We start from the raw sequence: 72089 nt of genomic DNA on the forward strand, positions 1-72089 counted from the left end.
CATGAAATAAGGAGAAAGTCATTAGCTTGGATCCTTTTTGTGTCATCCTGCACTCAAGGTGACAAATGCTACCTACTCATTTTGGTGAAGCATGTACACTGGGTTAGCTAGTGTGGCTCAGCTGACAGGCAGGAATGTAACAATCCTCAGATTCAGATTTACTGGAGGTGCTAAACTGGGCTGTCAGAGAGTGTCCATATCACGTAGCATTCTTGTTTGGAAGCTAGCCTTACAATCCCATCAATTTCAGTAACCATTTGCTAATAATACCAATCATCTGCCTTGGAGGATGGGCTGGATGTGTGGAGCTACAGGAAGAATGGCTGCTGGCATCTCTACCACAGCTGGGCTCAGAAGTGGGACTAAAGCTGTGTTGGTGTGCCCCACTTTCATAATGAGCCTGGTGAGGAGGAAGGTGCAGACTCTTGCAATTTCTTTGCACACTGAGGTGTGCCTTCAGTTTTCTCCGGAATTTACCATGTTGCTTTGGTCTGTAGGAATAGAGGCAACTGCCTTAAAATAGGTTGATTTATGAATTTCAGCTTCAACTTTCCATTTTATGCTATAATCTGGAGATAATCACATAGATGTGTTTCAAAGAAGTGATGAAAGAGTGTGATAAAGTGATTTTGTGAATACCTGGTAGAAACTGGAACAGGACAGGAGGATAAAGCACTGCAGTTAAGAATCAGTGGCACTGGAAAGCAGTCCGCTACTTTGAAGTGCAAATCAAAGGACTGTCATTTGAATACATCATCATGCGGGTAAAAAATCCTTTTCAAAGGCAATTGACACTATCAAGGGTTGTGTGACCCCACTACTCAGAGATGCTCTCTCCATGCTGGTCTTTTTTTTTAGTCATCTTCCAACCACAGAACTCCTTAAGCTGCTGATTAAATGTAAGAGCAGGATCTTGCTCTCCTCTTCCCAGTCCATGAAAAACCAACATCCATATCTGTACTATTAATAATTTCCAGAAAATTGATTAAAGGTATTACAATTTCTGGTTTATAAGGCTTAAATGTCAAGCATATAAATAAACCCCGTACAATAATCACAATGCTACTGGAATAAATTAAAACATGGCATTTACAACATGGAGAACAATTGAAGCCGAAGGTGACGGTAACCTCTGCCGAGGAAACTGTTACTTCAGAGGTATTCTTTATTCTTAATTCTAATCTTTTCTCATTCTCATTACCCTCACCACTGCTGTTCACAGATCCAAAGTTTTTATTGCTGTCAACTTAAGCACAAACCTAAATCCATTTATCCCTGCTATTTTCACCTATATGAGCTGTACTGGTTCTACCTTTCAACTACTAACAGACGTACTGTAGGCCAGCAAGTACCAAATATGACTTTCACATCAGGTTTTACTGGGAATCACCAAACACCACCAGAATTTTTCAAAAATTTCACAGTATTACAGAATTTCTTCTGAGGCCTACAGGTGTTAGAATGCACGCACAAGTTTGATACTGTTCTTCTGGTTTATTCATACAAATACCTCAAAAAACTGAGAATTTGCATCAACAAATTAACCTTCATGTAATTAATTATTTCTCATTTCAGTGATTACTTTGTCTGGAGAATGAGTCCTTCTTGGTCTTTACTGATGTCTCCAAAGAGTCTGACTTTTGCTTTCCCCCACTTTCCATTAGTGATTAAGATTTAATTCTCTTTTAAGGAGACCAGCTGTGGTTTCATTTCATGAAGCATGAAGGGGATGTGCTGAAAACAGGCCCACCAAGTGAGCATTGTGACACATGGCTTTTTTTTCAAACAGAACATAAAATGACCATGTAAAAATCTCTCATTGGCACATACATAGAGTTTAACCAGTCACTGGATTTTGCAGCTTCAAAAGTACTTTCCTTGACTCACAAACTAAATTAGGAACAACCTGATTTTATTTTAAAAAGGGGAAGAGTCATGGCAGGGTCTTCAGAACTTAACTGCAGCCCCTATAACATCTGCAAAAACATGGAAACAAATCCACTACTCTTTTATGTGTTCCACTAAATCAGCTGCTGGCCATCAGGGTTTGGGGTGGTCCATTTAGGCTGCCTTTATCTGCCTAATCTCTCCATTGTACAATCAAGCTAACAAAAACATATCTGGTCAGCAAGCAGTCAGCATGGAGAGGCAGCAAGTGGCACTCAACCGTGGCTTAGTTCTAACTCCCTCCAAGAATGTATCAAAATTCTCCAAGCAAAATTCTACAAAAATATTGTGCAGTTGAAGGGTCAATAGTTGGTGGATTAGCACTTAATTACCTGGAATAGGGATATAGGAATGAGCTCATTAACAACAATATTTATTCCTGGAACAGGGTATAGAGACAGCTACTCTCCTGCTGCTCAGTTTTGCTTCCCTCCTGCAGTAATTCCCCAAGCCCATATATTCAATTTCCTTAGACCGTGGTGTCATCTGGCAGTGGCTGCACCTTTAGCAGCTGCTGCTGGATGTGCCACACACGGATCCAGCCAGCACACTGGAGCCTTGTGCCCTCTCTGAGGTCCAGTTGTGCTGCTGGGGTAATTCATATTCCCCAGATGTTTGTTGCTCCTGTCCTCTTCACCCATCTCCCAACCCTCCTCTGCTGCATGCTGGAAGGAATTTTGTGAGCTCTTTGTAATCTCTTTAAGTGAAATCATCCAGACTAATATTACTTTCCTCATCAAATTGAGCTGACCTTAGTGATTTTCTCAGCATTACTCCTTAGAAGGTCTTCAAAAAATGGGACCACAATGTATTCCACCTAGCAAACAGATCAGAGAAATGAACATCTTTAAAACTAAAATTTATGTTCAAGTTATTAATTTTAAATTAATTAATAATGGAAAATTAGCTACAATTTATTATATGGTTAAATGTTAAATTTCAGACTGAAAAACATTTTTATCTTAGAAACCTAAAAAATTCTTGAACATTGCAAAGAGTCTATTAACTTCCAGTATTAGTATTTCTTCTATTGAATCTTCAGAATTTTGTCTTTATATCATTGTAAGATCAATTATGAGACCATTTGTTTTCTGACAATAACAAAATATAATTCACCAATTTTTAATTTAAGTACTCCTAGCATTCTTTATTTTTCAATTTTTTCTTTCAAATGAAAACTGTATTCCAGCAGTTAATGTAAAATTAAAACCTATTATTCTTTGACCAGCTACATTTTCTTCTGTAAATTGTTCTAAGGATTTGGCAAATAGAGGCTAGGAGGGGCATTCCCAAGCTCACACAATTACAAAACCTTATGACAAAGTTTTTTTAGGTGTCATTTGTAGTCTCAATATGTCATCTTCTTACACACAAGCACCATTTCTCACACCACAAGCACACAATTTCTGCATCCTCTCCCTTGAAAAATCAATACTTTTTTTGGTAAGAGCTTCATAAATGTGAGAAAAATAGAAGGAGATTATTCTGCAGTGATTTTTCGTGTATCCATTTGTCCATCCATTTGTACGATCCTCCCTCCTCTCTGCTGACATAGACCAGTTATACAATGAAGAAAAACGTCCCAAGCTTAAATCTCTTTAGCTTTGTGTGTGGATGAAGAAAATGACCTCTTCATTAGAGTAGTTTTCACATCTCAGAAGTCACATGGAGACAGCTGACTGCAATACATTTCAGGTATGCAGGTTAAAGACCTTGTTTTGAGATATAACTTGGTATTGTACTACCAGGGGGAAGAGTTGAATAACTGAGTAAGATTTGAACTCTGGGAAACACTGCATTCAAATCAAAGGAGTTCAAAATGTAGGTAAAATGTAGGTCTAGTTTTAAACTGTCAGTGACCCTAAAATCAGAGAACTATATGGCCTATATAAGAATTGTGAATTCAGTGAAAAATTAGGTTAGAGAGAATAAATTTCTCCCCTTTGGGAATTACACATATTTTAATAGTAAAAAGTTGTATGTGTTTAGAAAATACATCAAGACACAAAATTCTAGAGCTATTAAAACCTTAAAAATAACATAAGATCCAATTGAGGATGCAATTTCAGTGGAATTAACAGTATTGGGTACAGAGTTAGATATGACTGAGAAACTGCTTGGCTAGTAGATCTGATGAACCTAATTATCTGAATCAGGGATATTGAAATAAATACAGGAAAGTTCATACACTAATAGTCAAAATGAAAGAAAGCATATTTGTAATACAATTAAAATATAGCAAACCTCTAAGCAACACTATCTTTCATAGTACATCAGAAAACTCTTTAAATACCAGCAACGTTTTCCCAGTTTCAAGAAATTGTGACAATAAAATGATTCTTTTGGAGGTGGTCCTCACAGGAACAGGAAAAATATTTCTCCTTCCATCCTAACCTTCAAAAAATCACTTTGCCTTCCTCTAAATTAACAGTCCATTTGGCCAAGGGAGATTCTTCCCTATACAACACTGGCACAGTCAATTCAAGAGTTGAAAGGCAGATTTTAATAACCTGGTGGAGAAGGGGACTGTGAGTTGTTTGATTTCCCAGACCTGAGTTGCCTGTCATTCAGGAGTAATCAACGCACCCTACCTATGTTTGGGCTGCTGCTGTGGGAATGGCACTCTGTATTGTCAGACTACTAAAATGACTTTAGTATTCAGTGACATGTTGGATAAGAGAGCTGAGGTCTGCTGAAGATTGGACTGCAATGAGTTCCTTGTAATGGAAACAATTACAAAAGAAACAGAATAAGACAAGAAAACAAAATGGCAGACAATGCTTATCAGTTCACAGGTGTTTTAAGAACATCATCATTTGACTAAAAGTTAGGCTGGCCATCTAACCTTTCCTCTCTTCTCTCATTACACAAAAAGCTTGAGAGTTGCGTGTTTCCTCTGCCTGGTATTAAGAGATTGATTTTCCTATCTTTAGTGTGCAACCCATACAAGGGACAGACAGCCGTGCTTTTCAAACTCTGCTTCCACTCCCCAGTGTGCCTAATATTCCTACTGTGCTTGCTCAACTTAGATAACTTCTTCATGCTTGCCTTCTGCCTCCATAACCTCCATAACCAGTTAATGAAGAGCCACGAGTTGGACTATGTGACCCCAAAGGTGCCTTCCAATTTCAGGTACCCTAAAAAAATCAATAAATTTCACATCTTGGAAAAAATGTGCTAGTAGCAATTTTCTAAAATTCTAAAATATGGAAAAATGACATAGTTCAAAAGTTGTTGCATTACTTCTGTAACACAGAAGTAGTTGAAACTGAAATTCTGAATAGGACAAGTCTGGTAATATTTTATTTGAATGGTAGAATTCCCACCAAGGATTGGCTTATTTCATTCATGCATACACAGATTGTCCAGAATTTCACTTATATACCCTCTCCAGTTTATTTGCCCAAGGAAACAAAAATGCAGAGGTGGATCATAACTGAATAAAACCAGCTTCCTCTTCCATTCCAATGAAGATGTAACTAAACATTTCCTTTTTAGATGGAATTTGCAATCAAGCTACATTTGACCCTTTGACAAAAGTTTTGTCCCTTACATTTGATCCTTTGGCATAATTGCAAAGAACTTATTCTTTTCCTCCTAGAGCATAGTAGTCCTACCTTTTCTGTGTAGCAATTGTGCAGCCAAACTGTAGGCTCATAATAAAATGTTGTCCAAAATTACATGCGGCTTCATGCTTTGAGGAAATAACAGAAATATTTTTCTACTCTATAGTAAATATTCTGGACTTTTTCCTGTCATTAAAAATACATATTTTAACTGTCTAGTCTTTATTAATCTGAACAGTCTTCTAAATTTTTATTTCATAGTATGATTGTACTATCTGGGACTACTGAGCCAATTTCACCTGTATGCACATCCATTTTCCCTGAGTCATATCTTGAACTTTTTATAAGAGCCAGTTATAAGCTGCAGCACTGAAACATAGGATGCTCATATCCCAGGTCAAGGATAGACAGCTCAAGCCTATATAAATAAACATGAAGTTATATTGCTATGGTTCAATTAGTACCAGTTGTGTTACTGAGGGCTGCAGATATCAAGCTTGACCCAGATAGTTTCATTTTACCTCTGCCATCAACTTGCCAGACAGAGTTCATTACAGCTCTTTCCTTACAAGAAGTTTAAAATATTTTTTTTTAAAAAAAAAACATGTTATTGGAATGCATTGGCTGGATCTATGATCCTTCAAGAGCAGACAGCCACCATGCACTATAAAAGAAAAGAAAAACTCACTTTCTTCTAACCGGGATTCTTCAAGTTCTTATTTGAGCAGACATCTTGCTTTAACAGATGCTTAACTCCCAGTGCACTGTATAAACTTTGTAAGGTGGTTTTGCACAGTCATGTCTGCTCAGCATAAATGGATGACCGTGTCATGCCTAAAAAGCTGTAAATGCAGGTCACATGAGAAAAGGACTGCTTGGATTCATGACAGTGACAAAAGAATTTTAAGTCAAGCAGCATAACAGGAAACTATATAGTTTTTTGTTTTAATAACATTTCCCCTTCCTTCAGATGTTAAGTGTCTAGCTAGAGAGAGATAAATCATTTTGCCTGAGATACTGCACCACTTTGCAATAGTACCTTAAGTCTGTGATCAAATAGTGCTTGAAAGCATTTCTGCATCTATAACTATGGTTCCATTTTTGTCTTTTTCAACACTAAAACAAATTGATATATTTCTTTTCTTCCAACTGCCTTCAACGTTCACTGTTCTATTTAGGTCCAATCTGCTGCGTGTTTCAAAGCTGCATTTGAAACTTGTGAATTAACCATGCTACCATGTGAAGGACAGTTTCCTGATGGTGGGAAAGAGTTTAAAAGAATGGCAGCTCCCAAGATTTAAGTGGTGCTGCAGGGTGTTAAGCTCCATAGGAGATTTTGAACATGTCAGAAGTGTCAGGTACTTTATATTCATGGAGAATTTCACAAAGGAGTTGATGGTGCTGTCTTTACGTTGTTAAAGGCAAAAGGAATGACGTGGTTACCAAGTTTAATGACTTCAAAGAACTGGGCCTGTCACGTGGGCTGCTACAGAGCTATTTGTATTGAACTAGTTTAAGGCAAACATTCTTGTCAGTATTTGCTATTAAATTGTTTAAGAAAGGCCACATTGAGCTTTTAGTCAAGCCCTGTAATGCTCTCAAAACACTGAAAATTTGCATGAAAGCCTTGGGGCAATGTGCTAAGTTGATATAAGTTAAAACATCTGTTGCAGGATTTATCCCTGGGTAATTAACTAGACTTGGCATAATGGAAAGGAACAGATTTACCACTCGGCTATAGAAACCTGTTGCAGGGAAATAACTGCTAAACTTCTCTGCTTCGTAATTCTTTTCCTAATATCATAGGCTATTCTTTTGTTTCACTAAAATGAAAAGAATTCTGGGTATCCTGTATATGAACACAGAAACTTATAAGTGTGTTTCTAGCATGTTGATTTTTTAAATTTCTGTTGGCAACTCTGCCATATCATATGAGGAAATGTGCAGTCTATTAAAACCACAAGGTGTTCCAGGTTGGGACTTATTCATAACCTCTTAGTGAAGCTCTCCCACTTGATGTGAAACACCTAACACCCCCCACCAGCAAACCTGCGTGTTACATCACTGAATGAGCTTGGTTTTTCTCTGTACAATCAGCCCATGTCCAAGTGGGCCAGGTTCAAGAAAAAGAGCTGGGAAACCCTGTCCACATTGCAACTTTGCCCTCTAATTTGGTAGCAAGGAGTATGAATTTGGCAATGGCAATGAAATATCCCAAAAAGTTGAAGGATTTCAGACTGGACATTAGAGTAACCAGGACTGACCTAAGAGGCTGTCATTTTTCCCCCTGTTGGGCTTTACTGGGGGATAGCATTATTTGCTTATCTAACAGAATGCCTCTCTTCTCCATGGGGTCCAGAGAAGCAGAAATCTACCCAACACATTTCCCAAAGCCATCTGAGAATCCCTCTGCCAGCATTGTGAGCTCACAGACACAGGCCAGCTGCGGCCTGGAAGCTATAGATCCAATTTAGCATGGCTTTGTGCCCAAACTGAAACATCCTGCCTCAGCAGAGCTGTGTTAATGCCCTGATGACTTCTGGACTGCAAGGGACAAACATGGCCCACTGCAGGGTGGGCAGGACAAGAGCACTTGCCTGTGTGAGACACATCTCTGCTTGCAAGTCCCTTGGCTATGCAGGCTACTGGAGCTCACCAGTTCTGCCAAGAGTGCTGTAAATGCCAAGAAAAGGCACCCCTAGGAATTTTCTGCCGCAAACTCACAACACCTTGAGAAATTTAGTCTTCCCCAGGCAAAGGAAAGGATTTGGGTGCCCAGGTAAGCGCTTAGGGACAAGAGGATATTTGTCCATCTCATCCATAGTGTTGTGAAGAAGTTGATTAACCTTAGATTAAGTTATTCATCTTAATTTTTAATGCATATTAATTCAATATAACCTTGAATAGGATTTAGATGAAATATTCTACTTTTACAGTGTATAAGCTAGCTTGTTCTGCTCAACCTAATTAGGATATTAATGATGGAAATTTAGAGAATATGTCAAATTTTTAGACAACACATCATCTATTTTATTTCCACACAGTATGTACAGTTGCTGCTGTACATACTTACTTCCAAGTAAGTATGCTGTACATGTCTTACTTCCAAGACTGTGTGTGGTAGTAATGATTTTGATTTTCAGAATCTTCCCATAAAAGACAAACTGAGATTTCCTGCACTGTCTAAATGAGTCTAAGTGCTAAGTCAGTTGTAGGAGTATGGGGGATGAGTTTTATTTGCCTTTAATTAAAAAAAAAAAAAAATCATTAAGCCGAACACTCATATGACCTACAAGAATTTTAATTTTTTTTCTGGGACAATTCTACTGACTATTTGGGATTTTAATTACAAATTTCAGGTTCAAATTTGTCAGTGACCAGATCAAGCAGTAGTTCAGGTCACAATTTAGGTGGGTGAACAAAAATGAACAAGGACTATAGAAGTTTGTATGATGGTGTAATTGCTTAGTACCATAGAAACATAGAATATGCTGAGTTAGAAGGGATCCATCAGGACCATTAAGTCCAACTTCTGGCCCTGCACAGGACACCTCAATCATCACACCACAAGCATTTCACACAGGTTTTAGATTACTGCCAGAATATTGTTTGCCTGTATGGAGATGTTCCATCCCTGACATATATTCTATGAATATGATCAAAGACCCTTGCTTGTTAAATAATATTAAACAGATAGGAATAAAATAAATTACAGAAATTTATTATTTTATTAGGGGAAACACAGTGGTTTGATTAAAATTTGGAGGGGTATCACGAAATCTCAAGTCTGAATAGACAGAATTTGTTTTCTAAGCTGTGCACATGCCCTTCTAAATGGTGTGCATGCGGAAAAAAAAGATTAATGGCTAATACATCATGATTAATATATTAGCTGTTGCTGTCATTATCAATTTGCTATTTTGAATAATCTTTAAGGATGCAAAGAACTGCAAAGAATTCAGACATTTGATAATTCATACCATGGATGTATACAATGGATTCATATCCATACAATGGATTCCAATTTCTGATCTTCCAGTCAGGTTTGTAAGAAGCATCATTCTTACATACAACTATAGAAACCACTACATATCAATATTTATGAGATTGCTCTAAATGCATCAATAACATTGCTGATATAAATATTGAAAGCCTAGTTGGAACATGCCAGTTTTTAAAAACAGGATCCATACAAATTCTTCTATGCATCAGTGGGAACAAAACAATCACATAATCCATATGAAAGATCTTTTTAAACATTGCTGCTTTCTTTTTTCCTGATACATGGAAGTATATGAACATTTTGCTACTCCAGTCATAGGCTTGAAAACACACCAAAGTCAGTAAACTTTTGAGGAGTGTGTAATCACTTTAACTAAAGCTTTATCAATGCTTTTTTGAATCTCTGTCACAGTCTCAGCTGATGTATTAATTCTTATTTGATTTTAATGATCCTTAGCCATAGGTGTGCTGAAGTGATACAAACACATTATTCTGTGACTTTAACACCAGCCCTCTAACCAACTGGTGGCCTTCCAGCAGTGTATACTCAAACACAATATAATACCTTAATTTCCACTGGCATTTTGCCATGGCTACACTACTGTCATATTTCTCTCATCACAGTGGTTAAATGCTTGGAGCACAGGTTGTTTTATTTTAGCCAGTAAGCTTAATAAAATATAAATATTTATGGATACAAATACAATTCCAACATCTTATCAAGCTGGCCAAAATCTACTCACATATCTGGTTCCAGAGATTTGGCTACTGAACTTGACAACAGGAAAATGATTGAATTGATCAGCATTGTAAGGTAAATATGATATTGTAAATGCAGGTCTACCCATGAGGGGAGAGAATGGCACATCTGACTCCATATTATCAGAAGGCTAATTTATTGCTTTATAATAATATATTATATTAAAGAATACTATACTATACTAAAGAATACAGAAAAGATACTTACTGAGTGCTAAAAAAATAATAATGAAAACTTGTGACTCTTTCCAGAGTATCAACACAGATTGGCCAATGAGTCAAAATAAACTCACACCAGACACTAATGAAAAAATAACCTGTGGATAAACAATCTCCAAACACATTCCACATGAGCACAACACAGGAGAAGCAAATGAGACAAAAGTTGTTTTCCTTTTCTCTGAGGCCTCTCTCACTGCCTTTCCACTTCCCAAGAGAAAAACCCTGGGCAAAGGAATTTTTTCAGAGAATATGAATGCCACAATATGACAGTGAGTTTGCAGGAGATCCATAGCAGTGACCTGCAAGTAAAAAACCACTGCTGCTCAGATTCAGTAACATAACACCACATGAGGTGGCTTAGAAAATAAAATAAATTTCTGAGAGATCAATATCTTACAGAAAGGCCTGTGATCCCCTCATCCTGCCCTTAGGCAAGGGAATGCAAGTGCAATCACTCTTTAGCTCCAATTTCTGATGTAAATTGGGGAAAGGAACTGGGGGAACTGGGTTAGGAAGAGAACTTGGGCCAGGGAAGGGAGCAGGGCACCTATCTCCAGGCTTCTGTGGAGACAGCTGAGAAATCAGTCCACTAGATGGAAAAGCTTAACCTTCTCTGTCTTCTATGTTTCTTATATAATCAAAGAGAGCTCTGCCATAGCATGTGCAGTCTTAAATATCTTATTAACCAAAGTAAAGTGAGACATTGCCTGCCAGCTGTGTTTTTCCAATGTCCCTTGGCTCAGCTGCGCACCATCTGTCTTTAAATCATAACTATACTAATTACATTTACCCTTTAAGGCTCTAATCACCTAGGCTTGAGTAACCCTCAGACCACAGGCTCATATTCACCTCAAATCCTCTAGCCAGACCAGGTGCAGCAGACAGATATAACCTCTGCAAGATTTTCTTGATGAGAATAGATTTTTCTGAGAGCAAAATCAAATTCAGGTGGACTTGGTTTTTAGACATGGTACACATTTTCTGATAGCAGGAGTGTTGCCCACAATATGCTTTTCTTAAATATTTGTTCCATTAGCATTTAAAAATTCAAGCAGTAAAGCTACCACTGTATTAATTGAGAAATAATTCTACAGAAATCACTACAAAATGAAAACTACGTTGGATAATGATGTTCCTTTAGTTTTTATGTTTTACCTCATTTGCCATTTTGAAAAAAAATGCTCATTTAAATGTTAAATATTTTGGAGACAGCTGAATAACTCAATGGTTTTAATAATATTTTCTTTTTACAGAACTTCACCATCTACTGTAGCTCCAAGACATCTTCTGAAGAAAGCAGTAAAGAAAGGAAAATATGAGGTTGGAAAATGTCAAACAGAGGTCCTCGGTCTTTTATACCTCCCTGTCAATAATTCTAAGGCCTGTTTTAGCACAGCTCAGCTTCTGACATGGTAACACTTCCTGTGCAATACATTTGTAGTGATATATTAATCTGCATAAGAGAAGAGAAACAAAGTAAATATCCTAAAGAAAGGATACAGAACAAGCAGAAAAACAGGAAAGCTGAAAAAAACTGAAAGAAAAGGCCAGAAGAAAAATTTGTCTTAGCAGAATGTACTCAGATATTTATAGTCACTCCCTTTGGAAAAGCTCATTGCATCCTCTTTAGTGAAAATGAAGCAAGTGTGTCTTTTTTAACATATGTGCCCACATATCATCTCTGTGATAGTGTAAGCAAAAAGACATAAATACAGAAAAAAAGAAGCAAACTCAGGGCAATTATCTCCCAACTTTTCAGGCAATACTCCTTTTACCTGGTACAGTTGCAATTTCAACTGTCTTTTACAGTCCTTAACTTTGCTTTCAGTAGCAAACAGAGCTTATTCTTCAAAGACCACTACTAAAACTGCTGAACTGTATTATTTTACTGTTCTTGATAGTTGGTATTTCAAAGACAACAAACAAAGAAAATGACTGATGGATATACATTCATAGAAGGGATGGAAAATTAAAGATAAACCATTATCTTATATGTGTGATGGGTTTTTTTCAGATTTACTGTATTCATTTTGAATGACATTTTATGCCCTCAGGGTGAGAAGTTCTGTTTACTGTACAAAATAATTTCCTAAAATTCCTTACCATTTTAAAAGCAGACACTAATCTTTCCACCTGTGCAAAGATACAGCAGAAAAGCAATCTGAACTCTCCAGATACATCCAAACTACTTTGAAACACAAGTAGTGCCTGACAACAGAATTTCATTTGGAAACAGCAGATAGAATATTTAGCATTGCCTAGTCACACCAAAAGAAAGAAAATAAGGGGGAATAACTGAGCAAACCCAAAACTTCAATTGAGGTATTACATATTCTTTCTAGCAGCTCCGCAGGATTTCATTGATCTATTCTGAGGAAGTTAGGAATTTGCATCGCATGAACCATGGGTAGCAAAAAGCCAGTTGTGATTTTTACATGAGATTGTCACTGTGTGGTGTTCTCAGAGGGTTCTGCTTAATAGTTACACATAACAGGACAGAGTAAGAAACAGAAGTTCCACGCATATTACCAAAAGAGGTGTGTGGAACAATTCATACATTGCCCATGAGGTTGCTAAATGATGTGCTAAGAACCACTCTATGCTATTATTTTTGACTGTTTACCTGTTCTTGCAGTGTTCTGACATTGTCTTCATAAGACAGTGCAGCAACCCTGATGCTCCAAACCACTGGATTTATCTGTGGTCGCCAAAGTAATTGGTTTTCAAATCACATCCGTGCTGCAGAGTAAAACATTTTCCTAAGTGAGGATCTATACAACCATCCACAGGGTCAAAGGGTCACAACACATGTGTTACAGCCTCAGAGCAGGTCTGTCTGAGCACTGTGGACAAGTGCTGCTGAGTGCCAGATGGCACACACATGATCTGATGTGACGTTCTTCTCCCCCACACCACCGAGCTCCGTGCTCTTTGAAGCCACACGCTGCTGATGTGAGTTAGTGCACATCTGCCCCCTGCAGCCACCAGCCTCCTGCAAACACGGCCTTCATGCCTTTCCTCATGTTTTATATCAGCTGATCCTTGTCATCATTCAGATATACAAAGGACATATGGTGCGGATCTCTGGCATGCAGGGACTCAGATTTGGCCAAATGGGAAGCAAGCCATGAAGGACACAGAGAGAATGTTGCTTTCATCACAAGCCAAGACTGTGGGAACTGTTCTAGACATTAGCAGACCTTTATGTTGAGGTTTTTCAGCATGGAAGAAGATGCATAGCCTATTCCATGACAGCCAAAGTAAATAGTGCTAGCAGGACTCCCTTATTTCTCTATTTTTGAACTAGACATCAGAAACAGTTACCAGCGTGATGGTGACTGAAATAAATTCAGTGTACAAAAAACCATCTTCATTGCTATTCATTGGCAATATTTTAATGCTGCTGCTGACCCTCTTCAATAGTGACCAGTCAGGCTGAAAACTGTTGTACATTTCTTTTTTAAGGTAAATCACATGAGGGGAAGTCAGGCCAATAAAAAACAAATACCAGAAAATTCTTTTTAAATACTAGGCATCATTATTTTTTACAAAAAAATTGAATAGGAATTTTTAGTCATAGCCTGGTTTTCATCCTTAGATAATTTAATGTCACAGTACAGCAAGAATTCCTGGGTGGTTTGCAGTTTGTATCACCCTGGAGAGACATTGTCTTTTCCATTTCTCTGTCCAGCAGTTATCCAGGACTCGCATAACTACTCACAGTTAGTGAGTACAGTGTAAGAGTGATGCTGGGAAAGTATGCAAGTGTCTTAAATATTTTTAAACTAAAAAGAAACATTCACTGTGTTCTGTCAATTTCAGAAAAAGTTAAGTTACAAAAACCAGTTCTCTCTGTCTGCTCTCCTGTCCCATACACAGCCACTTAGAGGGAAAGCCAAAACTTTGAGATGCCTCATTAGCTATTGACTCAGTCATATAGCAGGGATAGTTGGCTTGTTCCTGTCTGTCCTGTGTATAGAAAAAAGCTGTCAAGAAACAGTCTTAATTTTAGTAGTTTAGGGAATGAGGGAGGAGAACTGTCATTCAAAATAGTTTTTATAATTTATCTTGGAAGTACAAAAAAGTTTCTGACAGACATACCTTTGCATCTGAAACTTCAGGTGCATCAAAGTTATCTCTATTCTGTCAGTGCAGCATTAAAAAATCTTCATTTTCTTGCAGGAAAAGGTAGGCATAAAATGTTTTACAGGACTTCCTAATTATAGAGTACAGCCATTGCCAATCTCCTTAAGTCTAATTTAGAAAGAAACAGGCAAAGTAAAATCATAGGCTTTAAGGCCAGAAAGGATCATTAGATTATCCAAATTTTTATGTGTTTCAGGCCAACACATCTTAATATGTTTAGCTGCTTACTAAGCCTAATAATTTATGAATTATCCTGGTACTTTTTTTTTGAAAACACTTCATTTTGAATTCTTTCCTAATGCTCCCAGAGAATTGAACATACCTCAATAGATTAACTTTTTTTTTCACAGATCATTAGTGATTTAGGGCCATTCTAAATTTAAATCTGCATAACAGCAGCTTCCAGCTTTTTGTCTTTATTGTACCCCTCCATACAAATTTATGAAGTCCCTTTGTGCCTTGCTCTTGGGAAAGTAATTAAACATGGAAATCTATTCATTACTTAGTAGCCTTTAAAAATCTACTAGGCAGGCTGAGCCCTTTAATTCTGTCATTCTAACATATACTTTCCAGCTCCCAGACATTTTTATTCTGCCCCCGCTCTCTCTCCACTTGTGCAGCAGATCTTGAAGCTGTACAGATAAACTACAGATATGGAGGTAAAAAGATAAGTTAAACTCTGTGATGAAACATATCACAAAAGTAGCACCACTTTTTTCTCTCAGGAAAAAGCTTCTTAGTACACCTAATATGAACCTAAAATTCTTCCCAGGGTTTTCAGGAAATAATTCTTCATTCTGCATTTATGGTCTGTATTCCATATTTCTACATGTGTAGCCTTAGTTTTGCTAAAATATTAAAACAGGCCTGTCTTATAAATCAGTCTGGACATCAAATAATCCATATGATTATATTTTTTTTGATTACTTAACATGACTTTTACCAGCAATAAATTCATAGTTCCAAATCATAAATCAAAAATATTTAATTAGCTTTAAAAGCATTAGTTGATATGACGCCCCTTTTCAACAGCTCTCCCAATTAATAATGAGCTGTCATTGGCAGTTCATTTCAGATCATCCTGTCAGCTGTTTGCAATCTGTCTACAAAGGCAAAATGCAGATTATATAAAGCATAGAGAGTAAAATAAAAGTGAGATAGAGGAAATTATAAAGTTTATTAAAGTGAGAAAAGAGCTCATACTGCCTTAAAAAGAAGCTGATTGAATTCACCCAATAAAGCAAGTAAAAGTGAGATGGATAAAGGAGTCTACAGCTTGGGGAAAAAAATCTGAACAGTCTTTATTTCATGTTGGGCTCCTAATATAGTCATTGTCAGTTAGGATCTCATAGACTGCAAGGCAGTGAAGTGAATAGACATGCTCTCCTCCCACTTCTAATCTGTTTCTCCAGACTCTCAGCCTGTTAAAACAAACTGCACTTCTCTGCTTATTTACATACTCAAGTTTGCTCTGGCAGGTGGTAAAAAGGTAGAGACTATATAATTCTTAGCAAAGGCTACAGCCACAGAAGCACTGTGATGCTTAAAACCAGAATGCACTTTCCAAGACGTGTGGGATCAGAATATCTTAGTTAAAACCTGTGCTGTTACTCGTTTTCCTGTGCCCATGCAAGTCTCAACATTTTCTTCCCATTCTTCAGTTCCCCTCTTCCATATGATTAGATGTCAAAACATAAAACAAATTAATCTAACTTTTATCACTGGAGTGCTAAATCGTATATAGGGTGAGTCAAGTCTCAAGGTCACCTCCAAGAGTTTTTCTTACCATTGCACTACTTTAGTTAGCAACTGACAGGAATTCTATTTAAGAATGACAGATTTACTGTACAGACAGCTTCTTCTAGAGGAAGTTTTCACTAGATTTCATCTTCTTTGAGATATTTTGCAAATATCATGTTGCCAGTTATTATTAGACCTTATGTTAATTTAAAAATAAAAATTCCACTTGACAAAAATATTATCGTACATGTGCCTCCTTTGGCTCAAAGCTATCAATCATCATGATGAAGTAGACATAAGTTATGAGATTTCCATGGAGGAAAGAGTACTGGTCCAGTGAGAGAATGTTATAACCCAGCTGTAGCAATAATTCCAAGCAGCTTTTAGGCAGTGAAGTCTTAATAAACTTAAACACTTGTTTAAGCCAGATTTATTGAAGCAGCTTCACATAATGTGGTTCTGGTTTAGGGTTTTCTATTCTGGGCAAAGCACCAACTGGAAAGAAGCCTTGGAGTATGCACTCCCTAGTCCACTAGAGAGTCCTCTGAAAACATCATATACCTTTTTCTCTGCTCTTCCCTGTCCTCCCATCACATGTATTACTAATATTAAATAATAAGATAGTTCGCTATTCTATGATGCAAAAGTAAAATAAAAGCAAACCAAAAGGCTCATTTTTTATTCACCAAAAGAGGATGCATGTTGCTAAGCTTACACCTGAGACAGAAGGTTTTTGACAGTTCCCATGTGGGAATTTGCCATTGCCTTGGATATCTCTGAAAGCTCTTAGTGTTGCTTATTTAGCTTTTTTTTTTTTTTTTCCAATAAAAAAAGTGCACTCTAAATTTTCTATTTGAAAGCTTCATGTTCATTGTGTTTCTCTTTCATGTTATCTTGAACTCCCTCTTTTTTTGAAGTGTAATTTGCCCTATATTTCTCCCTCCAGAATGACTTCTATTTAGATTTTGTACTTTAGTCATTTTCAGGAGCTTTTTTTATTTGCATGACCACTTTTCATAGGTTTCTTTCCTCCTTCCTGACTCACTCAGAGGAGTTTTTCCATTGGTATCTATTTCATTTCTGTTTACAAATTTAAAGGCATATAATATAATTTTGGAAGTTCTAGCAATCATTCCTTCCTTTCAAACATAAGCCAGTCTGGAATTCATCTCTATTCTTTCCAATAATAATTTATACACATGAAAACAAAGATTACTTCTCTTGCAAAGCACATTAGTCTTCACCATGCTGTGGGGTCTTCAGGATCTCTTTGAGTCTAAAAAGATTCTAGTTCAATTCTAGTCTAATAAACTAAAAGCAATACCTGAAATATGCTGCTTTGAATTGTGCTACTAAGTCCCCAAATTTTTTGCTGCTTCTCCAAAAATTAGTATTGTGATGAAAACATAAAGTGTGACCTGGTCAGTGTTTCTTGGTATTATAGGATGTGGATGAAAACTAAAACTGGAAAGAGAATTATCTCAAATTGTCTCTGTTATTGATGCCATTGAGTCTTAATGAAAAATGACTGAAAAAAGTCTCAATCCAAAGCCTTCTCCAAGCAAAGCAGTGACAATGACTCTGACACTCTGTATTGAATTTGCATTGGGTTTGAGGAACTGCTATGCATCCTGGCCTGAGGACATCAGACAGTGGAGAACAAGGCAGTTTCCTCAGAACTCTGACGCTCAGTTTGGTGTTAGCTTTCAGCCATGAGACTGTACGAACTGGCTGCAAGAATTCAAGCAGTATCATGGATACACTTATTTCACTTGGAAAAATGCAATATAACTCAATAAACTGACAAAATCCAGTCTCACCAAGAGCAATTCAGCCCCAGAACAACTTAAAAACACATTCCTGTTGTTCAGGTGAGAACAAAATATAAGCTGGTTGTTTATGTGCTGTGTCAGTCTGCTGCGTACCCTGGGTCTGGGTGTGACTGGGAATGTTCAGAACCTCTAGGGTTCAGAAGCAGCTTTTTTATACTTAGTCTCTGGTTATCACCTGTAAATAAACCATGAGCCTGGTGAATGTGCCCTGAAAGCTGTACAGTTCCTGTAACAGAGGTACAGATTTTTCTCAGGGTAGGGGAAATATGAAGGAATCCTTCAGGAGCAGGTATGAAGGATTTAGGACCCTTTTTCCCCATCTTGCAGTCCTCAGTTTCTGAAGGCATCAGTATAGGATATATGAATGGGAGAGACCTCTTAAGTTGCTGAATTAACATATTAGACAAATACATCTTTTAATTACCATAATTTAATAAACATAATTCAGTCCCCTAAAAAAAATGTTTAAAACTGCCATTAAAATACTCTCTCAGAATGTGATGATGAAATTATTCAGGGTTTTATGCTTTCAAAGCATTATCCTGACTTTTGTCCACAGTCAGCTTCTGTGGAGTGCATCTTCATATAGACTTTTCAGACAGAGAATTGCTCCAAAAAGTTAATGACTGATGCTGTATGGGTAAGGCAGTAAGGATGTGGAGATCATGTGAGGAGAAATTATCCCCGTTGAAAGCCCTAAATAGCTCAAGTTCACAGAAGTTTAGAGACACAAAAACTTAAAGGGGCATTTCAATATAGCACTACCCAAGCACTCAAAGTTGCACTCAGGAATGCGTGAGTTATACAGATCCTCATGTCTTCCAGTTGAAGCAGGGAGAACATGGAAGCAGGGACATATTTATTTAGAGAAGCAGGGTTCAAAATGGAAAAGAAAGGAAAGGAAAGGATGCAGTTTGTTTCCTTTCTTAGACCTCTCTTAAAACCAAATGCAAAATATTCCCTCTATTTTGTAGAATTCCCTCTAATGAAGCACAATCAAAAAGTGATCAATTTTAAGTACTTTTGTTTATGATAACAAGTCACTTTGAGTATTCAAGATGAAAGCTTACCTGTAATATATTCCTACCAGACCTTAAGATACTGAGTGACAGGTAAACAATGAAAACAATAAATTTGACCTGGATAATCAGGAAGCAATGTTTGTGAGAAAAGTCATACTGCATTTTATGTACAGATATAATGATGGGCTTCAAGCTAATATTTTCTGAGATGTGGAAATGAAATATTTCCATGAAAATATAAATTCATTGCTCAGCTCTAACTAAAGTGAATGCTACTACAAAAGAAATTTCAGTTATAAAAATTTGAAATATTTAATTTATTTCCTGTTTATAGAATGAGTTCTAAGGGAGGCAAAAGGCATAAATGGAGTTCATATTGCAGAGAACAGACTACTGCAAAATGGGCTTCATAAGTAGAAGTCCATGACCATCAGTGAAGGTTTCAAATAAAGATCACAGTTTTGTCTGTAGTAAATTAATAAGTAATTATTCCTTGAACTGATTGCTTCGTGTATAAAATGTCAAAATTACCCTATTGAATGTAAAAACGGACAGCAATTCTAATTACAGGACTACTTTTTTTTAAGAAATATAGGAAGAAACAAACATTTTTCATACTGCAAGTAAGCAAATGCAAGTAGCAAATCAACTACTAAAGCAAGGGTCAGAATTACTGCACTTCCATAGAATTACAGGAGTGATAAGGACAAATGGGAACCAAAGCTAAATTAATTACACTCATTACACTGTGCAGTGTAATTACATTAATAACGCTCTACATGGATAGTAGAGTGATTCTAGTATGGTTCAAAAAAGACTTATCTTTGGGTTTAAAAGCAAAAACCATCCTATAAAATTATGTAAATTTGTCTGTCAAAATATTTAAGAATTGTCATCTAACAGTGAAGCTACATGAAAGCTTCACAGATTATTTGCACCCTGTTCTTTCTTTGGTGGACTTTTAATGATAATGGCTTATATTTGATTCAATTTTTTTAATACCTGTCTGTGAGCAGGGGATAAGGTTTTTGTATTCATAGAGACAGTGAGGAAAGTTCAGCTATTGCATGGTTGATGGAGGAGGAAAGAAATTGGATGTAGACAAGCAGGAAATATTAGCCTAGGGAGTTCAAACCCATACTACAGAGTACTAAGCGCTGCCTACCCTCACTCCTTTTATTTGTACCTCTCCTTTCCTTCTCCATAGCTATCTTTCCCAGCTCAGGTCCAGTACTGGTAACCCCTGATTATGGGATGGTGAGAGCAGTGGGACATATTTCAGGCAGATACTTCCTTTCCCAGCATGGCAGCTACTCATCCTGGTCTTCTGCACCAATCAGTTGTCACAGGTCAGAGTCTCATGCCAAACTTTCTCGCGCCGGGTGACTCTGGCAGGTCCATAAGCAGCATCTCTATTTCTGCTGACCAGTGCAAGCTACTGACCCAGGTGAATTAGAGATCCCATGGTGGTTAAAGAGGATCAGGTGGGACAAAAAGAATGTCTGTGAGGTGCTGGTTTCTTTGGTTGTGTTGAAATAATTAGGATTTCTACATCTCCTATGCCTAGAGTATATATTTATCTAATGTCCCAACTTTACCCATTTCCTCCTGCAGATGAAAATCAACATAGCCATTAATAAAGTATTTTAAATATAATCTGAACATATATTCCTTTTGTTACTTTACATCTCAGTTACTCTCCCAACACTTTTGCTGGTCTTCACAACAGGTGACCAGTGCATGTGTCCAAGGTGAATCTTGCAGTTAAACTTTTCCACATTTTTTGCATATTCTCATTTTTGGTGTCTTTTATTTTTAAAACTAATGCCTCATTCCATGGTAAAATTTCTGTTTCTGACACCTACAAGGTGTTCAAACCATCACTTATTTCCTATGTGGGTTCCTATGTGCAGCACTGGGTAATTCTAATTTTTTTAGAAAAGCCCCTCCACAATTAGAGTCCTCTTCACAGGAAGAGATCCTTATAAAACACTGATTGGCTGTCTTGCCCTTTGCTGTCAAATCTCCAAGGGATTTAGGCAGCTGACAATGGAGCCATTTTCCTCCTCACCAATCAAGAACAGTTCCTCGTTTCCATGTACACTTTCTTCACACTGTTTCACTCAGTGGCTTTTACCTCTCTGAGATGAGAATAGGGTCTCTGTCCTGCATTTGAATAGCACTCAAAGCACAGACTACGAAAACTTTTACAGTGTTGTGATAAAAAATTAAGATGGTCTCATCAATGAAGACAAAAAATTGAACTTTGGGTTGTAGTCTCCATTGACGCAAATCCAGGTTAAATTGCTGTTGGCCTTCTAACCACAATATGTCACACCAACAACAGTATTTGCTGACAGTGGTTTTCTTTAGTAATTCAGAAGTCTGGAGCAATAAAGTTGTTTGAAAAAGGTAAACAGTTTAACAGAGTGAAAAATTGGGTTGAGGTACTACTGTAGATGCTGGCTCTGTCTCTATCCAATATTTTCCACCAGGATAAAAATTAGACAAATATTTTGAGCATGCAAGGACAACACAGTAATGGGAAAAGCCATAATCAGAAGTATTTCTGAAGCCAAAATATTTTTTGATTTAATTTCATGAGAAAAAATGAAAGAAAATCTGGAAGACAAAATGGTCATGTGAAATCATGACAAAACTGCAATTTACCCTAGTGTATCATCTCTCCGCTTCTAAGGCATTTGCTTCTTTACTGTGTTTCCAAAAACCATCCTCTATACTTGGTTCCTAAAATGTTGGACCATTAGCAGATCTTAACAACTTACATTTTAGATTAAACAGGAAAGTGATTGTCTTATGCTACTTCATGGCTTTTCTGCTACTAACTTGAGCATCCCCGCATCTAAAAATCATGATGGTGACAAACAAATGTGTAGATGGGTGGTTCGAAAAAGTTGGATGCATTTCCAGCTACTTAGAGCATGCTGAGCATCAAAAAGGGGCCAAACTGAAAGAAGGTATCCATGCCACAAATGTCTCAAAGAATAATTTGTTTTCAGAAAAAAAGAATAAATCTAAGCTATTTGACTTCTGGGAAAGAAGAACTACGGGGTTTTATCCCTTTAATCATTTCATGATTTCTTTTTTTCCCTCATAAATATTTTAACTTGTCATACCAATCTCTGTTTTGCATCTTTGTAACATCTGTGGATCTTCTCTAAGATAGGGACTTGATCACTTTTCAACTCAATAGAAGGAAGATTTCTTTATTTTTTCAAAGGTGAAGCTCTTGATTTATCATATTAGATTTGAGCTCAAAAATTTTATTAAATAACCCCAATTAGGTCTTCTCATTGGAATTGAGATATCACAAAAAGTAATTTTCAGAAGAAAACCCCACAAGTGCTTGAATTCTTTTCAGTTCCTTGAGTAAAGAAAGGAGAAACCTTTTTTTAGACTGAGAGATTAGCAAACCAGAGTGGAAAAATCAAAGTGAGACTAAAGAAAAATGCGTTTCTTGGAGACTGATTGTCTGTTCTGAGCCTCATCCTTTGTCCTCCCACTGAAGTGTTTTGGCCAACAATCCTTCTATGAAGTATGTTACCCACAGAGATCCAAAGATATCCTTCTCACCATTCAAACCACTGGCATTTTCAGTATGAGTATTGCTTTCAAGATGGATTAGAAGGAGACTTGAAAACTTTGCACTTACCAGAAGATTATGATTGCAGAAAGTTAGAAAACCAATCCAGTTATTCACAAAGAGGACAGGACAACCTCCTAGCTGGGACTATGGATGGAGTACTTCTAAAAGTTGGGAGTTGGACTGCTTAGAGCATCACAGGACACTGCACAGCTTTGGTGCAGTAATACACTGAACATATCGAAAGAAGGAAGAAAACCCCTTTGGATAACAAGGCAACTCTTTGCTATTTGGTGAGGAATCCCAGGGCAAAGTTTTCCTGCTATTCTGTAGTGGGAAAAGTGCTGGGCATAGAAGCTAAGGGGCTCATGAAGCCCACAGTGAGGGAAAGGGTAGAGATAATATTTAATCTGAAGGGATCATCTTGAATGGTCAGTTAATTTCAAGAATTGTGATTTGAGCATAGTAATCAATGTGTATTGTCAATTACTCTGGATCTGACTGTAAAACTCCCACTGGATACTAGGTTCTTTGAAAAGCAATCACATCAGGTTGCAATAGAAGAGATGAGATAACAAATGGATAGCAAATGTAACCAATACAATTAGATTTTAATTAAAAATATATAGCAGTTGTGCCTGGGAGTTTTCCCAAATATTTAAGAATGATGTATAACCAACAAAATTCATTGATTTTTCCCTTGGATTTGTGGTATTATATTTTAAAGCATTTTTTGTCTGTTAGACTTTTTTATTACCCTCTTTGCATACTTGCAAATGTTGTTCACACTAGGTACATGATGCATTTTTGTTCACACCTTATTCAACTGAAGAATAAATGGCTGAAAAAATTTACCTCATGAAAGTGAAGTGCTGTAAAATGTTAAACCCACAAGTTTGAAGTTCTCAGTGGAGGATTATTTCAAGTTTACCAGTAGAATAAATATATATATTAAATAAGTGACCTCTTAATATACTTAAATAACCCCTCCTGTAAAATAGTTTATTTTTATGTTCTTTATTCCACCAAAACTGCATTGCAGTTTTCCAGTCTTTATATTTACATTATTTGCAACTCTTTCCATAAGTGCCGGTACAAATGTAACTGATGAAAATCCAGAATAGTCATACAAATGTTCCTGAAAGCAAGGTGCATTTCTGAGCAAATTTTTTTCTGATGCACAATAATATATATGTATATATTAACAAAGCTTCATAATATAAAATATCTTCCATGGCAAGTAAAACTTCCCCACTTACAGCTTATTCAGATTTCAGTTACACAGACTTCTGCATTTCAAGTTAGTGCAAATAATGAGAGTAAGAGCCTGAGCAGAACGATGTCAATACAACGGAACAAGAGAAACAGCAAAATTTTACCAACTCCCTGCATACGGTTATAACATTTAATCAGTACATCATTAGTATTCTTCATATACAATGTATTTAAATAATTGGCTTGTCTGAACTATAGGCAACAAATTTACAAAATAAAATAATGTTTCACACAAATATGGAATGTCGGACAAATATATGAAAATAAAATGCATCTAGTAACAAAACATTGTAAATCAAAAAGATAAAAGATGTCTTCTCCATTTTTGAAGATTTCAAGGCACTTTCTTGGCAAATCAGAATTCTCTCCTTGGTAGAAAGTCTGCAAAAGACAAAGACATGCCATTTTATAGCTGGTTTAAAAACAGAGAAGCAGACTGCTCAGCAAAATTCTGTTCATAAACCACAGTTTCCCGTGGATTGCATAAATCATAAGATTAACTTCAAATGCGAGCGGGTCTTGCCCTCCTGTGAGCACTAATGAGTTTTGCCGGGACAAATCCTCAGCGTCAGCGCCAAGAGGTTTAACACACAGAGGTCTGGCTTCTGCACCTTGCAGGGAAGCTCCCCATGCACGCAGCCACGTGCAGTTCTGCATTCTGGGTTTCATTAAATGCTTTGCTTCCATTTGCAGGGATCTGACTCGGGAACTGATAACAAACCCACCCAAACCTCTGAGGGCTGTAAGGGCGGTGTGTGCCCGGTGTCCCGCCCCGGAGCCACCCCGGCGGCCGCCCGGGGTGCGGCGCCTCTCCATGGTGCTGAAACATCCCGGGGACCAGATCCGCGGGCGGACAATTGGCTTTCCCCAAGAAAAAGTTCATTTCGAGGAGGAAAAGACCATGTCTTCTCTGTATAGCCGGATATTTACAGATGAGGAAGGAAAATATTTGCATAATAGCACTGCAGCTCTTTTTTTTAATGAGGGAAAGGCAGCCTATTTTAGTACTGGCAGGAAAAGGCTTAAAAATAGTTGTCAGTTCTTCAAGTGAGAGTGCCTCCTTCTTCAAGGCAACCAAGAGTCTCCAAGATCTGTCAGACGTTAAAGTGAAGGCAAATTTTCTTACAGGCAACGGGATCTATGGCCATGTCCCCTGTACTCTAGTGTGAGGGTGGTGAGGAAAACAGATCCCTTGTGCCAAAAGATGAAGCAGAAGCAATCAGAGAATTATGTTAGAAATGTTATGTGTTTGAGGGACGAACGTATGTAACTTCTTTGTTGCACTCCCTACTAACAGGGAAGAGAGAGAAACTCCTGCCACTCTTCACCCTTCTCAAGAAAATGTTTCCATTCCAAGAATCAGTGGATATGAGTAAGCATGAAGATCTGAGTATGTCTTATTTATGGTGGAAACTATCTGCTGTACTTAGCGGAGGAATGGGCTGCGGGAGCACAGAGACAGCTGGGAAACAGTCAGACCATGGCTATACATTTTCCTATAACATTTTCTCTGTTTTTAACAAAATAGAGAGAAAGCCAGCCTAGATACAACTTTAAGTGAATGCAGTGCACACGAGCTGCTAGCAATGATTACCATTTAAAACCTTTCTTCCCTATTTTTCATGTCTTTGAATGTATTTTTGGCAGGCAAATTAAAACACCTGGCTTTGCAAATCATAGCAACTTTTGATCCTTTTGTGTTTTAAAGATGGAAATAGGATGAGATAGATGCTTCTGTACTGTGGATATGTAGGCAGATCTTTGACTCATTCTCTTAAAAGAAAAAGAAAAAAAAATTTGGAACACCAGAAGTCTCTCTGAAAGCTCTGATACATGAATCCAGAGATGTAAATGGATACAGGTAAAGGAAAAACAGAGACTAAAAAGGTAAAACTGCAGAAAGTAAGAGAGTGGTGAGATGTTTGAACAAGCTGAGATTAAAAAGAGGATTCTAAGAAACAAACAGGAATTTAAGTACCCCCCCGCCCCTCCATTTTTTTTTTAAGAGGACATTCAGGAAAGGAATCCTTCCTTGAGTCAGGAAAAGGAGATACAGGCAAAGTAATGAGATGCCTAATCAGTCTCTAGTTTGCTGTCCTTGCTATATTCAAAACCATCTGCAACACCTGGAAATCAAGAGGCCAAAGAGACTGAAAAATGTTAAGAAGAAAGGAAGAGAAAGAAATTATGTCATTTCTTCTCAGAACTGAAATATTGCCATATTCTTTAAAGCACAGCCACCAAAATGAATCCCACCTCCACCGAGAAATCAAATCAGCTAACACTGACTCATATCCTACTCTTCTTTTCTTATTCTTGATTAGTATGAATTGAAGTCTTGATGCAGGAAGAAGTGACATACACAACTCCCCCAAGCTCCAAGCCTGCAGTATTTGTCAGGAGGAGGTGGTGAAAGGAAACCATCTTTAAAAAATTTAGATAAATAAAATTCACTGAACTTATACATTTTAGTGGTTAATAATAACAACCAGAGTGTGTATTTACAATTAATCTTTGAAATTATAACCATCTTATTATTATTCAAACAACAGAAGAAAACAAGTCACTTGGAGATGTTACTTTTACACTCAGTGACAATGCTGTGTAATTAACATTTGACATGCTAGTCATAAACAAGAATGGACTGGTTTCTTCTTCAGGCTACTTAGTGAAACCTTTAGCTTTCTACATCTTTATGTTCAGTTTCCATCACCATGAAGTGGTTATTAACTTTTCAGAAATTCTCAGAAGACTATATGGGAATGAAAAGGGGTCCCAGAAATGAATTAAGTGATAGGTGATCTATGAAGATTGCATTGGTAGACATGAGACCAAAACATTCGGTTTCTTCCATGGATTAACAACAAAGTTCTCTGAAGAATGGCCTGAAATAAAAGTGCTGATGATGTCCTTGGGCATTTTCTTTCACTAAGCAGACTTCTTCTTGAAATTTTGAACAGTAAGAGGCCATCCAGTGTATAACTATGGACTGCAGTGCCACAAGTGAGTTGTAGGAAATTACACCGGGGCTTGCCAGAGGTATTTCTGCTTCTATGTATTTCAAGGAGGAGCCAGTCAGTTCTGCAAAGCCAAAGCTGCATGTTGATACACTCTGATAATACCACATTTTTTTATGCACACCTGATAACAAGGTATAAGTGTGAAGTAAACCAGTAGACCATTCAACAAATAAGAAAATGAGTGGGGAAAATTATACTTACATAGCAAACATCCTAGGACTGTGTACACAAAGGGCTCATTGCTAATCTTGTTAGCAATCTTGCACACCTTTTGTAATCTATAAAACAGAATTACCCACAGCAATAATGAATCTCAGTTTCCAGACACTGCATAAAATTAAAGTAAAGTTTGTACTTCAATTTCAAACACCCTACACAGTGAAACTGTTATCTGATGGAAATTAATGAAATTATGTGTGCAAGATGCAATGTTAGATTGTACCTTAGCATAGTGCTCTAGAGGAAAAATACAAGTGATGCAAGGAATTAAATTTCAACCAGGAAGTTTTCTACTGGGATGTGGAAGAGCAGGAATTTAACTCATTAACTTGGAGGCTATTGTAACTATCACTATAACACAGTCAGAAGTCAGGCTGCTTCAAACATTTTATTGTTCCATTTCTTATTACTATTGATTTAATTCCATATTTTCCACATTTAAGTACATCTCCTAATCATCAGATTAAAGATTCTAACCTCCCACTTCCAATCCCCCTGTGTGTGCCCTTGGTTTAAATGACCACCTGGTTCAAGTGGATCCTGAGTCACTACTGCCTTGCTCTCTGGTATTTGCTAACAAGGAATACATAGGTGCTTCTCTTGCTTGATATGTATTTTAATAAAACTTAATATAAATTGTGCCAAACAGCAAGAAAGTGATTGCTATCTGGGTTTCAGTTCCTCAGAAAATATTTGTACAATTATAACCATGTCAGAAGGAGAGGAAATAACTCATCCTCAGACATGCCATGATGACTAAGGTGTCCCTGACAGAAAATATCAAACCCTTCTAAAGGCACAGGGAAAGATCTTGGCTAGGATCAGTCTGAGACAAATTTGAAGATTTATCTCTCCTTTTTAGAACAGAACATTTCAGGTGAATGGAACTCATTGTCTGCTTTGGGTTTGCTTGGTGCAAGGGGGAACAAAAACTGTGCTGTGGTTTAAATCACCCTTTTAATTTTACAATTTGCTTTGATAGGTGAACTAAAACATAAGTTCTTTATATCATTCAAAATCACAGTCTTGTTTTTAACTTTAAGAAAAGCTATTTAATTAGAAGAAAAATAATATTACTCTTTTTCTGGAGAAATAAAGTGAAACACTCAGGCAATACATAAGAGTCCAAATAATATTCACATGCTTTGGATCCATGTTTCAAGGCATACAATACGGTATTTTTGTTGCACAGCATGTAATAGAAATATGCCTTGCCTACTCCTGTGTCTGCTTAGAAAGCTGCATGTATATATTTTGTGGATCAGCCATGGATTCCTACAATCCAGCTTCTAATAAGCATAAAAGCAAATGGAGATGAGGGCTGCTCCATCCCCTTTCAAACACTAAATCCTCTGATGTGCTGAGCAATGGTGAGAGAGCACCTCAGCTGCTCACAAACAGTGCTTCTAAGTGATGCAGCCAGAAGGTCCCATTGTTTTTTCATGTTAAATCCTGAAAAGCTTCCAAAGCACCAAACTTTGCCCACAGTTTGTGCTTACACATCCTTAATGAGATTCACCTTCTCTAAGTAAAACACACTGCTTCTTTTCCACTGACTTTATTTGAATTGTCCATTGCACTAGAGAATGCTGAAGTAACTTCTATTTAAGGAATTTCTATTTTGGTTTGGAGTTTTTCTTTGCTTTTCGTCCATTTTATCCAAGAACACTTCTATTTTTCAGCATCTCTGACAAAACTATATTCAGGCTGTGTTAAAGCAAAGCTTCGGCAGTCTCAGAGAGGAAGTTTGCTTGATGAGAAATGAAAGTATCAAAAACAAAATGATGAATCAAATTATTTTCTGTTGCTTAACAATGGGCATATAATAGAAAATTATACTCACAAGCTGAAATATACTAAACCCCAAAGATATAACTCTACTATTAAGCATTAATAGAAGGTAAAGAATGGTTCAAATTTTATCTTGCACAAGGAAAGCTAAAGAGAGCAAGAAGGAGAATATCTGCCCTCCGCATAAGCATGCCCTACTGATTTTTTCAGTGTAGTTTTGGTTTCATTTATTTCAGCATCACTTTGAAGGAACTCCACGATGTTCAGCTGACAGCAAGTGCATTAACAGAAAATCTTTATATATTAGAAGACCTTGGGTATGTTTTTTAATGTAGTGCTAAAGAGTAACTGTTAAAAAAGGACCAGGACATCAAACACTTAATAGATAAAGTGTGTTGCTTTCAAGCAAGTATTACAGCTAGCATAAAAAGTACTTTGCTACTTACAGGTTGGTGTTGAGCAGTCTCTTGTGTTGTGATACAGTCGATGAAAGTGCTTGCTGCACTCTGAGGAAAATGTGACTGGCCCTGTTTGAAAGTAAGGAGCAGTTAACAACAAGCTCTCAGGGCCACTTCTCTGCAACTTCAATGGATGGCAACAACACATAGCATTAAGTTCATTTTTTTCTTGGCTAAAACTGAATTAGTCTTTTACTACATCTTAAACAACTATAATGCAACAGAAGTATAATAATGCTAGTGAAATGACACAAAGAAATTCTTTTGCTGTGCCTTTATGTTCATGATATAAAAGCCAGAAAAATGACACATTAAAATGACTGGCTGGTTTAGCCTTTAAATTCCAGTAATTCAAAATTAGCAGTAAAATTTCTTATATGGCAAAGAATAGAATGACAGCTACAGTAGAATTTAGTTTGTTCAATAGTGGTCTGTAGTCTAATGTAGAAGGAATAATGCACCTAGACTGAGGATACTGTGAATATAAATAAGAGCAACATTCTAAGCAAGTATGAGTTTCTCACCCCTGGAAAGATTTCATGCACTAATGCTTTTCATTTGCACATAGATGGTTTATAAAATTCTTAATATACAGTGTAGGTGTTGACAGAAAAAAAAATGACAGCTGAATAACATCTAGGAACCTGATCTCCTGTTAAAATAATCCAAGTAAAAAAGCATACAATGTGCAGAATGCAGGATACGTTTCATCTTTGGCAAGGCAAATCCCTGTATGTCCAGGGCATAGGATGCAGCTCTCTTCTTTGGATATACTGTGCCATCTGTTTACATTAATATTTGACTAAAAAAATATCCCTTCTTATGGCCAGGCAGTGGGAACTAGATGATCTTTAGGATTCCTTCCAACCCAAACCATTCTATGGGTCTATTTTTCTACAAAACATGGCTTAACTGCAACAAGTTGTCAAAGACCCCTTCCAAAATTGCTGATGGCCGCAGAAAGTATTACTGGTGACATTCAAGTTGAAAAGGAGAGCAAAAATGTAATACTTGCATCCTGTAACCTGCTTAGCAAGACTATCCTTGACAGCTGGGGATGAGTATGATGTGGTTTGGACAGAAAACATTGACATAAACTGACATTAAGTGAATAAGGCTAAATTTAAATGCAAATTTAGTACAAGTAGGAACCCTGAATAAGAATAGCTTGCTTCAAGCAATGCTTCAAAATGATTCACATGAAGCAGACCTTGTTGGCCAACTTTCCTTTCAGAGGAAACCAGGAAGCATTTCTGGGAAGAAAAATACTTGTTTCATAACTTGAATATAAACAATACTTGTTTATGGGCCTGGTAAAATATATCAAGCTAATTCTCTCTGAATAGTGAAGCCAAACCACCATGAGCTCTAGAGAAGATTCCTCTCTATGACAGTGAACATACTTGAAGATTAGATTTATTTTACAGTAGTACATGGATTTCAGTAGATTTTTTTCAGCCACAAATAAGCTTTTCAACAAACTGGAAGAGCAGTCTTTGCAAGTCTGAACTGGAATATTTTTGCCATTCTTTTTATCTGAGTGAGTAATTAGGCTCAAGAAAAAGTATGCAATTTGAAATTATCCAGCATATATGGAGACAACACTGGCTTTTGTCACTAAATAATTCCATGTCCCTTCGGGTAATATATGGTTTTCTAGCTCTCTTCCCTGTCATCAAAAATAGGCTGTTAATTTTATTGTGCCTTACAAAACACTCTGTGTCAGCTGGCTTTCCAAGCTAAATTGATAGATTACTTTATGACTCACAAGATTATTTATGATTTTTCCTATAGTCAAGGACTGTTACATATGGTTCTTATTTGGCTTTAAAATGTGTCTATTATTCCTGGCATATGAGAAGTGTGCAATAATTTTCTTAACCCTGAAACTGTAAAGCTAGTGTACTATAAAGATAATATTGATTTCAGATTCTCTCTCTTTTTTTTTTTTTTTTTTTTAGTTTAGGATGTCCTAATTCTGAACTAGTAAGGACTGTAATCAAAGAGTTTAATTAATGAAGGCTGCTAGAAGATTATGATTGAAACAGAATAAAAAAAACCAAAAAAACTAAAGTTCCACTGTATTTTAAGAAAATGCCTCTGGATTACAGGATCTAGTAAAACGATGAAAAATAAAATAAAATATAAAACAACAGGCAGAAAACACCACCACTGAATATCTTAAGATACATTTTTAAAAAAGAGTGAAAGAGAGGAAGAGAGAGAGAATGAGAAAGATAAAGAGATAGATAGATAGATAGATAGATAGATAGATAGATAGATAGATAGATAGATAGATAGATAGATAGATAGATAGATAGATAGACAGAAAAAAAAAAGAAAAGGAAAGAAAAGGAAAGAAAAGGAAATTTCTGTAGGCAGAAATTCTTAACCAACAAATAAACTTTCAGTATTTTGGAATGATCCTGCTTTCCTCATTCATTCCAACTAATCTTACTCAAGGAATTCCAGCAATTTTGATGGCAATTAAACTAAATTCATGCAGAAAAGGACTATTAATTTAATGAACAGGTCCAGAGATATGCCTTCAACTAGTTCTTTTCTCTTTTTCTCTTCTATGATTTACCACTCTCACAATAACTTCTGTAAAACTCATGGCTGTTTTTCCCTGGGTTTGAGTAATGAAACTCAATCTGTATTCATTACTTAGCTTCCCCAGATTCTTATCTTCAGCTTTTTATGGTAGCTGAGGAGTTTCCAAAGCTAAAAATGAAAAGGAAATGGATTAAGTACTAACGTACACAAATCTCTCTTGTCTGTCCCTCCCAGGAGAGGAATATTCAGTGTTCTTCTGTCACATGGCATAGCATAGTTTGAAGCTCTGTGTTAATTTCTGTATCATATGGACTGAAAATGATCAGGTCACAATTACTCTTGTTTACTGCAAGGGTGAAGGGCCAGCTGGCTCTGACACATATCCTGTAGATTCTGTTGGGTTGCAGTGAGCCATTGGCAGAAAGAACCTTAAAGTTGTGCTTATCCCAAGGGTTGGAACACACTTCCCCCATGCAAAAGAGACAACAAATACCTTCCTTTCTTGTCAAGCACTGCCTGAAATTTCCAGCATTGAGGAAATGCATAATTATTTCCAATTCTCTTTTTCATGCACCAATGTCCAACTATTTCTCTAGCTTTTAGTTTCAATACTTGAAATAACCCTGAAAATCACCACAAGATTTGCAGTATCATACTTTGAGACCTTTACTTTTCTGAGTTAAAGAATGCTGGAACTAGAGAGCAAAGAATCAGTGCAAATGCCTTGTCATTGGCAACTCATATTGCATATATTCAGAGGGTACTATATTCTTCTCAGTAGTTACAATACAATCCCAAAGTTAAACGCATTATACAACTCCACCTCAGTTTTCAAGTACTTAGTTGTAATCATCATAAACTTTCATACTTGAAACAGCAAGTTATTTTTTATATTTCATTTACATTATTTTAATTCTTCCTTGTTCTATCTGTTTCCACTATTAAAATAAGTTTCCACAGGGAGACATCATGAGACAGATGCAAAAAATCTTCCCTGATTTGGTTAAAACTTACTTGGCCACAAAGGTCTGTTTCTTAAAACTACATGCAGTCCAATGAGAAGTTCTAAAATTAGTGAACGTGAAAATAAATATGGAACGTACAATAGGAGGATAAAAGTTAAACAATAACTTTTAAATAATGTTTTAACTTACCGCATTTTGAAAGTTATTTTAGACCAGATAGCTCAGTTGATTATTCAATGAAACTAGAATTCTTCAAAAATTTCTATTTCTAATATATGAATATTTAACTTCAGAAATGTTGGCCTCAGAAATGTTGAGCTTCAAAAAAAATTAGTGGTGTGACATTTCTAGCTGCATAGAATATGCATATGTGGGAAAACACAAGCAGCTTCCTTACCTGTAAAATGTTTTATGAACTTGTCTTTTAGACTGGAATCTCTTGGAAAAATTTCTGAGGAGAGAAGAAAAAAAATACATTTATGTAGCCTAGGAATTACAATAAAAGCTCTGAAAGCATAATATGCCAAGATATCTCAGGTACAGAGACCAAACAGATTCTGAAATTAACTATACTAATAATTTCTGTAGTTGTAGGAATGTGGGCACATAAACAACATTGTGAAGTATTTCAGGTAATTCCCAGATGAATACTAAGTGGTCATCCTATGACACACAATGATTTTCTGACACTAATTTCTGCACATCTTTGGTCTGAGTGGGGCTGTTAGCATAGAAAGACTGCAAATAATATAAATATAAATTATCACACTTACAGTATGTAAGTACCTGAAGTATCATACTTACAGTATGTAAGTACCTGAAGAAATTATGTAAAATACATAGATAAATACAAAGTAAATATTACTTTTTTGATTTTGAAATAACAAGTGCCTGAAGAGAAAATTCTCCTACAAATCACCTAAAATATACATAGGCCATGCACATTTTCATTGCAATATTAGTTAAAAAATGGTCCTCTTCTCCTGTGAAAAGTGCTGTGAATTTTAAAATATTCCCTTTCCATTTATGGTATTTTTTCCCAGAAAGTACAAGAGAGTAGAAGCCTCTAGTATAACACACAAAAGAATCACAAAGAACAGAAAATGGAAATAACACAAAAAAGATAAAATTCCTTTTTATTTCTTTTCCTCTTTTTTTCAATGGGATGCTGCCTCCGGGTGACAGCAGAAACATTTGATGTGAGTAAATACCCTCAGAACCAGTACAACTCCCCCTAGTCTCATGAATTTTCCACTGAAAAAATTATATCAATATTTTTGGGTACCTGCAGTTATTACTGGAGACAGTAACAAGCTGCCTGGTATGTCAAATTCAAAGAACCTCCCTGGCAGTACGACAAGGAACATTGCTAACTTGCAGCATTGGGACCTGCAGTTAAATGCATTTATTCACTAAAAATATTTCCTTATATCTAAAGTAATTTTAAATCTTTCTACTCTCGTACATTTTTTTTTCAATTCCAAATCTGAGTTAACATTTAGCTCAGAAGAGAGCTAGTTTCCTTTCATACTATAGGAAGATGTTGGTTATCTGCCAAGATAAATTCTTACCACTGGCTTTAGGCAGTTTCTCAGAGGTCACATGGGTGTATTTTTAGGCTGGGATTTTAGGATAAAATGCCCAAGTCTTACTGGAACTCATCTAAGTAGGAAACCTGCTTCCAAGTAGGAAATCTATTTCACTTAAGATTCCTTAAATATATCAGTTTTAACTGATTTCTTTTCTCATTGCAGAAGAAATGCCACCCCTTCTCCAATAAACTTAGCATTTTACTGACAAGAAATTTCAGGTAGTTTAAAATTGTACAAAATGAAGAATATAAAAAGGCAAAATAGGGAAACAATTGGTGTGAGTTTTGAATGAGACACCTCAAATGGGCAAGTGCTGATGAATAATCACTGCCTGGTGAAGTATAGGCTAGGAACTGGCCGTCCTTGCTCAGACAAAGTGCATTTAGATACAGACACTTGCAAAGGGCATAGAATTTCCTGTGGGAACAGTAGCTGCTTTTTGCCCCATAAAATTCTCTATTTGCCCCATAAAATTCTTTAGGAAAAGCCTGTATACAGCCAAAACCCCACCTCTTAATGGCCAGAAGGTGAAACAGGAGGACAGATTGATGCTCTGTCAAGGAGCTATGCACTGCAAATATACAATTGCAGCTGTAGCTGTGTTGTGAAGCCTGAGAAGGAACACTGCAGAGTCTGCTTTCCATGAGCAACCCCCACTGGCCCAGGGTTCACACCAGCCTGCCCCAACAGGGAAATCTAGGTCAGTTGTGTGTTGAAAAGCAGCCGAGTGTGCTGCCGGTGTGGCTGCTGCTCCCCTGCTGCGGCTGCTGTCTCTCCGGGCAGCAATCAGCTTTTCACCATGTGCCCATGGCTCAGCTTCCTCCAAGGGCTCCTTTGCTTAACAGTGCAGTGCATGTGCTGGGTGAAACACAATCAGTGAGCCCCAGCCCGGCACAAAAACCACCTAAGCTCATTTGTATGGGAATCACAGGCAGCACAGGTTCCTGGAACGCTTCTGGCTCTAATGGCAGAGGCAACTCCCCCTGCACCATGAATTGCCCAGCACAAGCACAAGCACAGTCATTTTCTCCCCTCTTCCAGCAGCGTAGGCAAGCCCTTCTGTCTGTACACAACTGCGAGTTTGAGGTCTCAAAGGACTTAGCATTTCAATCAAACTAATGAACATCTCCTTTGAATACAATATGTGTCACTGACTCCTGATGACGCTGCAGCCAGAAGCAGGACATCAAGTCCATACATACTTCTGACAAGCTCTTCTACAGAGCAGCAAAAACTCATCATGAAAAAAGCCCCTGAACTAGTTTTTTCTAAATAGTTCTTAGTTGCTCCAGTCATATTTTATGTTTTATCTATCACTTATTAAGGTGTCCATTTTCACAACAAAGGCTCATATCCTCACAATGCAAGCTGAATTCCTTTGACATGCTAATTTCACAAAAGAAAAGCAGAAGCACTAATATAATAAAATAGATTGGCAATTGCTAAAATCAAAACACTTCAAAGGCACACTGTGAAAAACTAAAAAAGAAACAGGAAAATGAAAAAACAAAATGTTTTAAGTGCAAAACCCACATAAATGGGAAATATTGAGTGGAAAGAGCTTATTCAATCCACTCTTGCCTCAAGATTATATTAAACAAACTATTAAATTACAGCCAGTATATATCCTATGGGATATAGTAACATTGGTTTTATTAATCTGGGAGAATATTTAGGCTGTGGCATTCTTGTGCCCAGGCTTACAAAGTCTACACTGCTCACCACAGAGTATATCTGGGTTAAAAGGCACTTGAGCTATTGACTCTGTGTTGGTTCTGAGCATAATCTCAGTTTATAATCATAAATAACATTAGTTCTAGGATTTATTTCTTATCTACATTAGGACTTTGATGCGTATCCTTCGATATTTACTCATCCAGGGCAAAATATTGCCTGTCCTTCCAAAGACAGCACTGGCCATGGGCAATTATTAAATGGGGCTAAGATGGATTTCCTATTGGCTCTTCTGTCCAAAACAGCAGAAATATTTCTGGTAAACTCTAGGGACAAGACAAATTTTGAGGGTTTTCTGGCTCTGCTTCACAGACAGAATGGTTAAGTTTATAATGCAAAGTTGGGTCTAAACCAATTCATACTGTTAGTTCTATCAAGCTATGACATTTCAGAGATCTCACAGCTTTTGGTAAGAGGTGACTAGATCTGCCTGAGTTTTATCCCAGCTGGGATAAATGTGATGATGAGGAGAGCTAGCCAGCTCCAAGCTAGAAATCAGTACGCAACACCTGATCCAGCTCCCCTCTCTCAAATTTTGTTATAAACTTTCCAAAGTTGATTAACCACTGTTTTAAAGCTAATTCCCGAGAAGATTATTCTTTCAGTAGTTATTCAGCACTTAGGAGCTGACAGGAATTTTTAATTTTTCACTAATTTGGGTTAAATTACAAAAAGCTCACAGCCTGATCTCAGTGCTTTAAGTTCTCAGCTTGCAACTTAAGACATAGTTGCTCCACCTTCAATGGGTCTTTTCACCTTTCTGTGCCTTCAGTTTCTCTGTGTTTTGTCTGTTCAGACGGCAAAGTTGTGACAGCACATGCTGATTTTTACCCTGTGTTTGCACTGTCTCCTCAATCATGTCACCACAATTGTGCCAGGAACATTCATGTCCTAATGGAGTATAAATAAAAAGAACTGTGATCACAGCCCTGAAATAAGCCAACTCCACACAACAGTTTGTTGACTTGGAACACAAAACCTCCACATCCTCAGGCACAAAATTCAAGATCTCCATTTGTTTATGCTCCCAACAGACAACTTTTGTATATTTTTAGTTTATTCAGAGAATTAGTGTAAATCAGACAGCAAAAGTGCTCCACTGGTCAAGGCTGGGCCAATCAGAAATGGTGGTGACACCTTTGTGATAACATATTTAAGAAGAAAATAAAAATAAGTTATTGTACAGCCAGAGAAGAGCAGATTGAGAACATGGAGAGGAACAACTCTGCAGACACCAAGGTCAGTGGAGAAGGAGGAGGAAGGGGAGAAAATGCTTCATGGTGCTTGAGCTGAGATTCCTCTGCAGCTGGTGGTGCAGACCCTGGTGATGCAGCTATGCCCCTGCAGCCCATGGAAGTCCAGGGGGATGCAGAGATCCACCTGCAGCCTCTGGAGGAACTCCACACCAGAGTAGGTGGATTCCTGAGAGGAAGCTGTGAACCCGTGGTAGGCCCACGATGGAGCAGAATCCTGGCAAAGATCTGCAGACCCATGGATAGAGAAGCCCACTCTAGAGCAGGTTTCCTGGCAGGACTTGTGACCTCCTGACAGGCTGGTCCAATGGGAAACCACATTGGACCAGCCTGTCCTTGAAGGGCTGCACCCCATCAAATAGTGGCCCACGTAGCAGGAGTTTGTGGAGGACTGTTCCCCTTGGGATGGGCTCCAGTTGGAGAGGTTCATGAAGAATTGTCTCCCATGGGAGGGATATCATGTTGGAACAGCAGCAGAAACAGACCTAACATCCATTCCCTGTCTCCCTCGGCCACTGAGGGGGAGGAGGTAGAGCTGAGAAGAAATGAGGGGTGGGGGAAAGTGTGTTTATAAGGTCTTACATTACTTTTCATTATCCTGCTCTGATTTTTTAAGCAGTAAATTCAATTAGTAGCTCTAATTCCAGCCTGTTTTGCCCATAACAGTATTTGGTGATCGATCTCTCCAGGTCCTTATCTCAACTCATGAACCTTCATTATATTTTCTCTCCCCTGTCCAGTTGCATAGGGGAGTGATAGAATGGCATTTGTGGGTGTCTGGCATGCAGCTAGAGTCAATCCACTACAGTTGTGCATTTTCTTGGTTCTGTCTGTGAAATAGCAGAAGAAAACTGTCAGCAGTAAGATGCAGCTGACTCTTCTATTATAAAGCCAGATGCAGGCTTCCAAAACATTTTGGCATGAAAATAGCATGTGGGGTTTGGGTTTTTTGTTTTGTTTTGTTTTAGAAAGAACATTTCAAGTCATGAAACTGCTTACAACACAGTATGTTTTAGCAGAGTTTTAAATAAATGTGACATTTTAAAGGACAAGACTCTCCAAAGTTTCAACTTATACAAACGCTCTATTAGTTCACAGTATACAAATAAATCTTGCAATGGTTGAAATTTCATGCTCCCAAAAATATTGGAACTCTGTCAGCAAAACTGTCTCGAGTACTTACACAGACAAGTCACATTTATTTGAATGGAACTTTTCTACAAATTCTTCACCTTGCCTAAAGATGGCAGCTCTTGCCTACTGCAAAAATCGAGGTGAAAAACTGCTAGGAGGAGGTTTGCATACTTTCAACAATGTCAAGATGGTTTACTTAGCACAGAACATAAAATGTTTGGAAATAAAAATTATAACAAAATCTTGCAAATGTAAATTCATAAAGAATTCTATAAGTTCCCAGAAGAATTGAAGCAATAGAGATGGAATTCAACCAGAACATGATAATAATACCCAAGTAAAGTGATATGCTGGGAAGATGAGTGAATAGAATGACATTGCAATGCCAGGATAAAAGTATCTTCAGCATGATTGTCCCAAATATGAGTGAAACCCTAGGAAAAACAGTGTTTAAAAAATATATATATTCAAAAACTTAATGTCCCAAAGCATCCTTTCTCTGCATTTAATCTACATACATAACTATTCCTACAGCTTTTAGATATAGATGTACTGCCTCAGTTTAACAACAGATTAAAAAGAGTTTTGCTCAAAATAGAAAACAGTTCAAAGAGCAAAGATAAGGCATCCTAGTGGAGAAAAAAAAATGTCAATGTTCATTTGATAAGAATTCAGTGTGGTGTGGAGTAAAACATAGGTGTTTTACTCAGCAGCAGATGACACAAGCATGGTTGAATCAATTAGCATATACTTCTTTCTTCAGTTCCCCAACCAGTTAAAAGGTCTTAATTTCCTCCTTTCGGTTATGACCAGATTACATAAAACTCTTACTTCTGGGCTCATGTCTGGACAAAGTCCTTACCTGAAAAACCAAGGGCTACCAGCAGCTTTGGCTTGGCTGAAATGCTATATTGTATTTGCTGCTATGCCATTGCTACCAGAGTGATATAATTTTTTGTTCTGTACACAATAAACGTATCAGTATAGATTGAAATGTTTTCCTGATGTTTTTCAGACACATGGGGTGTCTGAAACAGCAGAGAAGCAGAACATGCACTTTGTTGAAAAAATGAGACATTTTTATTCCCTACTAAGGGACCACCAATTGATTCTAAGGTCCTTAAAAGCACTCAAAATCCTTAGGATGAATTTGTGGTTGTATTACAGCTCAGTCCACAGACTAATAGATTATACACTTTTCCTACTGAAATCTCCCATAGAGAGGGGAAAAACCCTTTGTGCAAAAAGGAACAACTCTTTCCATCATTATCAATCATAAATCATTGAACATTTTATATTATTTCTGTTAGAAATAACTGCCATATGAGAAAACATCTACTTAAAAGATGTATTTTAATTCTCTTAGGCTACTCATCTGTAATTTCTACTACATAAACTGCATTGCTGCTTTTGTTTTGTTCTTTTACTTCCAGTTTTCTGAAATTACAAGTTTTAGAATAACTTTTAATTATCTTCATAATTTTTTGTTTATACACCCCCACCCTGACTCACATATCCATCTTCCCCCACTAGATCTGCAATTCATTCCTTTAGACAAGGGAAAATATCTATTTATGTGCGCAGTATTCCGAGAAGTCTGTGCTACTACTCCTGTTAAGTAACACACACAGTTCCCACTTGCTGAATACTTTTGTTTTGAGACTTTGATGTGTACATACTGAGCATAGATGGAAAATGAGTCAATGCTCCAGACAGACACATTCCTTTTTGGATGTAATATTACTGTTGAAATTCAAAACTTACCAGATTCCTCCAAGTGCTGTGTAATGAAGATTACAATAACTTAGCAGTGTTTTTTTCATTTTCTGTCACTTTCTACTCTAGCAAGTGAAGAATTATCTAGTACCTCAGTATTTTCTGGGGAAGAAGAAGCCTCAGATAAATCCCCAAATCAGCACAGCCTGATTCACAGAGGCAAGAGTGTCTGCTCAAGAGAAAATCCAGAATTAATGTATTACTGCATACCACTGCCATCTACTGAATGTAGAATATGCTGAGAGTACTCATGCATACCTTCCTGCTCTGTGAGCAGAGTTTATCAGGCTTCCCATTACCCTGCCTAATGGGAGCCCTTTCAGTTCCCACAACACAAAGTATACTCCAGAGCTTAAGGGTTACACATAGAGTGCAATTAAGAATTCATAATTAATGACTTGGTCAATTTATCCTCTCAAAGAGTAGTTATAAACACTATTCCAATCTCTTTGGACTTATTTGCTGTCCATAAAATCTTTGTTTGGCATTACAACTTTATTTATGCAGAAATTGGAAGGCACATTGTGATATATTACAATACCTCATTAGTCAAGTCCTAAAATGCTAATTCTGCTTCCATGTTTAATTATTTGTCCAGGCTTGAATCAGTTCTTCTAGGGACACTTAAACCAATGACTTAACACTTACTTGCCTTGGTATTCATTCCAGGAATATTTTTTTGATGTGAACATGGCAAATAATACTCTTCTTAAACGCCGATTAATTGATATATCTTCAAATTCTCCCAACTTTAGTTATGAACAGAATATCTGGTCTTGCATATATAAAATGTTAAGGTTTTATTCTGGAACATTCACCATAAACTTGAGTAATGAAGTGGGCTGTGACATCAGGCAGTTTAGAGGTACAATGGAATGACCCCAAAGAAAAAGCCTACCAGGGTCTGCTTTTGTAGTGGTTGATGAAATTTACCATGTCAGCCACATTGTCAAGAGTATTACATTTAAAAAAATCAGTGTTGTTATTAACTATGCTAAAGATGGGTATAAAAGGAAGCACTAGCTTCCAAAATCACAGTCTGGCATTTAGTCACCATTTCTATTTTTGTCCTCTCTTCGCTCCAGAGTCAACCATTCACTCTTATCCCAGAACGTCTACTCATGTATGTCCCATCTCCCCTGCTCACCTTTGTAGTCTTATCTATACCAGCTGCTCTCTTAAAACCAGGGGGATTGTTATCTACAGGGCATTCAGGGGCATCAACTTGGTTCTACCAAAACTGCAATACTGCAAATAATGGACATTTAAAAAAATGTGTAAATTATTGCACAGTGGGATTCCTAAAACTGACAGAAAACCCCAAAATAGATAAGGACATCTACAAATGGTAGGAAAATGTGAAAATAAGCCCATTAAAAACATACAAAGAGCAAAGGCACATAGCTTTCCTAGTTCTGCATGCTTAGATTTTTGTCTGTAAATCTATGTATATATGGCCTCATAAAATTTGTTTGATGGATTGACCCCTGCACACTACAGATGTGAATAGATTTGAAGTATAGCAAATTTCTCACTATTCACCTTTTTCTTGGAATGGAATGTTCTTTTTTTTTTTTTTTTTTAAGATTTCTAAAAATAATCTTGAAATTTAATTTGAAATGCTGCCTTTTTACAGAGACCAGAGTAAAATTCTACTTTTACTGATGGTCATATACTCCCTCTCATTCATCAGCATCACATTCATATAATTGCAAGAGAATTATAGAAGGCATTTTTTACTCAAGTAGTTTTCAGCTTTATTGTTATTACAGAGACCTTCAGGTGGATACCAAGAAAAAAAATTACAAATGTGAGACACATAATTTCAGTTGGATTTATAGAATTTATTTGAGCAATAGGGCAGTAAATTTTAGGAACACTCTTAAAAATAGTATGGAAAATTCTGTACATACTGTAATATAAATAGTAACACAAAAGACGTGACTCGGATCTTTCTTCAGGAATAAAGGGGTACTTTTTTATCTCTAATAACTGATAAACAGGCAAGAGAAGTCTTACATTAGCTAGGCACATTCCATTTATTTGAAAAAGGTTATGAACAAGATTCTTGGATGCGCTGATAGCTGGATCCAATAAATCCAATAGGCTTCAGCCAAATTATTCTAAATGTGAAATACCAATTTTAATTTATTTACCAATTTATGTTCTATCATCCCCATTGGATCATGGCCTAAGAGGGATAATTTCCCCTTTAAATCCCTACTTCTAACTCTCTCCTGGAGCCCTTCTGATTACACCCTACATCTTACCTAAAAACGATGCAAGCTTGTAAACCATGAACCAAAACACGTTCTTAAACCTTGAGAAGAAGTGCATTTATCTACCACAGTGTTTTATCCCTAAATCCTCCATCCTTTGTTTACTGCAAGTCACTAAATGGAGTCAGTTTCTGAATTAATTCAGTTTACTTACTACTACATGCGAAAGAGCACCTGGGTTTAGAAATTAAATGTCTCAAGCTCCTTGCCACATTTTTGGCAAATCTGTAAGTAACATCCTACCGATTCAGTGCTAGTTCTTATGAAAAAAATTGCCCATTATTCAGGCCCTTTTTGGATGTTTCAAACTGTAAAACATCACTGTTTTTAGGAAAAGAAAATGAACTTTGGTGTACATCATGAGACAGATAACTTTTAAAGCAATCCATTTTTTTCAATTTTCTCTTTCTGAAGCACCAGAGCCGTAATTGTGCTGCTGTCTCAGAAGGCGTTATGTGCTCATTTCTATTCTAAATTTATGTTCTAAATTTGTGCTCATTTGTATTCTAAATTTTCTTCACTGCTGCAGTTTTTTTCTCCATTCATCTATGGTAGAAAATGAATGAAGTCTTTTTTGAGAAAGCAAGACCTTCAGTCCTGTAATCCTTGCACCTCTCTACTAAACATCGCAGGACGTACTGGGAGGAGATTACCCTGGCCAGGGATGCTGTGCTATTGCAGCTAGGATCATGGCAGTCTTGCAAGCACAGTCCATCCCCAGCACAACGTGGGATGGACTGGGGAAACCTGCCCTCTTTCATGCAAGCGCAGGAAGGAGAAGAAACACAAAGTCCTCTGAGACAAGCTTTTGTCTCCAGGTTTTCCTGTGTCTCAGGTGAAATCAATTTTTCAATAAAACCTTTCACAAAATCAGATCAGTAAGAGTAAACAAAGTAAGCACCTACTGATTTTACTTCAGTTTGCTTTTTCGTAGTATTACACTGCTAACTAGAAAGAATACAGAAGTCCTATCCTTTCCCAGCTTTCTGACTTGAACTCCAAGGACCATGTCTGAGATACCACAACTGTTCATGTACTCTCAGTTTCCCACTCTCTGGGATCCACATCACCATACTGCTCAAAAGTAAAAGCACCTGTGACAGTGCAAGGGCAGAGGCTGGAAAATTCATCCAGACGTAAGACAAAAAAAGTAGGACAAACAGGCATAGGAGTATTTGGTGTTCATCTTATTATCCCTTGGAGCACTTTCAGTGGATACAAAACAGCTTCCCACCTTTACTCATACCAAGGTCAATCCTTCAGAAGCTATGGATGACAGCTATATTTAGCCAAGGCTCATCAGGAGCCTTAGAAGCAGAAAAGGTTGGCTTGCAATCAGGGGAGGATGATACAGATCAGTTCACATCCATGGTAAGGACCCAGACAGATACTGCCCCCTCTCTTCCCTGTGTCTACCCTACCCTTGCCAAGCCATTGCCCTTTGCCTTCTCCCCTCCCTTGTGTTCTGCTTGGCCTCTGCACCTTGTCTGGACTCTGCAGAGCTGTGAGTGGGGGCAGAGAGTGACAGGAATAGTTAGCACAGAGAGTGACAGGAATAGTTAGCAATCGCTGCTATGAAGACGACTAACGGCATGAACAGTAATTCCAGGCAGGCCTTCCCACCTCAGCACAGCAATGACTATTTACAGCCTGAAAGGGCTTGCCAGCCACCAGTTCAACATCCTCTTAAGGGCAACAGATTATCCCTAAAGTTGGCTACTCCAAGACTGGGCTCTGGACTGTGGGAAGGGCATAACCTGAAGCTGGTGGGAGCTAACCCACTCAAGCTACAGAAGAAACATTTAATTGTGTCTGAAGTGTCAGGATAGGTGGACAGGGAATGGGGAGGATAGCTTCTTCTGCTGTGAACTATACACACTTCTCAGCACTGAGAATATTATGTTCTTCCTCTTCCCCTCAAACTTTTATTTTTCTTCAATTAATTCACCATTTTTGAAGGAAACATAATTGCTCACTAAGTGCTTAGACACTGTACTTCCATTTCTCAAAAAATGAAATCACAGCTCAGTTCTGGTTAAAAGACTACTCTAATGGTATTATCATCATCACAAGCCTAAAGAAGCTGAGCCCTAGCTGCAGTATGAATGCAGAAACCAGCACGTAAGAACTGCCCTATCTAAATCAGAATATTTCCCACAGCATCTTCCAAGTATGTCTAGAAATATGATACTAAATAATTTCTCTCTGCTCTGTTCCTTTATAATGTATCAGTTACATGCTGTACCAAGTCATTCATCATCCAGACACAATTTGTACAAATATATGTCAGTCTATAAATTGGCTGTAGAAGTTTCCAAATATTTTTTTTCTGTCACACGTCTACCAGTATTTCACCTTGTCACTAGTACTATGCAAAGGATCTTAGCCAGAGAATAGAAATGTGTTTCAATTGTACATGTGAAGTCTTGTCCCAAAACAATCCCATTCTTCCTGAATGTAAGATTGTCAGTCAGCTCCAAGTAATTTAATTTTTGTTGCAGCTAAAAATTCTTTTCAAGTTTTCAGGTGCTAATGTCCTTCTTTGGATATTTTCCTCACTCTTATAAGGCCTTCATAATTAAATATGGGGGGGGTTGTTTGGTTTTTTTTTTTTAATTTTTAATAGAGAATTTAAAAATACTAAATGAAGCATTCATTAGTGTATGATTAAAAGTGGCGTGATAAAAAAATTCTCCTTTTATTCATAAAAGTAACAAATCTCTTAGATGTTCATTACAAGAAAAAAAAATCTCTATAAAGTTATAATTCTTTCAAAACTCCAGTTTCCCAAGGGGATATTTATAAGCTAATGTCTGTCAGCTGGGGCACAGGTCTAATTCCAAGACTGGAAGAGCTGTAATGCAAGACTACAATAAAGGGAGGAAAATAAGTGTACATCTCAATGTATCTCTTTGAGACTGGCAACTGCCAAAAACCACTGTGTGAACTGGGAGTTCCAATTGCCGCACTTAGTGACAGAATCCATTGTTTTTGTTGGAATAAAAACGAAGAGCAACTAAGAAAATAGGTTCTGTTTAGTCTTGTTGCTTATGTTTAGAGCAATAAACCACTAAGCAGTTGTATAGAAGCAGCTCTCTGGATTTTTGGCTGGTGCAATTAATCTAGGTGCTGGTGTACTCTCAAAGAACACGTTTTTGAGGACTGAAAAATGCTGGAAGGAGAGTATGTCCTGATTCTGTTCTCCTTGATTTCAACAGGAGCAAAACCAGGTCCTCAATCTGTGTGTAATTCACATGATCTACTTAGCTAAACAATTAAGTCACAGCTCTGACATCTGATATTTATTTTAAGTTCTTTGAGCCAGATTCTCTTTTCTGAGCCAGCCCTTTTTTCTGTTCTGGTGGCACAGAGTCCATAACACCATGGATTTTCCCAGCTGGAGATTCTACCAGCATGAATAAGTCTTTACCCAACTGGCAAAATCAGCTTTCATGGTATTTCCTTCTCTATTTTTCATGGTATTTCCTCCTCTATTTTACCCTCTGAATATTTACCATACTCTTATGAGAAAGAGTAAATTACGAGGCCTGGGCTACATTCCTCATTACCATGCTTCAAATATCCTTAGCCTGTATACTTGCCTCTTCAAATTAAACCTATATGGTTAATTTGAAATTCTTAGGCTATTGTGACTGAGGTAAAAGCATGGTCTGCTCTGGTGCTTCTTCTGTGGTATTTCAGAAGACATACAACTGAGGATTCTTCCAGGGTATGTCACCAGTGAGATACCTCAGAAGCTCTAAACCCATGTACTCTGGGTCACTTCTATCTGTGCAGGCCATGCTTAATACTTTAATCAAAGTGCAAGGTCACCCCTAAAGAGCCTTAATCCAAGCATGCCAACCTCTTAACCCCCATCTCCACTCTAAGAGAGCAGAGGGTGAAGACAGGTTCAACTGAAAAATTCCACACAATCTGAACAGAGTGTTTGTCAACCATTGTCTGAGTGGGGAACCTTATGGCTCCTTCTATGCTATTGTAGGGGATGCATGCAATGAGAAGAAATTAAGGTGAGACTAGTTTATTGGAGGCGAAAAGAATCAGGATACTGCACTTACTTGAGTCTACTTTAAGCAACAATGCAATGTGGAAGTGATCTGCTGGGAAATGTGAAGGCTCACAGAGAGATTGCCTCCTATGTGTGCTGCAGGATGCAATGGACAATGCTAAGACATTGCGAAGAGATCACAAATTATTCAAACTTCATCCACACCTTTGAATATGTACAGATTGTCAAGGATCTGTGTCCAATCTCAAAATGCATTACATCCTAATCCCTTATGCCTCTGCTCTTTTCTGATTAACAAAGATCTGGAGGTCTCCACAAGAATATGCTGGTACATAGTGTAGGCCACAGCTCTTCCCCAGTGCCTCACGGTGACTTCAGTGTCACAAACAGATATTTTCACATTATAGACTCTGCCTTGGGCAGCTGAAGAGTCATCGATTTTGGAGGGAACTGGAAACTGGTAACAAACAGGTTTATCAAACAGAAGAACAAAAGAAAAGAAGTATGGAAAGTGTGGTTTCTAAGAAGAAGTTAAAAGTCTGCTTGGGCATCTCACTTATTTCATTTTATCCCCTTTAGCTACAATACAGTCGTGCCCCACTTCTGGGGAGAATTCTGTTCTAAGGTGTGAGTTCCAGTGAGCACTTATAATGTTCAACAAAGAGCTACCTACCCCAATTATCTTCCAAAACAGTATAATGATCCAAAAAAGTAGGCTCAGACCCTCATGTGCAGAGATTTTTGGCCAAGGAAATGAGTCAACTTGGGAGGTAAACAACATCAAAGAGAGCAACATTTAAAATGCAGCAGCCTCTTCTGATTCAATGCTTTTTAATCAGCCACTTTCCAATAATTCATTAAGACTTGAACAAAGAGATTGAAGCATTGGCTTCTTCTAGGGCTTCAGTCAAGCGTAATGAAATTATACCAGGATATATTTACAAGGTTGGATATCTTGAACTCAGCTGTAATTATGTTTATTAGTAATTCTTCAATAGCTGCTCAGAAAGCATATTTGTATTAGTTAATCCTTGCCTGTGGAGACCCTTATATTAGCTTGGCAAAAGAACATTAAGAAGGATGGATTTTTTTTTTCCCTCTCAGCAAATCCCTGTTTCTATCAGAAAATGCTGTGGGATCAAGAAATAAGCCAATTGTAGAGTATGTGGTTACTTTTCTGCTATTACTATTAGCAATCACTTCAGAAAACAGTTAAAACTGGAAAGGATAAAGATCTAGGTTAACATACTCTGTGCATACTTCATCTTTTTTCCTTTCTCCTCTGCCAGAGATGTGAGCATGTAAAACAATAAAATACATATTTATTTTGAAAAGTAAAGAAAAAAAATCTCAAAACTATTACAGATCTGCACTAGAGAGTTTAAGCAAAAGATCCCTCTTTCAAAAAAAATCTAATAAACAGGATGGCATATTCCTCAAATAATTGAAATGAGAAAATGTGGGTATTTTGAAACCCTTGCTATTTTGAATATTAAGCTGTTAATATGTACTTCCCCCTTTCCAAGAGGAAAGACGTATTACAATGCTAATTGTTCATTAAACTTACAAAAGGATAATTCACTGAAAATAATGAGGCATATAGAAAAAACACATTGAACTATTCAAGGCATTATTTACTGAAGTTATCATTCCCTATTCAATTCTATAGAATTGAAATTGATCTATTGAAAAAAAATCTATTTTTTTATGCAACAGAAAACACTTTTCATTAATTTGTCTATTAGCTACTCAGAATCATCAAACTATCAAGATATTTCAAATGATATTTCAGTTGAATCCAGAGACTCCAAATTCTGCCTGGAAAGTTATTGAAGGGTTCCTGACTGAAGGCAAAACCGCTCATAGGATAAAATACAGACACGACACATATCTAAGTATTAAGAGGAAATTCACTTTGCGCAATTCTGCAGGACTCTATGCAAAACATTTTGGTTTAACTATCATGGCTGCTAATAAATGTAGATTTTGGAATATTTGCATAAATTAAACACAAGAACAGCTGCAATACATCAAAGGCAATATATGAACCAGTTGAATTGACTGAATGAAAACTGATGACATGCGCTTAACTGCATGCAAGCCAAACTGAGCACTGACAAACACAGCAAACCCTGTTGGTGTGAAAGGAAATAGAACTGAGTTTGCCAGAGCTTAATTAGACCCTGCTCTTTTTTCTAAATATGAATAGGCTCCAGGTTGATTGCTGTGCAAATGATAATGTTTAACTGTACTTTACATTTCCTGTGCTTATTTTAGAAATGTTTCTATTTCTTTCCAAATTAGAACAGATACAGGACTGTCACAGGTGGATTAATAATGTACCATTTCTCCATCTTAGATACTTTATTCTAAACTACTACCTTAAAGATGTTTCCAGGGATCATATGTCAGGTTTATACTCAGGCTAAGGTCATTTTACCCTATCATAGTTACATAAGGAGACATCTTATAAAGCATAACTAAGATCAAAATATTTAATGTGAATATTACATATAAATGAATCAAAGATAGTGAGCTAGTTACACATACTAATACTGGAAGTTTAATCTTCATAAACAGGTGTAATATACATGCAAACATACATTTCAGTGGGCCAAAAGGTACTGAGCAGAAAGAGCTAACCTTAAATTAAAAAGCAGAAAACACTTTCTATAGTTTGTGACTGAGCAACTTTAACATTTCTCTGATTTTTTTATACCACTGTCACTGTTATCCTGGCATTCTGAGATAGAGTGTGACTGCAAAGAAAGTGATCCCCTAATACTTGAGAAGTTTTCTATTTATTCTAAGATAATACTTAACATATTTGTAATATTTAATGTCCAGATTTTCCCCTTCTCTCACTCCTTGTTCTGACAGGAAAGAAACAGCTATCCCAGCCAAAAGTAAAGATGGCTTTTCTGCCATTAGATGCTCAGTTCTGGAACAGTGGACTTCAGTATAAATGTGTAGCTAGGATTTATTTCAATGATTTTTAAAGCCCTGACTGCATCTTACATAAGTGATCCTCCATATTCCCATGCAGCTGAATCACACATCCATGCATGGAGTGACTCCATCATGTAGGTAATGTGGAGCCACCCTGTTCATGAGAAGAAGATATGAGTGTAAATTTGCCGTAACTTTGCCAGTCCTCTCAACACAAATTATTTATTTTGTAGTGATCCCTTTTCTGAAAGAATGAAAGTTGACTGACATCTAGAAAAGTGACTTGGTACTGAATAAAGGGGGAAATCTGTACATGTTATCTTTATATAAACACCTGGTATTTGATCATATAATAATGGGAAGCTCAAATTGTGGTACTTTGCTAATTTACTATTGACCAAGATGTCTATTGAAACTTTAGGTGCCTAGTATCAAATGCAGGCAATTATCCTGCTCTAGATTGCCTTCTGACCCAGAAGGTTTCCCTGAAGGTGACAAGAAACCCTTTTATTAGTCATCACTTTTAATTTACTGTGTGAAAGACAAGTTCTGAAAATCTTTTTCCTAAATTTCCTGAATTGAAATTTCTGTGACAGCAGAGAAGTCTCTCATGTATTAGGCATGCTATGTGATTAACAGACTAAGAAGTAATTACTCTATCATGATTAGAGTAATAACATCACAGCTATCTCCTTACTTATTTTAATCCAATGGGATTTAAGGGTTTTACTAATCCAGGGCATACATCCACTACTGCCACATATACTGACAAGGAGGCATTTTCTGACACTTCATTTCAAAGTCATCATAAACAGTGCAGGTTAAGGAAGAAAAATTGTCTGGGTGTTTTCCAGTAGGGTTTTATTTTGCTTTTATACTTTATTTTACAGGCTTGAGTAAAAAAAGGAGAAAATAATTTGAGTAGCAAAGCCTTAATTAGATTTGCGCTATGTCACTCAGAATGCTGTCTAAAATCTGCAAGGAACATGACAATAATTGCTTTGCTGATGTAACTTTAAATGTTTTTCTTTAAGCCAAAGACATGGATTTCAAACCATGTAGTAAGTAAGACAACACATATTAAAATGCATTAGAACCAACTTACTGGAATTGAGAAAGAAAAACTTACTAGACTTTAAAAAACAACAACAACAGCAAGACACAAAAAAAGGTTTAACTATTCTTAGCATTCAAAATTGTGCCTTTACCACTTTACCATGAAAGGTTTTTGCTTGACTACATACATTTTGACCCTGTCTTTAAAAACAAAGAATTAGGATCAAATAGTAGCCACAATTTGTAACTGCAAACAGTATTTTCACTGGTGTTAGAGCCCATACTAAGCAAATACATTTTTAAGCACCGTTTTTGGTAAAATCAGTGGAGCACTGCACATCAATGACTTCTTTACACAAACAGACATCCTAAAACATAGGATAATATCAAAATGGACACTAGTCAATCAAATGCTTGGATCCTTCATGTGTTAAATCTTGTTTATAACCTAAAGAATTATGCCCTCAGTATGTAATCAATAGTCAATTAAACCCCTCACTAGAGCAACTGTTTTCCAATTGGCCAACATTAAAAACCCACAAAACCTGAGTAAATAGCCTCTAGGACATACACAAAAGTAGTAACCTCTAATTCACAAGTGACAAAATGAAGCACTCATCCTTAAATTGGATAGAAAGGCCTAACCATCAACCACCAAAGCCAAACATAAGCAAACAACTGAGCTGTTTTCTTTCTTTTTTTTCAGTACAATGTCATCTGAATGCATGTAATGAAAAAGAAGATATTTACCATGACTATTGAAGTGTACTTATTCGGTATGTTTTAAAACAAGTCTTACAAATCATTCATATAGGATAATGTTCCATTTCAGTTTTGGGGTATTTTTACTTCTGTGAAATGTACTTGATAAACCTCCAAAAATTTTATTTTTCTAGAAAACAGGTGTTAAGAAGGGGGATATTTTCCCCTCCCAAAAACTACTTTTAAGTGACTTGGAGAGATCTTCTTTAAGAATAAAATGATCTCAATGCAGACAGTGGCCTTGCATATATTTTAGGCGTGGAGCCAGTCACTCCTTTCTCTCTGCAGCCTCTCAGTGGCTCTTTTTGTAGATTGTGCATCTTTCTCGAGCATCTCATTGGTTATGAAGTTTTGTTTATAGCTTTCCACAGTGATGACTACTTTGCAATTATTTTTATGCTGAGTTAAGTACTTCAGAAAAGATAAGCCTTTATAATTCACATTAATAATATTATTCACATTAATAACATCATTTTAGACCCACATGTGATTTAAGAGATATAATTCACCAATTATATCTCTTAAATCACATGTGGGTCCAAAGCATCTCATCATTCTCATGCACATTGCCCTCAAACCTTATTAATTAAAAGAGGAGTCTGTGTGCCTAGATGCGTGGATGTATGTATAATTCTTTTTTTCATATCTTCTTCCCTGTATACATGCTTATTTAAAAAGCGACATCATCTCCACACTTGAAATGGTACTTTCAAGGCTAGAGGCTTCCTATCAAACAATAAATGTATTACAAAGCCTTATACCTGTGCACGGCCCTTCTCCCACCTCTCAGAGGCTTTCCCTGACAGACTAGCACCTGAAATAACAAACTACAAAAACACAAACACCTGCCATTCTTTCTTGTTAGAAAAATCAAATTGTGCATAATGTAAAGGAAAAAAACACACCATATATATGCGTATATATATATGGATATATCTGTCTATATATATGTGTGTGTGTGTGTGTGTGTGTGTGTGTGTGTGTGTATATATATATATATATATACACACATACATATATGTATGTATATCAGCTCTCCAATTTGCTCACAGGCTCAGGGCCAAGCTAGACTAATACAAAATTCATGCCGCTCCTCAACTACAGATGGTAATGCATGCAGATTTACTTTGAAACCAAACTTCTGTTTTCTTTGCTATTCACTTTGCTGCATATTGGAGAAATCCTGGTGTAATACAGTGAAAATTCTGACATTCACTTTTTTGGGGCCAGAGCTGCACACACTAGTAATTGGGTTTCTTGTTGTACTAAATACAAGTCTTGTAAAAATATTAAATGGGACTAAAACAAAACCCAGAAGACCTCCTCATATTTATCAAAGCAATAGCTCAACAGAAAAGCTTTTCCATATGCTGACATCCTATCTTGCTCCTGGGACAGCACAGTGCACTCTGAAATGTTTGCTGCTCAGTGTACTGCAGTTCAATGAGGCTTCTCCCTTTTTGTGCCAGGACAGCACAATGCCTCAGATATCCTTCACTGGGATTAATGGGAGTGAGAGCAAAACCCCTTGGAGCTCACTTCATTTGAAACACTGCTCTATACTTCACTATATTTTAGGTCTCCATGTATGCAATAACTACATTTTATCTTTGCTCACTCCCTCATCAGCTCTCAGGGTTGGTCCACGGGCCTGACATTCTCCACCACGATATGGAAGACTTCTGTCTCATCTTAGACTTCAGATGCCTTTCGTTCAGTGGCCTGGCTCTACTGTCTGGCAGTTCTATTTGCCAAGCACAGAGTATTGCTGTTAAAAGTCATTTTGCACAATACACCTAAAACCCCAAGCAAGCGGGGACAGGAATGTAGCAGTGGTGTGACAGATCTCAAAGCCATCATAACCATGATTGGTCCAAGCACTGTGCAGAACTGAAGGAACAGACAATCTCTGCAGTGTTTGGGACTTCCTTTCATCAAAGGAAATGAAAATCTATCCTGCCGGCTGGTATTTTTTGGGTGGAACAGACACCTAACCATGGTACAAGCAGAGATAAAAAACCACTAGCTTATTTACAGTAATAATTATCAGATGAGACTTAAGTATTACAAAGAACACTGTGTTATGTCATATCATATATTTTAATTTCTTAGAGACAAAGTTTATATTCCTTAATGGTCTCCTTTTTTTATTCCATATCTGTAATTACATTCACTGAAGTAGTTTAGTATTAGGCACAGCAGATCTTTCAGAATTAGGGACTTCCATCTGTAATTATCACTACAGGAGAAATTATCATTACAGGAGATTTCTTTAAGTGAGGAAAAAAACCAAAACTTTTCTTATGCCTTACATGAGTTTGATTTAACCATAAACTAAAATAAACCTCAAACATATTTTTCAAACTTAATTCATGGTGAATAATGGTTAAACTAGCGCTATGTCATAGCGCAACTTATAGTTTTCTGCTGCTGATGTGTAAGAAATTTTGGCATTAAACTGAACTCCTAAGTGCACCCTCAAAGTTTAAATATTTTGAGGGCCAAATTCTCTTCTCTGATATGTTATTCTAAATCTGAAGTAGATATGCTCAGGAGGCTAATTTGAACATACTCTTAAACTCAGAGCAATATTTGACTTCATTCCTTCATGCTTGAAAAATGACTACTCAAAATGTTTTAAAATGTCTTGTTGGTCTCCCAGGACAAAAGGGAAATTTCAGCTCCCTAACACTTGTAAGTTCAGATAGTTCCTTTCTCCACTGTGGTGGGCAATATGTAAGGAAAGAATAGTCAATCAGATTTTTTTTATTTCTCAAGATTCTTTAAATCTAATTACATGGAAGCTATTCTGGTTTTGAGGAAAGTGTTTGGATAAATGTAACAAAGAAAATCGAAGAAGAATGACAAACTATTCTAGTTCCCCTGACGTGACATCCAAAAATAACCTGAAGCTGAATCTTCCCTTTGTGAAAATACATGCTTTCTTCATAAAAAAAGCTGACCACAGTTATGCATCAGAAGCAGGGGATGGTTATAAAAAAGATTACCCATTGAAGAGCTTTCGTCACTAAGACTAAAAAACTTTAAGACACTTCTTAGTGAAAAATATAAAATCACACTCAAGCATGAAAACTTCATGGAAATCAGGCAAGTAAAGGATGTTATGACAGAAATTTTAATCCTCCTGGATATAATAACTCTAAGGAACAACTTGTATTTTTAGTGACATCCTACCAGGAATCCTAGAAAATACAAAGCTTGCTTTTTGGGTAGCTGGAATTTCTTCTAAAGGTACTGTTCAGAGTAAGTGCTCATTCTCATTAACCAGGTCACCAAGAAAAACAGGGACAGATCTGTGTGAGATAATACTTTTGAACACGTAGGGATAAAAGAAATAAGAAGTTAAGACATCTAAAATGTTGGTGAAACTGGTATTTCTATTACATTGTTAGTGTTCTGGGTCATACAAGAACCCTGACACAAATTTTCTAATGGTTAAGAAGCACATGACATGGAATATAACCCTGGTTATTAAGGGGCAAGAAAGACCTAAAGAGTCCTTTGCAGGCAGGTCAGAGCATCACACTGTCCCACACAGCTGAGCAGGTTTGAGTGTCCACTCTATTCAGGCTTGCCCCTCTGCTCTGTGACAAAATCACAGGAAGCAGAGCACAACTCATTCCCATGGCATAGCTCTGGCCCAGGAGCTGTCCATGAACCACCTGCAGGCAGCATCCAGATGGGAAATCACAGAACAAAACCACTCTTGCTTTCATATCCCCTTTAAGCATCTGAACTGGGTGGTACACGTACAATGTCTGACAGGTAAGTGTTTCACTCTTCTTTTTCCTGCCTCATCAAAGATGCCCTGTGGCTGCTGTGCTTTTCCATTACAGCCTGAGCTAAATGAGCAGGACCCCATCAATCTAAGGAGGAGGTCCTATCCTCTCTCAGAGCTCTCCCCTGGACATGTGCTGTAGCCACTTGCCCTGTGCTGCCCCTAGAATTCACCCAGTGGTACTCCAGGTCAGCTTTCTCACAATAGAAATAGATAACCAAGCCCCTAAATGAAGTAAAAGAAAGGTGACTGTGGAGGTGCAGCTCAGTGAGTGGCTAGACTAAAGCTGGAGAGAGTCCTGAAAGTGAGGGAATGAGAGAACAGGAGGGGAAGCACATTTCAGTCCTCCTGCTATTTGACTCACTGATAATACAGAGTAGCATCCTCAGAAAAGACCCAAAGAAAAGAGAAAACACACAGAAATCATTTGTCTTGCATCCTCTGTTCTGTATACAGCACTACTCCAGAAGCTTTTTGTTTCAAACAAAAGAAGTAATTAGCTGCTCAATTGTCTTTTAAATCAGACACTTGGGTTTGATTTGCAGCAGCCACAGACAATCAAAATACATAACTCCAGTTTCAAATGCTTGGCTGAATACTCAACTGCATGCAACAACTTTCCTGTCTGAGGGGAAGATAAGCCCTCTGTTCAGCTGATGATCAGGTACTACCAGCTGGAGTAAAAAGCTGCCATTCATGTGTTGGTGACAGGAGTTATAAAAATAGGCTAATTACTTGTAAGAAAAGACTTGTCACAGTCCTCTATCCCAAAAAACAAGTACACACCATCATGAAAGGTACTAATTTGTATCCTTGGTATTGGTAACAAAAAATGAGATGAATATAAAAATGGGACTATTATTTAAACTTTAGATCTGCTCTTTCTAGGCTGGAGAGACAGCTACCTTTGTGGCTGCCCCTAGGACACTGTACCTATGTCAGGGACAACTGGAGAATTTCTCTAAGGATGTTCATCTGTTTCTTTTGTGTACAACATAGTTATTAAAAGTAATAACTAACAGAAAACACTATCTTACTGTGTATAATACTGATGGGTTTAAGAAAATTCCCCTTCAAAGTTACATAAATATTATGAAATATTTCTACTTTCTATAGTTAAATAGAATTATTTAGTTAAGAGCAAATATCTCAAATGGGAGAGGCTGCTGTTCAAAACAGAATTTTTTCCTTAAACCACCTGATAACAGTAATTCTTGCAATAATTATGGCAAAGTATAAACCTGAGACTAATTCTCAGGTTTATACTACTCTATCTTTCATACTCTTGAAAAGAAGAATGTAAGACTTCAGGTACTCTGCTGTGAAAAACTTTTTTTCCTTGGGCTGTGGTCTTGTCCACAGCACATAAAGAATTCAAGCCACAGTAAATAAACAGTTATGACCAGTCATGCTGATAACCTGCAGCATCTTCTCCAGTCAGCACACAAATCCGTGGCAATCTGGTTTGGGCTGCCTTTCCATGACTACCAGAGACTTTACGGTCTGGAAAAGCAAGAATTTCTGGAAGCTCACTGGGACATTACAACCCCTTACAGATGTACAGTGCAATACCTGGAGCAGATCAAGATGAGAATCTTCCATGGCCAGAGCATTGTTTACTTTTTGATGGATAAATTTTAGCCCAGTTTCTTTAGAATGTGCAGCAATCTCCCTGCACAAGTGCCGCCCTACCAATCAGTTGTTCTCCTATTAAATTCTCAATTTGTCACCCAACTTCAAGTTTTTCGAAAATGGACCCTAATTTCATTTAAAACAGGCTACTGAACAGAAAAGAGTAAGTCTGCCAGCGAGACTTGAGGAGGGCTGAATCTCAGCTTCACCCATTACCAGCCATCAGCCACAAGGGCGCTCTCCAGGGACACAAATCCCTAAGAAACTGAACTTCCTTGGGTTTCCTCAGTGTGGTTTCTCTCCAGCAAGGTCTGTGGCAGGCAACAAGAGAAAAATATTAGTTGGCCACAGCCAGGGACAGTCACTAGATTCTCCTTTTTTTGTGGCACTGCACCATCCTAACTCACACAAAGCCCTCAGGCAGCTCCACTCCAGGAGGAAATGCTTTTGCAGGGCTCTGCATCAAGCCTGGCAGTGTCAGTCTCCTGGGCAAGGACAGTGGAACTGTCACCAAGCAGCTGTGCTTGGCCCTGAGCTGTGTCTCACCAGGCAGCTGTGCTTGGTCCTGAACTGTCCCTGCTGTCCCTGCCAGGCCTGGGCCGTCCCAGCCAGCGCTCCCTGTCCCAGTCTGAGCATCCTCTGAAAGGTGAAATAAGTCCCATGCCCAACTCTGTCTGCATCTTCTTCACCTGCCCTGTGAAACTAGAGAAGTGCATCACATGGGAACCAGCAAAGTTGGAGAGGAAGTTTAAAGGAGTACGTCCAGAGAGCTGCTGCTCAGATTGGTCATTTATTCTCTTTGTGCCCATCAGAGCAGCACTCCTCAGACTGGGGAGAAACAAGGCTCTCCCAGTGCTGGGCTGCAGTTCAGGGAAGTTGGAAGGCTTGTTCTGAGGGGCTGTAGCTCAATGGTGGTCACAGCTGAGCCCCCGGCCGAAGGTGCCGAAGCCCCAGTGACCCTGTCCTCCCTTCTGTCTCGGATACCCCACAGCTCGGGCCGGGGAGCGGGGCTGGGCCGTGCTGCCCTCAGCGGGGCTCGAAGTCAGCCGAGGCAGAGCCCCCACCGCGCCGCCCCGGCAGCGGGAGCGCATCCCCGACCCGCGTTCCGCTCGCCCGCCCCCTCCCTCCCGCAGCGGGACGGCCAAGGAGCCGTCGGGCTCGGCCGCCGGAGGCAGCGGCAGGGACGGGATCCGAGGGGGCTGCACGCCCGGGCTCCTGTCTCTCTCTTACCTCCGTGCCGGGCGGCGGCGAGGAGCCGCGGGGGCGGCGGGGCGGCGGCGGCGGCGGCGGCGCGGGGCTCTGTCGGAGGGGCACCGCCGCCGCTGTAGCGCCGGGAGATCACCCGCTCCCTGCGCGGCGGGCGGGGCGGCAGCGGGCGGCCCTCGTCGCCCAGGGCTTGCAGGAGGATGTCGAGGAGCGCCCCCCGCTCGGCTCCGGCGGCGGGCACGTCCCTGCCCTCGGCGCCCGGCGGCGGCGGGGCCGAGGCCAGCAGCAGGAGCACGATGGCGGGCAGCGCCTGCCGCTTCTTCGCCCCTCGCATCTCTGCGGCGCTGGGAGGAGGCAGAGAGCGAAGGCGGTCAGACCGGGCCCGGCCCGCACCCCACCCGCCCGCCCCCCATGCCGCGCCCGGGGCACCCCCGCCCGCCGCTCCGCGCCCGGGGCCGAGCACGGGGGGCGCGGAGCGGGGACACCGAGGGGCACGGAGCGGGGACACCGAGGGGCGCGGAGCGGGGACACCGATATGCCGCCACCCGCCGGCCCCGCCAGCCCCGTGCGGTGCCGCCGCGCTCGCCCGGCTCCGCGGAGGCTGCGTTTAACAGACACGGATTAGGGGAAGGTTTTTGAGCGCGCCGCACATGTTCGCGGTGCGGGGTTTGGGGGGATTTGCTCGGCTCCCTCTGGCCCCCGAGTCCCCGCGCCCGCGGGCTCTGCCGGCGGAGCCCCTGCGATGGGGCAGACTTGTCCGCTGCCACACCGGGGTTCGGGGAGCGAGCACGGACGGCAGCCGGATGGAGTTCACTGAGAAGCAGGTTACATTGGAAGTGCTGCACATCAGGGTAGAAAGGGCGAAAACAATTACCACAGGCTGCGGCTTCGAGAGCGGCACTTAATGCCCTAAGTAAGCTATTCTAATTATAGAGAACGGGCAGGATTAAGAGGGAGGGAAGGGAGGGAAATTCTGTTATTTACAAACTGTTTTCTAGCTGGCCTGCCTTGCAAATCCTCTTGGGCGAAGGAGTTAACCGGAGCCTCAAGGGAGCCGGCTTTCCCCGACGGCTCCGGGCTCTCCCTCCCTCGCTCGCTCCCTGCCGTGCCGGGGCGCACGGCAAACCCGGCAGTACCCGGGGAGCGACCCGCGGCTCGCTGCCGGGGCAGCGGCGCCTCCTCGCTCCCCGCCGAGATCCCCTCCGGAGAGCCGGCCGGCTGGGGCCGCTTACCTTCAGGCAGAGGCGAGCGCGGCCGGGCGTGTGCGGGCTGCGGAGCGAGCTGCGGTGCCGCCGGCGCGGAGCCCGAGTGCCCGCGGAGGCTCCGCCGGGCGCGGAGTGGGGCGCTCGGTGCTGCGCCCGGAGATGGGGGATGCGCCCTTCAGGGCCATGCGCTTCTCTTATATAGTCCACACCGGCGTACTCATCTGAGTACTATCGACTTTAGGTGGGTGGCAGTCGATGGAGACACCTCTGGTAATCACTCTTGGGCTCAGAGAGGGTCTTTTCTGACAAACTTCCTCCTCCCCGTTTGTCCCCCGGTGGATGGCAACTGAAAGCTGCGTTTGAAGTGACTCTGATCTATTTGTGAAATTAGATTTCCCCGAAGATTGGGGAACGCTTACTAATAAAGCTGCCGGCTCAAGAGATTAAAATGTGCTTTAACTTAGCGGGATTCCCTTGGGAGTACAACAAGGAAACTATTTAATTCCCCCCCTTTTTTCTTGAACCAAGAAGCCGTGAGCAAAGTCTGAAGTGTGTATAAATTTGGTTCTGTTTTGATGTCAAGGAAAGTGGTAGTCTGTCTTTGGCAGGTGAATTCACAAACCATGAACCGTGTAAAAGTTTGCTTCTTCAAAACAGCTCTTTTAATTTTTGACGATGACACTTAATGAAAAGTTCACAAAAAAGGTAGTGACATAACAAAACCATTAAACCCACAGGTTTAAAAATTTGCCTCCTAAAACCCTAGATAGATCAGGCAAAAATTAGTCAATACAATCTCAACTTTTCAGAGAGCAGTTGTATCCAGGTGGTCTTGACAGATTGAAAAGCAATATACATTTTTCAAATTTTACCAGACAATATTTTATGTTGGTATTTTTTTTTGCAAGTATAATTCTTTGTCACAAGTTACTACTTAGATATTTAGTTAATAAGAGTGGGACAAAAAGAAAAAAAGATTTGACACGTCCTGTAAGATGTGAAAATGGGGAATTTAGATCTCAAAGAGATTTAAACTACTCTGAAACTGCCTGGCACACAACATTTCTCTACGAACTTTGTCTCTTTCCCCAAGATCCTTCATTCATACCCTTCTCTGGTTGTCTCAGGCAGCACATGCTCTGGGCTGTATCTCACAGGGACTGTGTCATTGCTGGTGATGGGAACCAGCTTCTTCCCCGCATCATCCTCTGCTTGGGCCATCCTCACTCACCTTTGGGGGTGTGATCCCACAAAGATCAGAGATCAAACCATGTTTATCTAATAAAGGCTTACAAAGGGTTTTGTCACACTAAATTTTTTAGAGGTCAGTGTACTGCACAAGATACACTGGTCTGACCTGTGGATTCCCAGGATAACTGAAGCAAGGTGTCATTCTATTTCCTGCTAGGTGATTTCCTGCTTTTGCATCTTTACTGGGTGCATATAAGGAGTTTACTTTTGTCAAGCTGATGGTTAAGTTCAGTGAAGAGGGAAAGGGGAGCACTAATCAGCTGAGAAATAAAGCAGCATATTAATTAACCAGCTGCAAAATAAATCCAAAATTTTCTCTCCATTTGCTCATTTGTTTCTATTATTTTATTATTCTTTTATTTTGCCCTCAGAGACAAAGTAAGAGAATAATAAAATAATGACACCACAGAATGGGACTGAATTTTTCTATGGAACCTACCAAAGTATTGCCTTGACTGGAGCTCCTCTGCACAACTTCATTACTAGTCATGGACTAGGTTTACATCTTCTAGCCCTGGAAGCAGGTCACACGGGAAGGAAATCCATGTGGCACTGCTAAGACAGAATATTTTTGCTGCTCATAAAAATCCCAAAGTCTTTATTGGATGTCTGTTTGAGGCAGATGGCAGGATACTCATAAGGATTAAAAGCAGTATTGTCAAAGGCAAGCAATTAGTCCCTCTATACTCACCCACATCTCCAGAGAATATCTAAGGGAGTCTGCAGACTAGCATGGCTGACTATCTAATGTTGATGGACAACATCCTGGGGCTGCCAGTTTGGGGAATTCTAACCCCTTCAGCAAAGATTCTCAAATATGTCACCCCACGCAGCAGGTTCCTAAGATAAAAATGCTGCTACAAATACTAAGGCCATTAAAGTTTGGTCTTTAATTTAAATGTTGATTATTTTAAGCTTTAAATGCTTATTATTTGGAGATTTGTATTGGAACCCAACTAGGCCCTTTATGAGCCACCCAGTTTCACCCCTGTACTTTACCTCTGCTGTAACTTGTTTCTCTCCTTTGGAAGATCTGTATCCTTCTTTCCTGGGATGGACATTATACCCACCCAGAGGGCAATGAACTGTTTTATAATTAGTTTTAAGTTAGACAAAATAAACTGTTAGGTTGCGTAATTTCTTATCCTTTTTTATGTTATCTTTTGGTATTTTCAAAAGAATATTCAAGAAGGTTAGAAAACAAGAGTGGGCATCCCTGCTGAGAAGCTTGAGAGGCAGATCTATCAGCCCTTGAAGTTACTGCAGAGATTTTCATCCACTTCTGTGGGAGTTGGGACAAGCATTAAAACGAAAAGAACCAATTAGAACCATAGCACATCTAAATCAGAAGTTTTAAGTAGCTTTTTCAGATTCTTTCTATGCTCAAGAACCTTAAAGTCTTGTGTAAAAACAAAACAAACAAAAAAGATTTGTTTTCTATTATTGTGCAAAGCCTTGTCTCCTTTTAAGTTGTTTTGATATGTGAATTCATCAGAGAGCAGTTGAAAGAGGGAAGACCAGACTGCATCCAGAGGATGATGTTTTACTAATCCTGGGCAATTCTGGCAGGATGAAACCCCATTCTCATTGGCCCTTTTGTTAGCAGCTCTAGTGTTTCTCCTCATCATTATATGGAGAAAGCGTCTCAGCATGAGATTTACATCAAAGAGAACATCTTAGGGCTTCTCTCAGTATCTTATATAGGAACAGAAAACCTGTTAGTAGTGAGCCTAAATAAGTCTGGTTATTTGCTTCCTGTAGCAAACAGATTTAAACAGGTACATCACATTATTTTTCCTGTGACATCTTTTTATTTTCTGGTGTGCCTTAGCCACAAGTATGTCTGATTGGAGTTAAAAGCAAGCTGGTTATGTTGAAGTATCATAGGGCTGACAGAGACTCAGAGAGATGATCCAGAGCTTTCCCTTGCTCAAGGCAGAGACAACTGTATCTATGTCATCAGGGCTCAGCAAAAAAACTTTTAATTTCTCCCGTTAAGCTCAACACTTCATCACAAATCCATTAAATGAAAAATTGCTAAATGTGGGTTTAGAAGTGACATTTTACCTCGGGATTTACACTGAAATATAAAAATTATCTAAATGCATTCCCAAAGCGCACACTCACATAAAAGTCAGGCTAAAGTGATTTAAAATTTAGGTGTCTTGCTGTCTCCACATAAATCTGTCAGCCAAAGATTTCCATGGCCACTCATCTAAATCAAGAAGAAAAACAGAGAATACCTGTTTCTGTTGAAGTTCATGGGAATTTTCCTGTTGACTTTGTTGAGCAGGGATTTAATGCAGGGTTGTTACTAAAGGAGAGGCGAAGAAGTGAGAAATCACCTCAAAAGTATGAATGTATTAGCCAAGGCAGTAAACTATAGTAAACTAAAGGCAGTAAACATTCAAAAATATGAATTTATTATCCAAGGCTGTTGTAATTTCTGATAAGTAACAGAGGATTCCAGCTGTTTTCAGATCAGAGCATTTCCTTAAAATCAGAGTTTTTACACAGCCATACACATGTGTGCCTGTTGAGGCTTAGTGCAGAGGACTTGATCAGAAGGCCTTTTGAATACTTTTTGCAGTCCTTTGTTTCTATCAATCTATAGAGGATTTTTGTGAGTGGCTTTTAAGGCACAGGTCATGCTAATGAACTCTCTGATGGGAAGGCCATACAGCTAAAGAAGCAAAACAGTGTCACTAAAAGAAATGTGAGAATCAGTGTGCTGTATTTATATCTTAAATGAAAACTTAGTGCATCTCATAACTTGGTGTTACTTTTTGAACATTTTTGGTAGAAGTAGCACAGCAGAGAATTGTGGCATGTTCTTAATTGAACTCTAGATAGAGGTTTCCAGTGGTTATTCCATATAATGAAGATCATCATCATTCTCATTACAGAATAACATATAAGTTTTATTATTACAAATGTATCTAAGCGTTTTTAACCACAAAGCTGTAATGATCTTTACTGGCCTTATCATTAATAAATTCTACAATTAAGTCACCTTTAAGGTTTGGGGGGTATTTTGCACCCTCAATTACAGTAAAATGAGTCTTTTTTTTAGGCCCCTTTCTCCCTTGTGGTCTGGAAGGCTGAGCTGGAAACACGAAGAAATTTCTGACATAGAGATTTTAAAAAATAACCTGAAAACTAACCTACAAATTGTTTAGCAGGAGGCAGAGAAGACCTGGGGAGAACACTGAGGAGCCAAGTTTGGTAGGACTATGAAATAAGTCCTTCTGTATTCTTTTATTTTTCCTGAAACAGTTTCAGTAGTGGAGGTTTTGTGTCTGCACTGACTGACTGTCTGCAGCTGGGAATGTTCAGCTGAAGGTGGCACATGGGACAAACCACCAGTCTGAATCTGTAGATGTTATTTCACAAGAACTTGACCCAAATAGTTTTTCTTTTAGCAGATCTGATATTGAGAACTTAATAGCAAGAAATAAACATGGCTTGCCTTTTAAATTGTTCCCTGGACAAAATCTTCTAAAGAAAAATAAAAATACTTTAAAACCTTGAAAGATTTCCCAGGATCTGAGAGTTGTGTGCTGAGGACAACTGGTCTCAAGGGCTGAGAAATAATCTGTCTGCTCAAAGCACCCTTTGAGCTGCTTGCAGTTCTTCACAAATGCTGGAACATGGAAGGTATGAAGGCAATTATTTGTATTACTATGACTCTGAAGACTGACAGCTTAGCTAACTTTTAAAAAATATCCAATAGTGGCTTGGTTTGTTGTCACCTTTTGATTTTGGCCAGAATTACATTTAAGAAGGACAAAGCAAACTCTCCACCACAAGAATCCTGCTGCAGGCACCTGCTGTTATCTGACCCCAGAATACCAAAACTAGATACCAAATTGTACCACTGGTTTCAGCCTTTTCCTCAGCTCTGTCAGATGCACTGCAAAAGACAAAAGTTCTTTTTCTGAGGTAATGACAGCTTATTACACCTGTCATTATAGCAGCTAAAAGAGTTTCATTGCAGATGCAGCAGGTTTAAATTAAATCTCCAGCCTGGCACAGAAGACATCTTCACCATTATGCTCCTTGGGACAGCAAATTCATGACAGCAACTTCCTGACAACACCAAAAAGCTGGCTGGTGACCAGGATAACTGTGCAGGGGCCATGGCTTCCTTGAAGAGATCCATCCAACCATCCATCCATGAGGATCGTTACCCAAACTTTTCCTCTCAACAACACCAAAGACTGAGTGACATTTTCAGGGCTTGGCAACAAAGGCAGTATCAAGACTTTGCTTTCAAATCATGGAGTCACTGATTCAGAAAAAAAAAAAAATTATTTCATCTTGCGATGAGAGCCTTCATCAGGAGGGCCTGAACCTAGGGATTTTTGTGGATGGAAAAGTTCAAGGGCTACCTTCAGTGCAGGGGGAGAAGCATTCCAGGTGTGCTGCAGCAGAGTGGTCTGAGTTTAGAGCTCACTGACCTCCACTGCTGAAGTTATCAACTTTTAAAACAGAACAAGAAAAATTGGATGTAAGTGTTGCATCAGTGGTGAAAGAGGAGGCTTGAAAAGTTTTAGAAGAAATGAACTGTAGGGACCATTCCAAATGAAAAAGTCTTCCAGCTTAGCTTCATGTTACTTCCAAAGCAGAAGTTAAGACATTTGATGCCATCCCCTACAGCAAAGATATTTTCTGATAATCTATTACATTAAGGATAGATTTCCACAGTTGTCTCCTGTGAATCTTTGCTGATTTCTTTTCTGATTTCTCATCAGACTGGCAAATTTTCCAGACTTGCTGCATATTGCTGGTTTCAATGCAAAAGATTTCTAAGAAGCATTTGACTTTGTGCCACTTGACGGTTTAGATGAGAACTTTAAAAGCTAACATGGTTTGAATTCAGTGGATTAACTGGTTTTCAGAGGAGATTAATGCTAAAAATGTTAGTGGGGTAATGTTTATTTGAATAAAATGCATATCAGTGTTGATTTGGTAAGACATTTGCAGCAGGAATTGATTTTTAGACTGGAAAGAGGTAAAGAAAATTGGTCTGTGTTTTGCTGGCCAATATGGGCACTGAGAATGAGGGGACACAACCAGAACACAGCCACATGCAGAGAGAGGAGCTCTCTGAGGGGGGATTCCTGCCTGAAAAAGAGTTAGCCAAGCAATGCTGCTGATGTCCAGAAAGAAGAATCTCAAATAATACTGTTTCCCACTGGTGAGACTGCTGATCAAATCTTGTACTTTAATCGTCAATTCAGACCTCAGGAAGAATAACAGAAACTGAAGAAAATTAAGGAATATGCTTTTAAGTTTGGAAAAAAATACTTTAAAGCAAAAGACTCAAGTTTATGAGGAAGAACTTTGAGCTTGGTCTAAAAATATCTACTCAGAACACAGAAATTTAATGTTAGGAATCTCTTTGATATAGGAACATGAATTTGTAAAGGACCATCGTGGTCATTCAGTCCACAGATCTGAAGCTGTTAGAGTGCAATAGAGACCTGCTTCAGACAGAGTATAAAACATGCCCTCCACATGCCCCTGCAGACTTCAGGTCACACAGTATCATTAAATAGTCTAGAGCAAATTTAAAATGCCTGTGACAGGCCAAAAGCAAATCTATAATGTCTGGAGATACTTCAGGAAGATATCCAGAACAATGCCACACCCTTGAATGAGCAGGGGATTTTTAAAATAAACCAACCTGAGGAAGCAGGTCATCCCCTTGCTATGAATGTCAGAGTTCTTCTGCCTACCTGAACTAGAGGAAAAATTTCATGATGACTCCAGCCCTGGTGACTGACTTAAAGCTGAACCTGTGATTATGATACACAGCCAAGCAGCTGAGAATTTTATAAATTACTAATGGATCTTTTTGACATATTGTCTCCAGCTGTGAAAATCTCCAGTGACTCAAAGGGAAGGGAAAAATACCAATCTGCTCCTCCTCTCTGCCTCCTGAGGCAAAGAAGGCATCAAAGGGACACCTAAGGAATAGTTCCTGTTTCATCAGGTGAGAACGTGGCATTAAAGCAATGGGAATTAAATAGGTGAGCAGTGCTCCTATAACTTCTGATATAGTCCCTGTTAATTTTCAGAGACTGCTTCTAGGTCTGGCACCCTTCTGGTAGTAGGGGCAGTGGGTCCTTCAATCTTATAAATAAAAGAAATAAACTGTTTCATTTGTTAGCACCAGGTTTGAAATGCTTTTAAGGACCTTGCCATATCCCTGATCCCAACTAAAGCTTTTGATTGTCATAAGAGTAACTAATAAATTACACATTATGTAATTTTATGTGGGTTTTTTTTCTGGTAAGTTTGAAAAGAACAAGCATCTAATTTTGCTTCCTTTCTACTGTGCTGCAAGACTGGACTGTTGAAGAACTCAGCTCCAAAATCATACAAAAAAAGTAAGAACTAGATCTTCCTAACCATCTTCAATTTGACCTTTTTTTTGTCCTCTTTTCTATTGCACTTCCTGTCATGTTACTCCTTAGTCTTAAAACATCACTTAACCTGTTCCTTCAGCTGCCTCAGCTCCTTCTTGGTATACTTTTTGATCCTGCCTTCCTCTTTTCAGCCATCCATCCCCCACACTATTTTTTTTTTCATTTAAAATGACACATGACACTACAGCTGAAATATCAAATATATTCACTCATGTAGTTTTTTACATGTCCCTCATATTTCTAACAAACAGAAAGCTATTTACTAAGTTCTTTGTTACCAAGGAAAGAAAGAAGAAACCATACTAAACACATCCAAAATATTTGTTAAATATTAATTTTTGTCCTGATCTATGACAACTTAATAAAGAAGCTGAGTAACACTTTTAATGTTTTTTAATTATTTCATTTTAATAATAATTTTTAATTTTGGTGGTGGTGATGTATTTTTTTTCCCGTGGAGTTCTTTTTCCAAATTGACTTGGATATTTTTAAAAGAACGAAGATTGACTGACAGAAAGTCAAGCTGTGTTAATTACACAGTGTATTGTTGTTGGAGATTATTTTCAGTTTAGTTGAAAATAATATTAAAACTGGAAGTTGTGCTGAGGTTGTACATTCCTTATTCTGAATTACTGCATCTTTTGCCATAAGTCCTGGCAGTGAGACCCTATGGGAACAAATCTGTGCCTACCTAATATCTTCCACTGGATCTCTTTTTGTTCACCACTGAAGGGCCTCCACAATTCAGATAACACATTTTACACCAGTGTCATCTCTCTGTCAAAATAGAATAACTTCTGATATAGAAAGGACCAAATGGAGCAGAAAAAAAAAAAGACAAAAACCCAAATATCTATCAGTCCTTTCCAGTCGTGGACAGGATTAATACGAAACATACCATGATCATAGAGTCATAGAATAACCTGAGTTAGAAAAAAAAGAAGCTGAACTGGCTCAAGAAACCATTTTGAGCTGAAATGAGTTCCAAAGGGCTGGTTCCCCACCAAGACCACTGGATAGCTCACAATTCCTCTTGGGAAAAATATGAAGAAGCAGAAACCATGGAAATGACAGTGAATTGCTGGTAGCAGAGGTGAGCAGGAATGCCTCTTTCAGAAGCCTTGCTGTCTTAGAGTATTGATAAATTTGTGGGTCCAAATGAGACTCTGGTGCCCTCTGTCCATCTCAACAACATTTGAGTGCATTGGACATTTGAGCCATTTTGACGAACGTACAACAGGTGAAGATATGCTCATATTTTTCTAAATATAAAAGACCAAGTCAGAGCAATTCATTAGTGCATGGAGAGCAAAAGGAACTGAAGACCTCTGTGAGGGATGCTGGGCTCTTCTGTTCCCCTTCCCAGCTCAAGACAGAATTGGCTCAGCAGGAGGTGGACCCAGGACTGCATTCACTACTGCTCAATTGCTACTGTCTCATCTCCTGTTTTCCTTCCTCCACAATTCTCATCTCACTGTCATTGTAAGAATTTGAATATGCTGCAGAGAAAACTGCACTGGGCTCCTCACGTGCTGCCTGCTCACCTGGTAGGTGACACCAATATGTGCAAAACCCAACAGAAAACTAGGCGAAGACTACCTTTCCAAAGCCCCTTTCTTCCTTACACTTCTAAACCTGTTAAATAATTTTTTATCTGCCAGATGAGATGTTTAGACAGTTTATAAAATGCTGTGAAAAATGTGTTACTAAGGCTAGTGGATCTAAGATAAGATCTCCTTGGCCCAGACAAAGACCCTTAGCTGTTTGAGGAGAAAGACTAAGATTAGGGATAGCCTGCCACACTGCCTGCCTGCAACATATGAGCCTTTACTAAATCTGATTTCACAAAGTTTAACTTACTGGGATGTAAGCCCTAATAAATATTTGAAGATTAAAAACAAGCAAACAAACTGACCTCTTTTTGCTTTGTATGACAAAGTGTCAGCTCTGTAAGGCAGAAGAATAAATACTGCAGACAATACTGGAGAAGAAAGAAGAATATGGATGTCTCTGACAAATGGCTCCAGTGACACAGTCAAATCACTCCCACTTGGTTATCTGAAACAGCTACCTACCTAAAGTGAAATTTGCAGGTACTTCAATCCCTATCCCAATTTTCCCTCAGTAGAGGATTACTGAAACAACAAAATGATGAAAAATAAACAAGGACTTCATGGTCCCATTAGGTGCCATTGCCTTCTTCAGTTCTGTTCACCTTTGTCTCTATGGTCTCTTTTTATATTGTCAGGTTCATTGGCAGAGATCTCTTTTGCTTTCTATGGAAGGCTTCTTTTCTACTGTTATTATTAACAATAATAACACTGAATGAGTCAAGGAGAGAATTTAACTAGGGAAGATAACAAGCTAGTGGAGGAGGTAGAGAAAAAATTGAAAAGAATATTGAGTGAGTACAGAGAGGAGCAGTGATGCAGGGAGGAGGAAAGATGCTGGGCACAGAAGGGTTAAAAGAGGAGCAGAATAAAGTCTGAGTCAATGCAGAGTAGGAGGAGGTAATTGAGAAGAAATCAAAAAGTTGAATGTGAAAAGGAAGGAAGATTTTTCTTAGAGTGAAATCAGAAGGGCAAGGAGAAAGAAATGGAAAGACAGAACAGGCTGAATAGGCTGAAGGAAGGAAGTTTTGCTCCACAGCTTTTTCATAAAGTGAAGAAACTGAAGCAAATTGAGACAGGATGAAGGAATTGGAATACATGAGGTAGACAAGAAGAAAAGAATAGTGGGCTGCGGTAGGAAAGGAAATTATGAAAAGCAAAAATCATGTGTTTGACATATGAAGGGGAAGAAGCTGAAATATTGGTTTAAATATTATATTCACTGTATTTTCCTAGAAAATGAAGGGGTCTTTTTACAGGAGAATTAAGTTGAAATTGAACACCTGATGATGGGAGTTAAAAATCCCAAGTAAAAACCTTTTATAAACTGAGGGAGAGGTGTTTACTAGAGAAATACCACTTTAAATATAATAATTTATGGAGAAAGAGCACTGTCAAAATGTCACCAAATACATACCTGAAACGCATACGGACAGGTCAGATTCTTTTCATGCACTCTTCTCAAATATGAATTGTGCTAAATAAATTTTGGTTGGTATGTTAGTTGGACTTTATGTCATTTACTAGCTGAAAAAAATCCCAAAGCAAAACATTTTCTCTGGCATAGGGCAGTATAGAGGTATTTTGTTTGCTACTGAGGTAAATGAAGGATGATGAACTTGTCTTTGCTGTTGCATAACCAGGGGTGATGTTCCCTTAGCTATGCTCCACTCATGCAGCAATGCTGAGCTTTTATAAATTGGCTCTGAGCGTTTCTGAAGCAGGACACACTTATAGCTTTCTATGCCTAAAAGCTGGCTCAGGGTTTCCCCCCAGCTTCTTCCCATTCTCTGAGATCATTTCTATCCTCCTGAAAGGCCCTGCTTGCTCATATATTGAAATACCTGAGTGTCTTTCACTATTCAGCTTTCAGGACCCCTGTGGCTCTTTTTCAGTTTTTCTTGAGCCCTATTTGAATATGGTTCTGATACATTGGCACATCCTGGAAGTGTGCTGAGCACACATTAGTGTAGGTGCAGCTAAAGGGAACATTTGAGAAGAGCACTCCTGCATGCCACAGAAAATTACTTGTTTTACTGAGGAAAATTACTTTTTGTCCCTGAAGCATCGCTGCTCCATGTGGAAGTATGAATTAAACAGTGCGTATGAATCCTGCAGGAGTCCATAAAAAACTCAACAGAAATAACACAGGTTTCCTTCTACAAGGCTCCAGCCAGCTGGCAGTGGGGTGGCGAGGTTGCCTGCTCCCCATAATCCTGCACTTGCTTCTTTTTGGGAAGAAAAGGAGCCTGGCAGCTAGCAAATCACAAGAGATATTAGAAGGATCTCATTCCCATGAAAAGTGTCAGCTTTCTGACTTTTCATCCATACCCAGGATGAAATATATACATGTGTGTACATATGTTGATATATAAGAAAAAAAAAAGTCATATATGTCTCCATATAAGTACACCTGTTTAAAAATGCTACTTTTTGTGAGAAATGAAATCCTTATTCCAGTTGAGCATAATGAATTTTTGCTGTTCTCTGTCATGAAGTCTCTAAGGAGGCAACTGAAGGCCAAAATTAGGCAAGAAAATTTCAGGGACTACAGCTGATTATAAAAAATGTCATGATGTTGTCACTGCACATTATCACAATAAAATATCATCCAGGGCATGAGGTTAAGTTGATAGAGCAGAGATTTTTTTAGTCCTGCATTAAACACCCATCACTAAATGCTTTTTCAAGCTTGATTAAGTATGAGGAAAATAGGAAGGCAAAAGGAAAAAAATGTAAGTAATTTAATTAAATTTTAAAATATATATTTATGTGAAGTAGGGCTTCCGTGTCAGCAATATTTGCTCCTACATTTCTTGTGTTCCTATTTGTAAAAAAAAAAAAATTCCTCCATTTGGCAACATTGAGAAAAAAAATAAAGCACGAGCTGAGAGGATAATAAGCTCATTCTGAGGACTTTCTGATCCTGGCTCTTTAGACCAAAGGGCAAATTAATGGAAATACTAAAAAACAAACAATAGCAAAGGCTGAAAATGCTGTAATGCATACATCACTACTTCAGACAGAGGAGCAAGCTCTCAATTTTGGCAGCTACTGATGGAGGTGGCCAGCAGAGCCACAGAAATGTCCTCAGGGTGCTGCTTTCAGCTGGCCAAAGGCACAAAAGCAGTGTTTTGAGGACTGCAGTCCTGGCTGGCTGGACCAATCAGTCAGTGGTTTTGTCCAGCCAATGCACAGAGCAAGAAGGAGAAAGAAGACTGAGGCAGAGACACACAGGTGTGTACTCTGTGGGTGACCCTGCA

General features: G+C 38.5%; 1 protein-coding gene across 1 annotated transcript; it reads right to left on the reverse strand.

Annotated features, from left to right (window-relative positions):
• Positions 1 to 23821: 23821 nt before the first annotated feature.
• On the reverse strand, positions 23822 to 58660 carry ALKAL1 (ALK and LTK ligand 1). Its single transcript, XM_063177836.1, has 5 exons — positions 58351 to 58660; positions 33522 to 33575; positions 29592 to 29672; positions 27337 to 27413; positions 23822 to 24496 (listed from the first exon to the last, which is right to left on the reverse strand). Exons 1-4 carry the CDS (start codon positions 58658 to 58660, stop codon positions 27349 to 27351), a joined length of 510 nt encoding a protein of 169 aa, XP_063033906.1. The 3' UTR covers positions 23822 to 24496; positions 27337 to 27348.
• Positions 58661 to 72089: the final 13429 nt, after the last annotated feature.

Source organism: Melospiza melodia, chromosome 1 (assembly GCF_035770615.1).
Source record: "Melospiza melodia melodia isolate bMelMel2 chromosome 1, bMelMel2.pri, whole genome shotgun sequence".
In the NCBI taxonomy this organism is placed as follows: Eukaryota; Metazoa; Chordata; class Aves; order Passeriformes; family Passerellidae; genus Melospiza; species Melospiza melodia.

Excerpts from the sequence above, each read along its gene's own strand:
- ALKAL1 (XM_063177836.1), bottom strand. The coding sequence starts at position 58,660 with ATGCGAGGGGCGAAGAAGCGGCAGGCGCTGCCCGCCATCGTGCTCCTG. Across the intron at positions 33,576-58,350 it reads CGCCGCCGCCCGGCACGGAG|AAATTTTTCCAAGAGATTCC; the intron begins GTAAGAGAGAGA and ends TTCTCTCCTCAG. Across the intron at positions 27,414-29,591 it reads AGACTGCTCAACACCAACCT|ATTACAAAAGGTGTGCAAGA; the intron begins GTAAGTAGCAAA and ends TCTGTTTTATAG.